The sequence below is a fragment of the Harpia harpyja genome, chromosome 13 (genome assembly GCF_026419915.1).
Source record: "Harpia harpyja isolate bHarHar1 chromosome 13, bHarHar1 primary haplotype, whole genome shotgun sequence".
Lineage (NCBI taxonomy): Eukaryota > Metazoa > Chordata > Aves > Accipitriformes > Accipitridae > Harpia > Harpia harpyja.
In genome coordinates, this window is record NC_068952.1 from 21,591,797 (window position 1) to 21,663,885 (window position 72,089).

Below are 72,089 nucleotides of genomic sequence, written 5' to 3' on the forward strand. Positions count from 1 at the left end.
TCTCATGATGCTGTGGTATTTCTTTCCCAGATCCTCCATGCCCATTTATTCTTTTAAATGGCTTTTTTAACTCGTTCTTGACTTTATCTTTGGTGTAATCACTGGAGCTGGCTGAGCGTGTGTTTTTACCTTACTTTACTGGGATTCAGCGCAGACATAAACATCCAGCCATCAGAGTCCAATTACAAGACCACACACTTGTAAAATGTTTTCATTACCTGTGTGAAGGCTGCCACAGTCTCTGATTGACGTCTCTACACAATCTTGTAGTGAAAATAATCTAACAGTGTCCATTTCATTTTAACCAAGAAACTGCATCTTACTGCCAATAATGTCTCCTTACCCTGAAACAGGTAGAAACATCTGTCCTTTTTCGCTTATCAGAACAGGATAAAAAGGAGCCCTTCTGTAAATTAAAGTTGGTCCCTGAGTGTCTTGCCTGGGAAGTGGTAGATGCATGCCCCTCAATAACTGAAAATTTGAGAGGAAGAACAATCTGCTTATAGGAGATTAGGTCTGATGAAAGGACACTGAGAAAATTGTTTATGAGGACAGGGAAAAGAGAAGTGACTTTGAAAAGAAACAACGGAAAGGACTGTTAAACATCTTACGCTGCATAAAAAGAAATTATCTTATAGAATCTTGTCTGAATAGAAAGGTTTCTATGGTCTGTGGGAACATCTGTGGAAGGTTAGAGAGGTGCCTGGAAAGTGTTGCTTCAGTATAAACTCAGGCTGAGTTTGCTTTCCAAATGGCAGAACCAGAGCTCATCTCAGTTTTGGTTACAGCTGGTCCACAGTAACACAAAGAATACAGTATCTTCTACATTTTCCTATCTTGCTTGCATTATTGAGCCACTATAATGACCTTGGCTTTTTCCCTTCTCAGAAAACTTCTTCACCTGCTTTTGGGAGCCAGAAGATAGTAAAATTAATATACAAATTCCTAAGCTCCTGGTTAAGAATTTGCACACTGTCAGGCACCAGGCAGACAGCCAAACCCTCTGACTGCCAACGTTAGTAGAGAAGCTCATTCTCTACCATGGCCAGGACAAATGTTTATAACTGTCTTTCAGAAGAGGTATTGCTGTGGTACTTCTTAATCAGAGGTATGATTGGGGAAAGACTGGTGAAGCTTCTTTTTGCAGATTTGGTACATTTGGAAAAACTGAGTTATTTTATAAATCAACTTTGTGGGCCCAAAACCAAACCCGAGATATCCAGATGGTCTGACTGCTGGACTGCAAGCCAGGGGTTTCTCAATTTTCTTACTGTCTCCGGTGTCGATTCCTGTTGCGGCTCTCAGCAGCTTCCTTTACCCCTGGTTTCTTCATTGGTAAAGGCTAGTAAAAGTTACTAAAGCTTTTTGAATCAGTTGTTACATATGAATAAATTGTTTAATTTAACTTTTTTTTCCAGTGCATGAATTCTTCATAAAACAATCCTGATTGTATTAGTTTTTCATAAAGTATTCCCTGAATAGTTTATACAAACAAGTTGCAGCCAGTGAGGCACTCATCTCTCTGTTTTAGTTAATTATACAGACCCTAGTTCTGGAGGTTTTGAGAAGACCTCACAATGTTTACTGAGTATTTAGCCTCAGAATATCTCTCTCAAAATCAAAGTCAGATCCACTGACATTACAGGTGTAACAGTAACGCTACCCTGACTGTAGGGCTGGTTAGAAATAGCCAGAGAAAAGTGAATACCCCAATCAGCCTGGCACAGAGAGACACAATTATCACCTGCCTTTGTGTTGTGCAGCACAGCCACAGCCACACATCCGAGGTAATGAAGTTGTGAATTGGGACTGGTGAGTTTTCTCTTTACACAAAGGGAAGAGGAGTTTGAATTTAAATAAGAAGGCTTAGTCGTGAATGCAGGTGGCCTTGCTTTTTCTTTCTTTATTTTTCTCTTCATTTATGAATGGTATTATCTCCTTGCTTAACAGGCAAGTGACACAGAAGAAAAGTCTTATTTCCTGCAGCTGAGAAAAGCTGGAAAAGAACACTACAGAGATAGCTATTTCCTGAGTCTTGGAGACATGTCCTGTTTCCTCCCAATGCCTTCCACCTTTTTTAGTCTCTTCTACATTCTTATTAATTCCTACTTGGTTACTTCACTTATCCTGTAGATATTTGTTTCTTTCTGGCAACGCTGTAAAGGTTTATATGAATTTTGAACATCTTTATGGTTAAGGCTGTGGCACCATTGTCACAGTTTATGTTGGCCTTGCTCAGTCTAGACAGTCTGCCTGCAAGGCAGCATCTTCAGGGACTGGGGAACAGCATGCAAGCCAGTGAGCAGCAGGGTACAAAGCCTGTGAAGCACTGCTAGGGAGCTGAGCAGAGCCACTGGAACTTGTTCTTCATTCCTAAAAATGCTAGTGACTGGAAATTAAATCAGAGGCTTTCAGAGCGCAAAAAAATCCCAGCCTCTTCAAGCTGGAATTAAAGAACCACCCTCTTTGGACACAGCCGTGATTTCTCATGGTCTGTGGGACTGGCAGACCATTTATGGATTTCCATTTCAAGTTGTACATAGCAGCACACCAGATCCAGAGGAATTAGAATGCAAATGCTAGAGATAGAAGGTGCCCTCCTATTCATATGTATCCCTCCCTATGCAGTCCTTCCCAGCAGCATGGCTAGGGGTAATTTCTGCCAGTGCTCGAGGGGTAGGTGCTGCCCAGGTGGCACACTGCTGCGCAGGGGCACTCCTGCAGCTTGATACTCAACTATCTCACCGGCATTAGGCATTTGCTTTCTGGTCTGAGACCTCCTCCTTGTAAGTGCATTTAGTGCTTTTACAAGGCGTTAGATTGTCTCTTCTGAGAAAACCAGAAGGCAGCTCCTGTTTATCCACAGGGCTGGTGTAGCAGGGGTGCAGCAGTATCAGTTCCTGCCCTGACACCTACTAGTCTGCTCTCTACACCCTTCTCTGGCAGGGCTAACTCACCTTCTGCCTATTTCTTCTCAAGCTGCCAAAAAGGTGCCTGTTTCCAGGTAGAAACTAACTCCTGCCTACTGGAAACTAGGGAGTGGTGGTTCTGTTAGCTTTCATTCACTGCCCAATATTCCTTTACCCGTTATGATCATGGTCAGTGATGCAATGGCAATTCCCTGAGTATGGGAAAGCACCTTGTAAGAGACTGTGTCAGCCGGAAACATTTGTCTCGACATTGCTGCTGCAAAGCAACCATTTGCCAGCCTCAACATCCTGTTGTTGTGGGGGAGAACGCGCTCAGGGAGACAAAATGTCCCTGAAGAAACCACCATATCTGCCCGAAGCTAGCAGTGCCTACCAAGCTGTGCTTGCCCATGAGCAAGGTGAAGAAACCACCGAGAGCACCTGGGCATGTGCCCATGGAGGAACACGGGGCGGCATGTACGATAATGAGCTTCATGGAAAGGGGTGGACTTTTCTGAGAAATCGTGGGGACTGGGACAATAAAAGAGCTGCGTTCTCCCCTCTCAAAAAAACTGCAAACTGGCAACTCGCAAACCTGCAAACTGCAAACCGAAGAACTTGCAAACCTGCAAACTGTGGACCACCGGAAAGCAACTGAAGAGCACCTGCAGCGCTTAGAACTGGGGCTTTTGCTAGAACCTGGAACTTGGACCCTCCACCTCCTCCGCCGAGACCGAGTCAACGGGACGTTGCTGGCTTCGTGGTGGTGGTAACTAGTCTTGCTATCTCTCTCCCACTTTCTTGCTTAGGTCTGCCTCCCGTTTTCCTTCTTTTTCCCTCTGTCCTATCACTATTACCAGTCGTTTGTGTAAAATAAAATCTGCAAGGTTGTACGGCATCTGACCTCGTTTGTGTCTTAATCTCACTCTTGGGATCGTTTAAGAACCCTCCCCGATATTGGATCGGGACACACCTTTCCTCTCTTCATATGTACTTGTGATATGTCCCAGAGGTTTGGGCACAGGTGATCTCACATGCCGCACTGTACTGTTGTTCTTTACCTGCTGAATTCTTAAGACACTTGCAGCAGGTATTTTTTTTTTTCTCATTCATCTCACCTCTCTTACCTCCTGCCTCCCATCCAGAGAAGAGACACCTCTTTCTTGTCACCTCCCATTACCTTACAGACAAAGGAAAGTAAGAAGAAAATGATACCCAAGTTGATACATGATTCCCTGAAGCCAGAGAGTCAAGAAAAAAACATCTATACAGTGGGCTGTTTAGAGAGATTTGCTCCCAAAGCCATCATTCACCCTTCAGAAGAGCTCCAGTGCAGGAGCTGGACTACAGCTGAGCAGAGCAACCTGGATTAAAGCCAGTTTGTGTCTTTCTCCTTTGAGCTACCCTTTTCCCCTTTAGCTAACCCTGTCTTCCCCTGATTTCACCAGCACAAAAAGTCAACAGCAGATTATCTGGCTTCTTTCTGTCAGCCTGCCAAAGGTAGCAGCAGCCACACCACTGTGTCTTTTTGCTTGCCATCCAGTAGCTAGGACAGAAAAGATAGTCAGGTTCCTCTTTTTTATTTCTTTCACTAAAAATTTGCTCTCTTTCTGTTCTGTGATAAATTACTAAGGAGTTTTTGCGGACGAGTCTTACCCTTTTCTACTCTTAAATCCCAGTGCTACCGAGCTGTGACAATTTAAATGAGTGAGATTTCTGAAAACTGATGAGTGCAATTTTAAATGTCTCATTGAAACACATAACCAAATCCTCCTTAAAGCTGCCTGCAGGATAGTGATGTTCCTCTTTGTGGATGCATTGGCATTTTTCTCATTGTGAGGAATCCGATTAACTCAATGAAACTCATAATGCCAGTGGGCTGTCAGTCTCTATTGTTTGTCATGGACTATCTCCAGTGGATACTACCAGTAGCCCTTTAGATATCTGTGCTGTCGTGTGATACTCAAATGACAAGATGTAGATCCACCTTTCAAATATTTCAGTGGTATGCAGATTTAGATGCTTATTTTTGTCCATTTGTACAATTAGTACCAAAGCACCAACTGACCTTGCCTGGAATTTAATCTTCTTCTTCTACCTGTTTACCTGTACTGAGTACTGAATATATTAAAAACACCTTATCCCAAAATGTTCCGTGTCTACATAGACCGACCATGCAATCACAGGAAAAAAGACTTTTTTCTCCTTGTTGACTAATGGGAAATTATTATTTTGTGGGACTGGAGGAGTTTTTATCTGTCTCTGCCAGGGGCTTCCTCTATAACCTTAACAAATCCCCCAGGACTAAACTCAGGTCACTTATTTCACTGAAGCAGGTGCTTAGGTGCTTCCTATGCCTCCCTCCGCCCTGCCCCCAAGTTCAGGTCAATGCCAAATGCTTCATCGCACCTTCTCTCCACCACTGGGTCACTGTCTAGGAACACCTCCGCAGTCTCACTGAGCAGCAGCTCCCCAAGGATGGAGAGGGAACAGTATTTGTACTGCCTGGTACAGGTGCCTAATGAGGATTCATGTGTAGCCCTGGTGCCATCAGAGCCTAGGGGCTGGATTTATCTTACTAGCTCTAGGTGCCTCTGCTGTGTAGAAACCTACATCTGCACAAGTCACTGTGTTATACGTCAATGTAGAGAACTAGACTCTTTTAGCCCTGCTTCACCTGGCTTATCTCATACTCCTTTAGGCTGAGAAGGATGGCACTCTGGAAGCACCTCTTTCTGGACATTGGCTCAGCCTCAGATGGACATCATCCTCTGATCAGCTGTACACCAAGCAAAAAGCACAAGCTGGCTTATGCTCTCCAGAGTTTCAATATGGTGCCTCAAGGCCTGTGGCAGCTGAGACTTTCAGCTCTGAATCTCTCTTCCCATTTCATCCTTTTTCTCCTGGGGTTGGCTCAACCTGTGCCCGTGCCTCATTTGCACTCAGGTGTAATCAAGGACTTCTCATACTCTAAGACTGTGGGTAGAAGTTAGTGATTACAAAAATAAGACAAATGTAACATCTCAGAGGCAACTAAGGATGACACCAAGAAAATGCTGAAGAATGAGGAGGAGTGACAGACAGTTGTGTTGGAAAGTATTTCCTTGCATTCAGGAGCTGGCTAAATTTTACCTAGCTGGGACTGCATGGAAGTAGGAAGGGCATTTTTTCTCCATGAAATTTGCTCAAGAAGATATTGTTGATTTCATTCAAGGGCCATTTCTCCATCTCCCTTTATTTTTTTTTTTGCTGGAAGCTGGCGAAAGTGAAGTAACTCAACATTAAATATATTCTGGAGCATCAATCAGATTCTTTTTCCTGGGAGACCTTTCTATATTGATCACAAATTAAAAGGACTCCTTTGGGGCCAGCATGTCACAGAGGGACTTAAGAGAGTTACTTTGGGATCAATTTCTGTTTTGTCATCAGTAAGTCACCCCCCTTTTCTCTTGGTTTCCCTCTCTTACACAAGTCATTTATAAGTGCTGGTGGGCACAGTTTGCTTTGCCTTCTTTGTTTGGGCAGAGACCATGGCCATGGAGTCCTGATGGTGCTGGGCAGAGCATGTATTCAAGTGCTTGCTGGCCTCCGGGTGAGACACAAACTTGCAGAAACCCAACATCCTTCTGGTCCCCCCAGTTGTTTCCAGCCTACCATGGGTGCTGCGCTGATGAGCCCAGTGGGGTAGAGGTCAGTCATCACCTTGAAACAGTGTCAGGATCTGGTGGAAAATTCAGTGAGGCCAAGCAAGAGAGAAATGGACCTGAGAAACACCCTCCACCCCACCTTGGAGCTTAAAAGAAAAGGGAAAGGACATTTCTGCTTCTAGTGTTTTCTAACTCCTAGCTCCTTGAAGAAAGAAATGAGGTACAGGCTCTGGCATACGTTGTAAATTATAGTTGCTTGTGTAAGGGCCACTCTAATCTCACAGCTGCATATCTTAACTGCTTTGCCAAGGTGATGGCAAGCATCGTACTGTACTTTCAGGAATGTGTCTAGTGGCTGCAAAAGAATTTTTGAGGGCAAAGTCTTGGGAATAAAACTGCATGACTGTTAGATGAGCAAATACGATAAGTGATAATGTGCCATTACTCATATTTCTTTTTCACTTGAAATATCAGAACTATGACCCACAAGTCCAGGAGCAGAGTCTCAGGATTTTTATTCCTGCCACTCCTGTGCTATGTCTGGAGACCAGCAGTCTGTAATTGAGGTATTATTCACTTCAGTAATATGTACTGTTGAACCTGCCTCTGTGAGTACCCAGCACCTCAGCAGTACAAGTAGAGCTGCATAGTCAGCAGCAGAGGGAACTCTAATAACAGCCTACAAAGGACGCGTAAACTGCATCAATAACTTCCCTTTACATCTGCACGGGAGATAGATAGGCAAGAAAATAGTATATTGATGTAATTTTCAGAAGAGTTCAGAATCCTGGTTTAAAATGAAAAAAAAAGAATTTTTTTTAATTTTTTTTTCAACAATTACAATTTTATGTGGGTCAGCTGATGCATTTTGTTCATATCTTTGAGCTCTGATTTGATTTAACCAATCCAGCTTTTTTTGTAGACAAAGATGATGCTTGCACATCACTTTGTGTTACTAAATTCTGTATAAATACAAACTGGTGTTTAGTTAATTCATGGTGAATAATTCATTAGATGAACAGCATCTAGGATTTTATTTTTTTTCTTTTCCTGCTCCTGAACTACCCACAGACAGCATTTTTTTTTTTTTCTTGGTTTGTTTGCTGGTGCATAATTTCTGTAGATAATCCTTAATCTGGATCATTCTCTGATCAGTTTGCTAAGAATACGCAAAATTTCAACTAAATGCTGCTTTTAGTTGGACAGATGTCACACATTGCTAAGCCACGCTCTTCTGACATGCATGGACATTTCTCTGTTTGTTCCAGTGATCTTGCCTGTGAAGTTGCTTGTAAACAGCAGGTGGGAAAGAAAATGAGGTGAATTCACTTAGTCATTCTTACTATTTATATTACAGTGCACTTTGGGACTCCAACATAATTCATGGATTCACAAAGCTAGATATTATCCATGCACATAGTAGGAGGCAATTCCTACCAAAACACTTTGTATGGAGTAACTAAGTTATTTAAAGTGGTACTACTAAATAGAGAGGAGAATTTTAATTCCTATTTTATAGTGCAGGGCCCACAAGCTGTGCTTACACTGCACTTGTTGGCTCTATGTGAAGGCGTTAGCAGCTCCACAAGGCTGGGGCTGTTGGAGGCTCTGGTGTTGCAGATGCTGGAGCAGAGATTTCCCTGCAAACCATGGAGAGCAGGTATTTCCATACAGCCTACGGAGAGGAGGAGTGAGAGAGCAGCTGGCTGGATGGCTGGCTGCTGGCCAAGGTTAACTCACCACAGGGGAGCACAAAGTTGCTGGATGAGACTAAAGACAACTGCTAGCCTCAGCAAGGAGCCAAGTGAGGCAGCCGATAAAGAAACATGGAGAACAGGGAAGCATCTTTATTTTTCTCTCCTCTGTGGAGCTTATAGCCTAGATGTCAGGATGTTTATGGAGGAATGTCCCAGCTGCACTTCATACTAGTTCTATGGGTTTGTCACAACCAGAAATGCAGAAACTGTCCTTGGAAGAGGGACTTAAACACAGGATTCTCCCCTCCCATGAAAACCATGAGCTGGAAAGGCAACCTCCTTGTTACTTCCTTTTCTGGCCCAGTGAGTCTTTTATTTATTCATGCCAGAAGGAGTAGCTTTGATCAACAAGCTGTAGAGAGCTCAGCCGCTCCCTTGGTCTGTGTTTTGAGTATTGCCCTAGAGCTAGGGAGAGGTGGCTCTGACGCAGTTCACAGAGACTCCCCTTGCTGGGTGAGTGTTCACTGCAGAGCTTCCCCGCTGTCATCTGGAAGAAAGTGAATTGCTTTTCCTTTTGCAAAGACCGTTCTGGTAAATGTTTTCGCAGTGCATCTTTGAATTCAGCTGCTTTGGCCAGGCATACAGAAGACAGCTGAGCTTTTGGATCCTGGTGGGGCATCAGCATTAGCCCTGTCAAGACCGTGTTACATCTGGCCATGGTCAGAAACAGGACTTGGAGTGAGAAGGGGATTTAAATATTGAAAACTGAGGAACCTCTCAACATGAAGCATTGGACAAGCAGCATTTTTGACCATTGCAGAATCTTCTTATGTCCCACTTTAAGTGCTTAGCTTCCTTTTTAGATCTGAGCAGAATTAATTTATCCAAGGTCACACAAGGAAAAGGAAACTGACTCTACGTATCCTGAGCTGCAGCCCAGTTGCTTATGCGTGAGGCTACGCCTAGAGTATCTGTGGAATATTTTTGATGCTATTGCTGCAGCTCCTTTCCTACATAAGAAGGAGCAAGGAGACAGAATGAACTGAAGCCAGTGGCAAGAGCAGGCACAGAGAGAGACATTACAATTTTTGGTAGGGAAAGGAAGAGGAGAAAAGAAGATATGTAGCTGAGATCAATTCTGTCTTGGAAGCAGAGATGTGTAAAAGATAACCATCCCCCTCAGTTAAAAGCAAGAACCATGCAGCATCAGTGCCCCTGGCACCATGATGCTGAGAAAAGACAAAGGAGCCAGAGAGGGTTGAGGACCCCACCCAAAATACTAAAAAGTCCAGGATCAGCAGGCACAGACTCAGCAGCATCAGCACTGGAGGTTGTCAGGAAATGTCCACACATTCAAATACTTGTCTGCAGAGAAATTTAAAAACAATAATCATCATGGGGGGGTAGGAGGGTGAGAGGGGTGGGGAAGGAGTAAGTAAAAAAAATCTATACAAACAAAAATTGTTTTTTCTCTTGGGAAATGCTGTCAGGATAACATTTTTCTGAACTCTGCCTGTGAAACTCCTGAGCAATTGATAAGGATCAATTAAGAGTGTGCTGGGAGAAGGTAGGTGACTGTCAGAAGGAAGAAAACACACCTACTTTCATTGCAGTTTGTGGCAAGATTAGAAGTGGTTTCTTAGGAGCCTGAGAGAGCTTCCACTGGCACGTTGCAAGTTATAAACAAGGAAGATTTCACTTCCTATCACTGATTGACTAATTATATCTGCATAGTTCAAATGAAGATGTTCTGAGACATCCCTTTGCAGGCAGAGCAGGAATGCAAACCTCTGCTATTTGATCTCTTCTCTTACTTTTTCATTTGGTATTCATGAAAAGGACCAGTGAGTAGAGCCAGAATCAGTACAGGCAAATGCTGGGCTAGCTCAGCCCATGCAGCCCTGCTGTGGCATTTCAGCCTTGCTCTGCATAGGCAAATGCTGATGTGACCTGCCCTCAGCTCCTGTGCTGAATTGTACCCTGGGTCAGCAGCAGTATTTTCAGTTCAAAGCAGGCTACAGTTAGTCCCATAGTAACTGTGAGCACCATGTGCCATGTTATTTGGAAATATAGAAAGTCAGAAATGCTGGAGAATTTGTGAATAGGAAAGTTTTTTGTCTTGTTAAAGAAACATACTTAAACTGGAGCTGTGTGCTGTTTGCATTTTGTCTTCCAACACGCAGACCCTCTGCTATGCCAAAATCCAGACTCTTTTGAGAACATAACATAAAATATGGTGATTCACTGTGCATGTTTGTGTGCATCAGAAGCTTCAACAAAGCTCAGACACACCCAATGCCAGTGCCAACATATGCTAGTTTTGACTTCCCTTGGAGGGAATTCTAACCCATGCAACATTTGCTTAAAGTATGCAATGTGTGTCAGTATCCAAAACTGCCCAAGAGGAAAGGTACTATATTAAACTGCGAGTCCTGCAAAGGACCTTTCCATCTACCTTTCTAGAAAGACTCACAACCAATTCCTCTCCCTCCACTCTCTTCTTGTCATCTGGCTCCTGGGAGCCTTACAGTAACAGCTTCATTATTCTCCTAACAGTACAGGCAAATATTATTTGTGGAGTGAGTCACTTTTTGGTTCCTATGCTGATTGCTGTCTTATCGCAGGCTCCAGTCAGAACCATTTTAATAATGCTCAAACAGCTGAGTTGTTATTAAAATAAACCCAGAGGCAGCCAAGAGTAAAGGAGTTGGAGTCAGTTGAATAGACAGGGCTGGAGCACTGCCCTCCTCCTCCCAGTTCCGGTGTGCAGTGCGGCTGTGGATGCTGCACTGGAAGAACAGGCTAATGCCTGCTGACTCTGGGAAGGGCAAAGAGCTCTTTGAAGACCAGGGTATGCTGCTTATAATCTCAGCGTTAAATTGTATTTAGGGGGTCACTAGAGTCTTGTCCCACAGCTTGGCCCCCTTGACTGATGGAGTAGTAAAAGTGTAAAAAGTAAAAATACGGTTCTGCCACAAAGGCAAACATGTTGTCCCTGTTACAGCAAGTCACCAGACTACAAGGGCTTGTGACACAGTCTCGTGATTACCTATTACTACTCTGGATAAAAACAACTTTCTTACAGGCAAAGTCTTATTATAGCTAAGCTGAGATCCTTCTTTGGTTTATTCCTGTTGCGGTTTAACCCCAGCCAGCAGCTAAGAACCACACAGCCACTTGCTTGGGGATGGATTTTACTCTGGAAGTACTAAATTCAGCTATGCAAGCAGACAACTGTTGTAGTGCATTGCAGTGCTTACATGCACACATGCTCCCTGCTAACCCTGTGGCTGAAGGGAGGAGAGTGAGGACATTCCCAGATTCAGTGAGGTCTTGCACCACCAGAATAACTGTTGTTTGTGCAAGGGGCAGGTCAGTGATCCTGGATATCCATTTGTGGGTGTCACAAATAGTGCACTTCCTACACAAAGCAGGAAAGCTCTATGTTTATATCCTATAAAAGGGACTGAGATTTTGACTGGATCTAGCAAAACCTGAAACTTCTCCTGCTCTCATGGGAGATCACAATATTCTTCCTAGATGGTGGCACTCCCTAAGAATGAGAAAAAGAATTTGCTCTCCTATTCCAGCCGAGGTCCTCCCAAGATCAAGGCCTGAGCAAATTATAATAACACATCTGTCTTTGCAGTGGATGTGCAAAGGTTTATGCTGCATGATTCACATGAAACAGGAGGGAGGGTAGGAGTGACATGGCCACTTCCCACTTCATATAAGACTTTGAAAATGTAGGGGACTGAATTAAAATAAAACCTGTGGATCTACAGGGGAAAAGTCCATCTTACCTCCTTTAAGGAAAGACATATTGCTCAGCCTGCAAAATCTTCTCACTTGCACTTCAGGTTTAAGTCCCTTTGTATGTCACAGGAAATTCTTTCCCTTTGTAATCTTCTTGCCTATAGGTAATTGAACAGCAGATCCCCACGGTAAACCCTTCAAAAGGAATTACAAGGATTACGTATCTCATATTCACCTCGTTTCACCCTTTGCAGATGTTGAATGCAAGGCATCAGTTTCTTCCTAATCCACATAACTTGGATATGTGACATTTTCTGCCAAGACACCTTCCTCCTTTTCCTTTTTTGCCTAGCAACAGTTTCAGGAAAGAACCAGCTGAACTCAAAAAGTTACAGAAAACATAGCTTGAGAAGCAGACATGGCTCTTCAGAAGGCAAAAATGAGGTGTGAAGAAAGAAGAGAGGGAAAGTGGGAAATAGATATAGAGCTGAGTCTTAGAGGACTTGGCTGGTGAGAGAAGATCATGGTCTGATCCATAGGCTGATACGCGTTAGTCTTAGTATTTTCTGAAATGGGCTAAAAGCCAGATAAACATGAATCTCTCCACTCATTGCCAACAAACCTGGAGTAAAGGACAGAATGTGGTCACAATCTACAGGTATTTAATGGCTGCAAATGCAAAGGAGAGCAGTGAATTTAATTAATTAAGGCACTTTATGGAGGTAAACTAAAAAACCCATTGATTTTAAAAAAAGGAAAGGAGTTTCCTGAATGCCCTAAGCCACTAAGCCACTAAGATATTTGTCAATGCATTTACCTAACGGATTACAAAGTCTGTTATCTCCTTAGAAACTGGAGAACATACAGTAGGACTGAAGTTGGAAAATCTTTACCTACATAAGAAAACATAGGCAATAAGGAACCTTTTGAAAACAGTAACTTTCCCCTAAACCAGCTGCCAGGGAAAACATTATTTAAAAGCTCAGCAAATGCAACTAGATTGCATCTCTGTAGGACAACATTACAGATCTGCTCCGCTCCAGAGTTTGCAGCAGCACAGGAAGGCTTGCTGCTTTGAGACCTACTGAAAAGTCACAGCTTAGATGAAGTCAGTGGAGATGTGACCTTTTATAGGAACTAAACATGCCTGCTCCTGTGCCAAGGAGTACCAAAGGCGCATTCAGTGACCACAGTGGTGGTGTAATGTGAATGAACAGAGCCTCCTAAAGATGCAGAAGGTCACATCTCTAGTACAGAAGGGCAAAGGGATTCCTGATTTTGTTGCATGTAAATCCACTGAATTGCTAAGGCCATGGGAAGCCAGGTGTATGAGCCAACTGGCAGCAGTTCACCAGTGTGACCAGGCTGCTTTCAGGACCTGACCTGCCACGTGCTGTGTTGTGCAGACAGCTCAGATGGCTGTGTTTCAGGAATCCCTCCCTCCTTGATCTGAGAGGTTTGCAAGCTGAAGTCCTGTTCAAAAGGGATGTTGGAAACACACACCTGAGCTAGCAGTTGATCATTTTCCCCAGCATGAGCTGAGCAGCACAGAGTTTTGCCTTAGCTGATTGCTAGGTCTTCATTCACTCTGAATATTGCAGCTCATGATGAACTCAGGTCAGCTTCAGTGATGGTGAGCTGATTCCTGAGCCTGTCTAGCTTTAGCCAGTCTATAGATCTGTAACTACCAGAGTGACTGTATTCACCATAGGTGATGTCTAAATCAGTTAGGAAAATAGTACAGAAAGTCAAGAAAACATAGGTTTCTCAGAGCTAGGTCTCTTCTGAAATATGGATTTAGACTACAGAATGATTTAGAAGCTTTTGGACATGTTCTCTGATGAGCATTTTTACCATGGGAAGAGCATAAGAGTATTTCTGTTGACCAGTATTTCTTTCTAATTCTGTTTTGCTTTCACTTCCTTTTCAATTTTTTTCTGTAGTGTCAGCCTATCTCCATATTCTGGCCAGGAAAATCTTAGTTGTGCTTTACTTCTTCTGTTTGCAGGAAATAACTAAGCCTTTTCTTCCACCCTGACAAATAGAGATCATAGCCTTTTTGCCCTCAATTTGTTGTGGTGCTATCAATTTCTTATTCATAGAGCTGCTGTCATGCTACTCCAATGGCTGATATTTGGGGAACAAACTGAGGAAAGAATAAAAACTCAGGACCCGATCCAGTTTGCTTTAAATGGAAATTATAGAGGTCAAAGAGTGATCCTTCTTAGGAACAGCTGGGATACAAATCTGACACTAATGCTAAGGGCTTCATACCTCATACTATGGTGTATGAAATTCTTCAACGTGGGTCAACAAAGCTGCATTATAACAGAGATCTCTGCAGGTGGAGAACAGGAGTGATGGTGGTTTGATGGTTCCCTGACATGTCACACAGCTTGAAGGTCTGATCATTTTAAAATTGACCTGTAGAAATAACTTGTACTGTGGCACTATCCTGCCATGTGGAGCCAAGATGGAACTTGACACCACAATAGCAAATGGTCCAAATTCAAAAGGTAATCATTGTTTTAGAGGCATTTTGTTTTCTCATTTACTGGCTTGGTGTGTATTTATACGGATCAGAGGGACGTCAAAGCTCTAGCCAGCTGGGAGTTCTGCCTGCAGATGAGTGGATAGCTAGATTAGTACTTAACCAGTAGCTGGTTTTGAGAGTGTAATTGCAAATTCAACAAAAGGCTGGATTTTCACATACTTGTGTGATTTTAATAAAATAAGTATACAGCATAGTGTTAGGAGCTGCAATGCTGCCTGTGTTGCTCATGCTCAGTGAAGTGCAAAGCTAAGAAGTCATACCTTGTGCCCATCAGAGATCCTCATGGAGTTTTATTTTTCTATATTAGATGGAATCCAGAAAGCAGAGCATAACTTCCCAAAAGACAAGCTGTCTGGGAAACAAGGCTGCATATGTTTCTGTCACTGTATCATGCTCATTTTAATGTCCCTAAACTTGAAGATGTGACCCAGAATTACCTATGATCAGCAGTAGGCAAGAATTCATATTTCATCATGTGCTTGTCTACCTGGATCCTTAGTTGTACCATCCGTTGAGCTCAGAACAGCTCAGGGAAACAAGGCAAGTGTGGCTGAAAGACAACTTGTACCTGTCCAAACTGGTATTCGAATTGGGGAGCACAGCAAAGGGCTGACTTCTGTGGTTCCATGACTGTGCCCCCAGTTTGTGCCAGGCTCTTTCCCTCCTTCATTCTGTCCCTATCTTCAGTGGTATGCTCTTTAAATGAAAGACTTGGGTTGAAGAATACAGTTCTCACAATGGAAGCTTCATGCAACCCTGTGAATGCTAGGAAAGTCCCTATATATCTGTGGAGGAAAAGTCCTTTTCATGCAGTGCAAAGAGACAGAAGTAGGGTCCACTGTCTGAGCCATTTGCCTGCATATCTTATGAGTATTTGGAGTGTGTCCTTCACCCTGACAGGAAGAGGTTCTATGAGAAAACGGTGTCTGGTTTCTGGTCTGGAGCAGGATTTTATCACTACAACCAGTTACCAGTCTGCTGGAAACATGTCATGCAGAACCTGTCTCTGAGGAGTATCAGTGACAAAGCGAAAAATAAATGAAAAGGCACATCCACATGGTGCTTTCCTTGACAGTCTCTGCGCTCCATGCTGGAGGTAACTGTCACCAAGATGAGATTAAGGGCGCTTGACAGCTGACATCCTGTTTGGACTTTGCAGTCATTGCACTTCTTACATCTTCAGCATTGTTATTTTACCCTTTAATGTCCATCCTATTTAATGCACTGTCCTGATATCCATGGTGCAGCAGTTCAGCTCTGTCCCACTTGTCTTCACAGGTATGAGCTGGACACCCAGCCTGCATGTACCACCATCCATCTGCAGAACAAGAATTGGATCTTCTCTCCCTCTGTACCCTTGAGTGGGGAAAGGAGCGATGAGAAACTTTATGATCATGAAATATCCTTATATGTAGACAGATAGAAGTAAATAGAGATCTATGATTAAGGAACAACAAGAACGTTGCAAAGTCAAGCACTGAGAAATCAGAAAAAGTCAGCATCAGAAATGCCCATGCAATTTTAATTTGCCCTGCTTGTGAATATAAATTATAAAGTCTTTAATTATACAGCTACATCTTGTTTTGTTTCCTAGACCCTGTTTTAGTCAGTGTGCAGGGCAGTCAGTGTTTCCTTGCTGAGCTACTAGTCAATACTGTCCCTTCCCCTCGTGGCTCAATGGGTAAGACTAGCCTTTCAGTTACCATGTGCTGGTCAAATCTGTAGACAGAATGGACCATTTCTCTCTCTTCAAGAGTTGTCACCACTCTCATATTTCAGTGTTTTAAAAATGGTTAACATGTATCCTGGTAAAGTGAGACACTACATTTGTGTGCAGTGACAAAATTTAACTCTGACACTCAGCGTCCATGCCCCAGATATGAAACTCTGTGTTTGACCCATTTGGTGGTGAAAGGTATTCCAAAATACAACTTGTACAATAACACCACCTCCAGATTCCCACAATTTTTAGGAGGGAGGCAGTTGAAGTAGGTAATAGCAGAATCAAAAAGTTTCTAACCTAATGCATAAATGGATGAGGGGAACAATTTCAGTTAAGCACACTGAAGTAACCCAGAATTATTACAAAAATGGTACCATAAACATAATGCTGTTGGAGTCGATGTTTATTGGAGTTCATGTTTATTGTCCTTTGATGACTTTTCTATCAAATGCACTCTGTTTATAAGTAGCACTGAAGTATTCAATAAATACACTGAAATCTCACCCTGAATGGCAAGCTGGACTCTTTCTGGCTCCAACATCATTGTCAGTAATAGGCTCTGGGAGCGGAGCTTCATTAAGCGTCTGTTGACAATTTGTTTAGCACATTGTAACCCGTTTTCCTCTCCTGTGGCTGTTTGGACTTGGCAAGCCTAAAGGGCTCAAAAGGTCCTGAAGCTCATTACTTGGTGAGTGGGACTCTGAGCAGGAGAGGGGAATGGAGTATTTCAGAACAAACACCACTGGGAACAAATTCCTAGTTAGGGTGGGAATCATCTTACTTATCTTCCACCCTCTGAATCTGAGGTATCTTGATTAAGGTAATCTTTAGGCTCCCAGAGAGGGAGAAGTTAACCAACCACAAGTCATCCTTTCTCTGTTAGACGTTTTATAAAGATGGATGCCCATTTTGGAGGCACCTGTCTTTATCTGTTGACTATAGGGAAAACTTTGAGATTACATGAAATGTGCAATGTTCAGATATAGCTCAAATTTGGGGACAGAAATGTGTCCTAAGGGCCTGATGGAACCTGCTTCAGTGTTACATTTTCCATTCAAAGCACTAAGACACACTTCATCTAACAGTTTCATCACATTCAACCTTTACTTGTATAACATCCAGCCTTTACTCAGATGGGAGGAATGAATCAGCCTTACTGGAACCTGAAACTTCCTATTATGCATCAGCATAGTATAGGTCCCAAACCTCTTTTTACTGGGTGGCTAAGTGTCATTAACTGTTTTGATGAGGGGGAAAGAGAAAGGTAAAAACCTATGCACACTGATGCTGCAGCTACTTTAGTTCAATGTTAACTCTGTCAGACTGTGTTATTGGCCTGCATAACTAGAAAAATTCAATATATAGTCATATGCATATCTGTCTGCCTGCATTCTGCTTTCAGTAACAAGGAAAGAATGAGTCTTTCTTACCCTTCATCCCCAACTTCCTTTCATACACATGTACTCATGGGACACACATTTTTTACCCTTCAGGCTGACAATGAAAATACTAAAAGCTCAAGAGAACATCAACTGGAGGACAATGCAAATCTTCACACAAAGAATAGCCTGTGTTGTGCCTGACAGTCTCTCTTTTTTCTGTATCCTGACAGATGAAAATGAAGTAGCATAAAAGTTGGGAATTGAAAATGAAAGCAAGAAGACAACAGAGAGGAGGAAGCATAGTCTGAATTAACAAAACATAGTGATTGATAAAATAATGTAATATTACAGGGTTCATAGAAAAGAGTTCTTGGAACTGAAATTATTAACGATTTCTGAGCTGCATAATTTTAATGTGTGAAAATAGAACTGCCTTGAAAAGGAAAGCTAAAGCCAAATTATATACCCAAAGTCTGTTTAAGAGAGAACATTTTTTTATTCCAGACTAGGTGGTCATAACTCTCCAAGATTAGTGAATTCTAGCAGGGTTGGAAGGCATCAAGAGTGATGTTAAAAGAGCTGCTGTCAAGTGCTTTCTATAGATTTTAATTTCTTTTTCTTACCTCTGACTATCTATAATAGTGCTTTTGAACAAAACCACAAGACTTGCCTGCTGAGATTATCCTCAACCATGTAGCACACCCAGCTGATCCCCTTTTCCCTCATCCCCACCATGACTCATTCATCACATCAGAGAGCCTGGAATGTCTCTCAGTTTATGTTCCTTCTTTCTGAACACAGGATTATTACTGAAGGTGTCAGCAGAGACACAGTAAGAGGCAGAAAATGCCCTACAGAGCTGAATATCCCCAAAAGGGAGCGCAACAAAGAGCAGGGAGCTGCTCTCAGCCATGTTCATTGCCCATTCAGAGAACTCTGCTGCATTATTGGTTCTGTCATAAACTTTGCGCATTCTTGGAGCCTCTGCTTCCTCCTTAATAATAATGATGACAATTTATGTCAGTGCTGGAGTCCAAATAGAGCAATGTTTTCCTAATATTGTAACTGAGGGCTCTCTATACAGAGGGGGTGCGAATAGCAGACACTAGAGCCGTTTGAGTGGTGCCAACAACAATTCTCTGTTGTTTTTTTTTACTTCCTAAATGAATAGATACAGGTTGCATGCACAACCCTTTCAGGATTATTGTCAGCAAACAGCAATAAGGTAGAGTTTTAATTGTATATTCACTCACAGAAAACAGGTTTGAAGCTTCTGTGCTCTTGCACCCGGGGAAAGTGAAGTATTTGTATTGGATAACTCAGGCTTACACTTTTGCAACTGGGGAATAGAAATACTACCACTAATCATGGTGTAACTGCATGGCTTTCTTGTGAATAGCGAGCTGCCAATAAAAGCAGCCTTGCAAAAAATGTCATCAAATGATTTTGAATAACAAGCTGTTCTAAAGCAATCAGAATCTACTAGTGGCTCTGCAAAGCACAGAGAGAAGACCATCAGGAAATTATTTACTAGCAATTATTCAGCTAGATTTACTGAGAAATGATCCTCTCAGAAACTAGAGCTCAGCATAAGGGCCTTCATTTTATGATTTAATTTATCCCCATGTACTGCCATTTCTTGCACTTTTTCCTCACCTCTGAAATCCTTAACCACAGGATTTGGTTAAAAATCTTTACTTTGAAGTAATTAGTAGTAGCACCTGTATGGACTTTAAAGTCCCAAATGTAGTCGTTGTCTGCAGCAGATGAGGTATGTACTTATTTTGGGTGACAGTCCCGGCTCTGATCTCCCTGATTAGAATGGGACTAACGGAATTACACTGCAAAAATAGGAAGGTTGTCATATTTGCTTTTCTATTTCCAGTCCAAGGCTCACAAACAGCTAAAACATCTGCAGAAGAATCCTAAGAAAGCAAGAAATGGCTTTCAGATATCCTGCAGCTGACACTGACACCTTAGTTACAGAACCATATATCTTCCTTAGAAACTGAAAATAAACCAGAAGAGAAAAGAAATACTCCCGGATCTTATCCCACTCTTCTTTTCCAACTAACATATGGATCACAACACTCTACATGCAGAAAACTGTTTGTTAGAAGAATATGACCTAACACAGCTTCATCTTATAGAACAGTCCTCCTCCCTGCCCAGACCCTCCTGCCTTGAAGTATTGGCAGAATTAAGGGAATAAATGGTATTGGAAGGGAGACAACAATGAAGAGATTGTAGTAAAGAACAAAAAGGAAGTTGTCAGCTGGGATTTGCAATGAGAGGGGGGAATCAAGGAACTTAAGAGAAATAGCAAGGCTGTTCTCTCACTGACTTCTCAGAGATGTACAAACACAGTGCTCAGGGACACAGGGAGTCAAGACTGGAGGGCAGGAGTCTCTGAAAACAAAGCTTTAGGCACTGGGGGTGGATTTGAGTTTTGTCATGTACACTGTATTGCACCTGCCCCTTAACAAGCACAATGAGGCAGGATGCTCCCAGCAAACAACTGCTGCTGCTCTGAAGGTTTCCAGGACACTGTGGTGTTTTCTTCCTCCCTTCTGGAGCTACAGGCTGCCTGGGGCACTGAGCATGAACGTGTCAGTGCAGAGAAGATGCTGGTCTGCATGCGCTTCCCTGATCATTAGAGCCAGCCTGATGGTCTGCAGCGAGTGCCAGCTTCCTACTGTACTGCATCCATGTGCTTGTTAGCATTTCATTTTGGAGCCCAAGAGCACTTCAGAGGCTCCTTGTTTGAGCAGTGAGGACCATAAACAGTACACATCAAAACAAGACATGGACAGGGGCAATAGTCTGCCTCTGGAGATTGCACATCCTTGTCATCTGGATGAGTTCTTGCAGCCTGTTAGTTCCCAAGACTAAGATGATACTGTAGGTATTAATTATTATAAGGAATATAGTTCTGACTAGCTAAATGCTTTCCTGTAGGCACTTTGGAGATGCAGATGATTTAATGCATGGCTGCTAATTGGCACTCCTGGGGGCAACAGGTTTCTGCTTCATTTCCAGTTCGCAGTGGGCTGTGTGTGACTGAGCAGTCTGGCTGCTTCCAAGCTGAGCATTTGTAGTGATCCATGGGTTGTCTACTCTAAGCTGAAGATGCTGATATGAGTGTAATTGTGATGGTGCCTAAATAAAGCCATCAAGTGGAAAAAGATTGTCACTGGTGAGTTTTCCATGCACTTACAAGGACTTGAAACTGCTGTGGTGAAGTGGGACTGTTTTCAGAGATGTGTTAAAACTCAGTGCATCTGCTCTGAATATGATTTTACTATTAAAGCCATACCATTGCAACTGCTAATCCAGTACATCTAGCAGAGCTATCGGAGGGGCAAAGGACTCTTCTGTGCTATTTGAACTGTGATCTGTGTACAGCCTTGGGAGGTCTTGCTGGCAAAGCTGTGGAAGGGTTTGCAGTCAGAAATCCTACAACATTTGTAAAATTAACAGTTGAAATAAAGAAAAAGGTAACACTTCTCCAAGTCTCTGTGCCCTATATCCCCCAAGTCGTTGTCCTGGTTTCAGCTGGGATAGAGTTAATTTTCATTCTAGTAGCTGGTATAGTGCTATGTTTTGGGTTCAGTATGAGAAGAATGTTGATACACTGATGTTTTCAGTTGGTGCCAAGTAGTGTTTAGACTAGGATTATTCCTAAATCAAGGATTTTTCAGCTTCTCATGCCCAGCCAGCAAGAAGACTGGAAGGGTACAAGAAGTTGGGTGTTGACGCAGAAGTCACGGACACTGCACACAATCAATGTGATCAAGCAGATGCCACTTTATTGCCAAGATAGCTCGGTTTATATGTTCATTCTAGTTACTGTTCACGCATAAGCAAATTAGAGATTGGTTAGCATGAGCTGTCCACGCGCCTAGTTACACCTAATGATTGGTTATATCAACACTGTACACGCGCATAAACATAAGGCATAATTGGTTGTATTAACTAAAACATGCGAAACTTGTTTCAGTCTAATTGGTCAAGATAAGCTGCCGAATTGAGGTTCTTTGTGCCAAGTTCCCTTTATCGTGGAATGCGCACCTGTGTTCTTCTAATTGGTATCTTTCTTTTTTTGTCTTCTTGTTTATTCTGTTCAAGGCCTTCTAAAGGCGTCTGGAATGCTCTTACTACCATTAGCTAAATATGTATCCACAAGCAAAGTGTCCTTGAAGCCTGCTGCCTACAAAACATCGTTGGCTCACAAATTGATCAATTCTATTGAGTCTGGATTGTTCACTGTGTGCCCATTACTTTCCAAGTATCCCACAGTTGGGAGGGGATGCAGCCAGGACAGCTGACCCAAAGTGGCCAAAGGGATATTCCATACCATGTGACGTCATGTCCAGTATATAAACTGGGGGAAGTTGGCCTGGGTGCGGCTCAGAAACTAACCTGGTATCGGTTGGCAAGTGGTGAGCAATTGCATTGTGCCTCACTTGTTTTGTATAGTCCCATCCTTTTGTTATCATTGTAATTTTATTATTGTTGTCATTATCATTATTAGTTTATTCCTTTCTTTTCTACTAAACTGTTCTTATCTCAACCCGTGAGTTTTACCTTTTTTTTTCCTGATTCTCTCCCCCATCCCACTGGGTGGGGGGGAGTGAGTGAGCAGCTGCGTGGTGCTTAGTTACTGGCTGGCGTTAAACCATGACAGTTGTGCAATACCATCTGTGTTGGTAGCCACAGTCAGATATCACTGTGACAAGCTAAGCCAACACATCCATGGGTACTGTAAGTCATCAGCAGAAATGGAAGCCTGTACTTACGGCACCAAAAACGACTTGTTTCTTGCAGTAAGAGAGCACGGCATGACTAAGTTGTAGGTCCTTGCGTCTGCTGGGGCCAGATATGAGCCAGCTGGGGATGTCTCCATTAGAAGTTCTCTGCTCAGTGCCCTGCTTACATGTGGTATGGGAAAGTCCCTGTCCTGGTGAAGTTCAGCTCTGCCATTAGGAAAAATAAGACAGGGAAAGGAAAAGTTGCTGGTTTGCCAGTGTTGTCCTTGACGGGTGCAAGAAGAAATTATCTGTATCTGCATACCGATGTCCATGAAGTCCTTGTGTTTTTAAGCCCATTATAGATGCACCATAAATATTCTGCAGCACCTTTCAGCAGAAGATTATTTTGGGCCTAGCAGAATTTTTCTAAGGCTTTCCTTTCCTCTCCTTTTCCTAAGCTCTTGGCTGGACTCTGAGTTTACCACAGAAGGCTTGCAATCTGCAGCTGTCACAATAACTTTTGCATTGTCTGCAAATACCCATCTTCTTCATATCCCTCCTGCCAGCCAACTGCCTGCTGTGTATGCTTTATGGATATTTCTATGTTTTCCTCCTGCTCTGCTTAGCAAACATGTTTGTCCTGGCCCATACTAACAATTGCTGTGCTGAATAGGTATAATGAAAGACATGGAGAGAAAGGCATTCAGTTCTTCTTTGGGACACCTGTGGCTTAACTGCTCATTGCTGGTATTTCCAGGTCATTATTGGTAGCTATGAAAGTGCATGAAGAAAATGCAAAGGGCTGCTTGTGTTGTACCCTCTGTGGGTCTTCCCCAGACAACACAGCTGAGGCTGGCTGGGAAGGCACAGCAGAGCGGTGTGTTGCAGTGTCTACCTGTAGGCAGCAGAACCACCAGCCGGAGCACGGCAGCGTAGCAAGGCTGGCTCTCCCCAGACCTCTCTGCCACCTTGCTGTACTCCCCAGAGAGCGCCACGTGCCTGTAAGGAACAGCAAAGCATGTGCTTTTGGGAAGACTTTTTTTCCCCGCAGTTTTCCTCCTCAGTATCTCAGCTTCTTTTCCTTCATGCCCCCAGCCACTCATGTTAAAAGCAAAGAGGAAAAGTAAAAGGGAAGCATGCACAATTACCTAGGCTGAACGAAGTCAACGCAAAAGGGACACTGGAGAATCCAGCAGGGGTGGATGAGAGAATAAAGGCACACCAGCAGAAAAAAATAGGGGTGTATTACAACAGGTTTTTTTGAGGAAAGAAGAATATATGAAGGATACCTGAGAGTGAAGGGTTCTGTGGGGAGGAAGGGAGCTGTGTGTGCATGAAGGACACTCACAGATGAAGGAAGGGGCTGCGAGGTATTGTTACGAATGCACGACTAACCAACTTCAACAGGTGTTAAAACTCGGATTTATTCTTCAGCAAAAGTTAGTTAGAAGTCCAGTAACATTAATAAAACCACAGGCTCAATGATGTAATGAGAATTAATACTACATGGCCGACTTAAGAATCCCCAAGATTTAAAGTGATGGCTCAAAACGCGCGTATCACTCACCTAAAAGCTGAGGGCTCTCTCCCTCGAGGAGTTACCTCGGGCGGTGCCCCTGCCCGAGGGGGAGTCCCCAATGGCACACCCGCTGCTCCAAGGAGGACTGCCGACGTGTCCTCTGGCGGGACCCCGTTTATACCCCTGTCGAATCTGACCTGTGGTCATTTAATTCCATTGGCTAGGAGGGTCACCTTGGTGTACCTGGCGCATCTCGATTGGCCAGTTCAAATTTCAACCTGCAGCCTCCAGGGTTTCCTTCCCCTTCTCCCTGCCTGGAGAAGTTTTGTTTCCTGCTGGCAGGATGGGGTGGGGGGGTGGGATGTACTGCCACAGGTGTAAGAAGCAGTGGAGACAGAAAGGGAGGTATGTAGGAGGTGGGGGTTGCATACAAAGGGTGAGTGTTGGAGCTTCCTGTAGAGCTGGGGTGGGATGGAGCTGGGATGAGACAAGCCATGGCAAGCAGAGATTAACATAGGTAAGGGCTGTCCATGTGTGTGTATGTCCTACCTGTAATAACAGAATGTGCCTCGAAGTGCTGTGGAATTGTCTCTATCTTTTATGAGAAAATAAAGGTCTGGGGAAGTAAAAATAATAAAAACCCCCAGATACAAAAAGAACCTGGTATTGGGAGTAGGTCATGCTTGTGGTTTTGACAGAGCTTGAAAGAAAACGTGGGCTCAATAACGTTATTAATCAGCCCATCCTGAAAGCCACTGCAGATTGTGTTGCATGTTGAGCTGAAAGGGCTGATGCTCAGCTGCAAGGTGCTGGCCCAGGCAGAGGTCAGTGTTACCTGATTCTGCCAGTCCCGCTCTCAAAACGGAGCCCGGCCTGGGGACTGGCTGGGTCTCAGTGCTGCACGGGCAGTGAAAGGGCACAGGGGGATGTCAGAGAGGGCTCCATGCTCTGTTTCTGCAGTCTTACAAGCCTGGGCTGTTAATCACCTGGCAGAAGGCAGAGAATGCAGCCACTCTCTGCCGAGAGCTTGAAGTGTTTGTGTTTGAGACCTCCTTGCCTGCTCATCTCATAAGAGGACATGCTACTTTCTTTGGCCTCCCTCAGCCTTCTGCTTACTTGGGCCTTGTAAAATGAAAATAATCTTTTTTAAAAGGGCATTTTTAATGAAAGGAAAGGCAATATCATTGTCACACAGGAACTCTGCATTTTGACATGACTGCCTGTATTTGGCATCTACGTTTTCATATATAATGTTTAACTGGAAAACTAACCTGGGATGTAGGACCTCTTTTGGCACCGTTCAGTTTACATAGCATGAGTATAGGGATGATTCGTACGTGTTTGGGAAGCAAGTACCCATAAGGATTCACCCTGTAACTATGAGGGCAATCAAACATATAAATGGACAAATTTCTTTGAATGGCCACACTCAGAGGTCTTCCCTGAACCCCTCATTAGGAGCTAATCTTTTCCTCTGGCAGGACTGGGAAGTGCTTAGAAGAGACATTATTCTTTCTCCCTTTTCTAAGCACCCTTCGCCTTCTGTCTTTACTGCTTCTAACCTTGCCTGCTATGGGTCACTTCTATGGCACCTATTTCCCTGGCTTGACTGCATTTTTAGGCTCTGCTGGTCATTTTCTCTCACAGCCTTGCCAACCATTCCTCATTTGGTATGCAGACACTTACACTCCCCTCACAAGGAACCAAAACCATCTTCCAAATGTTGAATTCTATCACAACAGCCAGCTTATTAAGATAAAAATATCTCCTTGGTATAAATGGAGAAGAGAATGACAGAGGAGCAAAGCTGCTCATTGGTGCCTCAGGAAACTCACTCAAACCTGTGCTATTGCAGCATGCAGTAGGGAAAGGAGATAGTGAAGGAAGGCTTACAGCAACTGAAACAGCATTAGGAGTCAGTTCTGATGGCTAAAGTGGTGAGAGTTGTGCAAGGCTATGGTCAGTTTGGTGGGGATGCCCTTAGGTGGGGGCTGGCTACACTAGAGAAATAGATGAGCTGAGGTTCCCCTGCAACCTCTGTCTCCTGCTGTGCTGGTACTTCCCAGAGAGCTTTAGTTTTGAATTAAATCAATCTTCTCTTCTCCTGAGCCTTTAAAAATCGGGTGAAGAAACTGTTCTGCCCATTCACCCATGATAGAAAAAAGGAAGGCAGGTGCTTAATGAGTGTTAATAATAACACTTTATTTCCATGGTAACATTTAAGCCATTAGGCAAAGACATTTCAACAAGGACAGATACCCCCTCTGAATCAGAAGAGTGCAGCAAAGATGCATTTCACCTAAGTATAAGGACTTATCAGAGGCATGTCCTTTTGGAGCTTTCTTGCCCTAAACTCCCTCAAGAGTCAAAGCAAAATAGAAGGATGTCCAGAGAAGATTCAAAATAACTAAGGTGTAGGTCTCGCCATGAAAACTGTCTCTCTCTCTCTCTCCAGTGGCTGTAGACAGAGGGTGTGATCCCATAGGACTATTCTTCTTTCCCAGGTACTGCATATTAACTGGGATGGGTCCCAGCTGAGTAGGTTTTGTCTCCACCTGACATTCATTACCCATGCTTTTTTGAAGTGGTAGTGCATCCTCAGAGTATTCTGTTGGGTATTACCATGAATACTATGCTCTTGCCTCCAAGGATGATCATAACTACTCCTTTTTTGTTTTTCCCCATGGGCATGGTCAGTATTTAGGAAGGGCAAATACCTGTGCTCTGCCCAGAGCAGGTGCTTGATAAAGAGTGCCTGACTCCTAAAGACATCTAAGAGAAGAGCTAAGCCAATATAATGAGGAGGTACGAATGTAAGCACCAGTAAACAGAGAAAGTAAGTAGTTCCTTTGAGCTGTTGTTTTATCCTGACACTGTTTCTGGGATGAGGGAACTGTATGCTGTCCTTCAAGATGGGCTGGGTCTTAGGGACTTGCTATGACCCTATATGAGTTCAAAGATGTGCTTCATGCATTTCTCTTGGAAAGACTTTTGGAAATGTTATTGCATTCATTTTATTTTTGCAATCAAACTTTGAGAGAACAGAAAACTGCTTGAAGTGATGGCTCCAGCTTCTCAGAGGTACTATGCTGTCATGTCCAATACCCCTCTAAGACTTTAGGTGACTTAAATGTGTCACAGGACCCTGCCACTCTTTTCAGAGGCTTGTCACTTTGGTGTCGGATGGAAGCAGAGGCAGAAACTAAAAATGTTTATGAAGAACGATAAACTGCAGTCTCTTACTGTCTATGTTTCTAGTTCTTTAACTGTATGCAGACTCTTCTGTACTGGAAACTCAGGCTTTGAAGAATAAGATCCCTCTTAGTGCCATGTCATTGAAGACTCATTCTCTTAAAGGACCTTTGAAACATGACAAGGTTTCTGTATTGGAGAATACACTGATGTGGCTCTTCATTTGGCAAACACAAGATTTTGGATTTCTAGTCCTTTTCACGTTCTCCAACATGTATTCCTGATGTGGCTTCCCAAGTACTTTCAAGCTTAGGGTCTAAATAATAAAACATCAATGATTTTGTTGTCTAGTTTATTAGTCAGATACCATCAGCTGAGATATCAAGAATGAAATGGGGTTCATATTCTAGACAGCTTCCTGTGCTTCTAGTCCTTCAAATTCCAGAGCTTGGGCTTCTCTGAGTTTTGTGTGCTCATGCACCTGCAAAAACAGTAGTCCATGCTTACCTGCGTGCTTAATAGCTGCACTCCTATATTGTACCAAAAGTGTGCAAAGGATCTGATAAGCAGGTAGAAAGATACATGGGCCAGATATAGCTGTCATTAATCAGAGTGAAAAAAATGGAGTAACTCAGTTTGCTACAAGGAAACTTTCTCACTTGTGAACTCAAAATCCTGCCTTCATTTCTTTCTTTTTTTTTTTTTCTCCTGTCCCTTCCCCCTTCCTTTGTTGTCCCTAGATTGTATGACTACAGCAGAGTATTTCAACTACCTCTTAGAAGTAATGCATTCAGATTACAATTTCCCTAGAGAGGAAAGATGAAAATATATGGCGTGTCAAATCATATAATTTATCTGTCATCTAAACTGTACAATTTTGTAATATCCTTTTATATTTTATAATATTACCATGCATTTTAGATACTGTGCCACATATTTCAGACACCTGTTGTCTGTGATGTATTATGCCAGATCAACTCATGCTGTAACAACTTCTCAGTTATTTTTACCATCTTGTAAGACAATGTAACTTACAGCCCTTGGCTGTTGCTTGACTTGCCTTGTGTTACCTGGTGGAAGCCATGGGAATAGACAAATGGTCTTTTCCATAACCATGTGGCTAGAAAGAGAAACAGGAGGTGACCTGAATCAGAAAGAGGTGGTGCATCTGAAATAGTGCCATATTCAGTTTCTCAGTTGCCAGGTATCCCCAAACAGATGTCTTGCATCTATTGTGCATCCTGCGCACCATAAAGCAGTTATACTCTCTTGGGTTGATTCAGCACAATTTGCTGGGAGCTTAATTTGGCCCATAAGTCCTCTCTCATTCCTCTGTGGGAACAGGTGTGTGGTGTAGGGAGAGATGCTCATATGAAACAGCTGTAGGACTTGTGCTGAATGCTGGACTCTTAATCCATGTAAAGCTAAGGCGGTCTGATTTGTACAATGCAGTACATGTGGATTGCACTGAAATCATGGTCATGTTGGGCTGTTGATGGTGGAAGCCCCTAATTGTACAGGGCATGTAACAAAGTTGATTGGCAGTCTTTTAAGGCCACTCTGCACAAGTGAAAGTGGTCTGGCAGAGTAGAAGACAAAGGGGAACGGATCTGAAAGGACATCTAATTGCCTTGCTTGGTGGTGGCCTTACTAGGAGCTGGGGTAACTTACCATCTCCTTGATGTTCAGCTCTGTGGCCAGTAAGAAGGGCAGAGCTTTGGTGCCCTGTTGATGAGATCCCAGACAGATGCATGGTGGTTGTACCTGTGCCTTGCAGGGAGGCATGAGACTGAAAGTTCCTCATGTCTGTAGCTCTGTTTATAGCCAGACAAATGACAAGGCCGGTCTGGCCTTTTGCATATTCATCAAAGCCTCCTACTAACTTGAAATATTCATGTCTTTTAAGATTAATTGCCACAGGGAGATGTAGAAAAATAAACAGAAATTTGGCCCTTTCTCTAGGCAAATCCAAAATGCTTCTAAAGTCCTAAAACTCAATTTAAGTTTCGGTGGTTTCAAAGCAAGTTTCTTCTTAATTTCATCCAGTTTGAAATATCAAGAAGAAAATGCAAGGTTAGCTATTTTTGACCCATGAACGTTCAAGTACCTAGAATTAATTGAAAGAATAATTTGCTGTAACATACCTGGCCAGTCTCCCATCTCAAGAGACATGAATCAACACAACAGCTTTGGGATACTTTATTAGAGTTCAATAATATCACTGAGATGCTTGTCCATCTGTGGTTTAAACCTGGATATAATAGGTACAGATGATTCTGTTTTCCTGTTTAAAACACCACATAACACATTGCTGGGTAGACTTTAGCCATGGAGATGACAGCAGTTGTCATTTCCATTTTGTTCTTTTTAGAGAAAAATAGTAGTGGATGGGGACATGTGATTTCAGGGGCCCACGGCAGCACAACCCTGGAGATAAGACACCAGGAGTGCTGACAGAGCAAGCACAGCTCAAGGGATAACAGGATGACTAGCTTCTGCCAATCTGTTTCCATGCCTCAGACAAGTCTTGGCCCCACTCCGAGATGCTTTGTAGTGGAATAAACAGCTCTTCTCCTAGGAAAGATGGAACAAGCCACCTGGCTGCTTCATGTGAATGGATTGCAGATGTTAAGAGCGTTCAACAACCTTTCAGTTCATCTGGACTGTTAGAAAATTTTGTCTCTCTTCCCCACTCCATTGGTCAACTGATGCACCACAGCTGACTCTGGACCCTGTCCTCTCCTGTCCAAAAAGGAGAAATTCTTTGTCCTTCCATGTGACATTTTGCAGACAGCTGCATTCTTGTTTGCAAGCTGCAAGTTCATACTTAGACTATTATTCACCCAGCTGAAAAATGAGAATTCAAATTGGAAGCGTTTAGTCGATTTCTAAATGTGTGCCCTGGAGGAGGTTCTCCATTTAGTGAAATCTGCCAGAAAGTAAAACAACAACTCAGAGACTCCCATGTAGTCTCTGTGGGCAGGTGGGCTTTAGACAGCATGAAGATTAAACTGCAACACCTAATGTGATGATGCTTTTTTATTATATAAAAAGTAATTTTTTGAACAAGCTTCACAATTTTACTTTCAAAGAAAATATAGCTTAATTTAAAATTAAAACAGATGAAGTTAAGTGCATCTGGGAAATACGTACCAGTACACATCTACTCTTCTAATATAGATTATTTCATGCTGTTTAAGCTGGCTAAATAAAAGAGCATGTAAATATCTCCATCAATGTACACATTATGGATATATATTGCACAGAGGAAAGAAAAAAAAAAAAGTGCTTGAACAGGCGAATTCCTGAAATAAAATCAAGCTTTCAGTGTATGAGCAAGATATTGGTACCACCGGGAAAGGGTTAGGATAGCAAAACTGTCTGTCTGTTGGTTCTTTTTCACAGGCACTCTTCTTACAACATCAGATGCCCGTGTTTACTGGCTATCTTGTCTGAAGATGGACAATATGTGATCAGAAGTTGATAGACTTTATAGCTGATGTTGTAAAACTGCAAAATGACCATGTCATTATAATCATCGCAGGACCAGTGGCACTTTAAGGAAGGTGTAATGAGACAGCATTAGTGCTGTTCTTCCCACGGGGTCTGAGGCTGTAAGCCAAATGGAGATGGAAGTGGTGGGGTAATGGGCTCTCACACGCTGATGAGTAATAAGCAATACCAATATATGAAACGGCTCGTATGCAACTTTTGTGTCATTGCTGCACAGGGAGTCTGTACACCATAGCCTACTGTGCCTGGCTGCTGAGGGGATGTATGGGGTTTATGTGGCAAGGTTTTGGTAGCAGGGGGGTTACAGAGGCGGCTTCTGTGAGAAGCTGCTAGAAGCTTCCCCTATGTCTGACAGAGCCAATGCCAGCTGGCTCCAAGACGGATCCGCCGCTGGCCAAGGCTGAGCCCACCAGCGACAGTGGTAGTGCCTCTGGGATAACATATTTAAGAAGGGGAAAAAGTTGCTACACAACAGAAACTGCAGCAGGAGAGAAGAGTGAGAATATGTGAGAGAAACAAACCTGCAGGCACCAAGGTCAGTGAAGAACAAGGAGGAGGAGGTGCTCCAGGCACTGGAGCAGAGATTCCCCTGCAGCCTGTGGGGAAGACCATGGTGAGGCAGGCTGTCCCCCTGCAGTCCATGGAGGTCCACAGTGGAGCAGATATCCACCTGCAGCCCTTGGAGGACCCCAGGCCAGAGCGGGTGGGTGTCCAAAGGATGCTGTGATCCTGTGGGAACCCTGCGCTAGAGCAGGCTCCTGGCAGGACCTGTGGACCCATGGAGAGAGGAGCCCACGGAGCAGGTTTTCTGGCAGGACTTGTGACCCCACGGTGTCCCACTCTCGAGCAGTGTGCTCCTGAATGACTGCACGCCATGGAAGGGACCCACGCTGGAGCAGTTCATGAAGAAATGCAGGCCATGGGAAGGACCCACGTTGGAGATGTCTGTGGAGGACTGTCTCTTGTGGGAGGGACCCCACAATGGAGCAGGTGAAGAGTGTGAGGAGTCCTGCCCCTGAGAAGGAAGGAGAGGCAAAGACAATGTGTGATGAACTGACCCCAACCCCCATTCCCTGTCCCCTGGTTCTGCTAGCGGGAAGGAGGTAGAGAACTTGGGAGTAAAGTCAAGCCTGGGAAGAAGGGAGGAGTGGGGGGAAGGTATTTTGAGATTTGGTTTTATTTCTCATTACCCTACTCTGATTTGATTGGTAATAAATTAAGCTAATTTCCCCAAACTGAGTCTGTTTTGCCCTTGACGGTAATTGGTAAGTGAACCCTCCCTGTCCTTATCTCAACCCATGAGCCTTTCATTATATTTTTCTATCCCCTGTCCAGCTGAGAGGGGGAGTGATAGACCAGCTTTGGTGGGCACCTGGCATCCAGGCAGGGTCAACCCACTACAGGGGAACTATAGCCCGTGGGGATGGCCAAGGTGTGGGGAAATGACACTCTGCGGGGACAGCTATGGTGTGGAGGGCAGGGACATGAGCCCATGGCTGTTTACAGAGTCCTTGGTCTTGTTTCCAGCCTTGGTGATCTCTTCCAATATAGCTCTGTTTTGGGGTACACTCTGATCACATGGCTTCATTATTATTTTTTTACAAGAGCCTTTTGAAACTTATTAAATGAGTGAGTAGTTACAGGAAATTAGGTGAGTTTTATGTTCCAGCACTAGCTGAGGCAAGATATTAATTTGACGGCTGGGCTCTCCCTCCATTGATTTTTTAAATTCCAAGTGTAAGTAAGTGCTGTACTTTGGGTCAGGGTACGTGCACAGGTGCTGAACCTCTGTTAACATGCTAAACTGTGCTCAGCGTTGACTGTGAAGCAACAGTTGACACCTTTCTCCTCATGATAATAACGCAGACCCTGCAAACAAACACCCCTGAATTCTGTGTCTGGATGCATTTAGCTTTGCGTATCTGAACATTTGCCCTGCTGGACTGGGATCTGTGACAGTTTTTCATCTGTTCGGAGTTCCAGGCTGTAACTAGGCAAAAGAAAATCTTGCTGTGTCTCAAATGATGGTGAAAGCCCAGGACTTGGACTGATTTCTGCTCTAAGATTTTCAGCAGTTTCAAGTCTCCTCTCCCACATGCCAACAAAAGTTAGGCATTTAGCCTTCCTGTGTGGTCCGAGGGGAAAGATGGACACCTTTCAGAGGCTGTGCAGCACATGTGACTAACATTACACTGAAGGGAGATGAAAGCGGCTGTCTTAGGCTTGGTTTTAAAAGGGGCAGCAGTGATTGTCTGGGAACAAGAGATCAAACCTTAGGCAGCTGAGGTGCACAACTGACCATCCCTCTGGGGCACTTATCGCTTTGCTAGATTCTGTCTTCTGCTCAACCCTAACCCTAATTTCTGGCTCAGGCTGAGACTAAGAAAGACCCCCACCTCTGGCCTACAACAGAAACTTCTTCTCAGCGTTGATCTCTTTGCTGCTCCAACTTGCCTTTGGCTGCCCAGTTCCAGCCCTACTCCAATGGGCAGGCCGTTGAATATGGTTCAGCTTTTGGATGGAAAATAACAGTCCTCACGGGCTTACTCTCCTCTCCCTTGTGTTAGTGAGGTATAATTCTGCCGAAATCCACTTGGTTGCACTGAGATGACCAGCCTGGTCCTCTAACGCAAATCAGGACATTTTTTGTTGTATGGGAAGGGTTAATAAGGATCTGAAAATGTCATTTAGTTATGTGTCATTATGTGGATGCATAGCCATTGGCCTTGCAAATCTGGGATGTAGGCAGCTGTCTATGGTGTTTTTGCCTTACCCTTTCTCTCAAAAGCAGGGAATTGGCTGTATGCTCTGCAGGGATTTCCCTGCATGAATGCAGCCTCCATCTGTTCAGTGATACCAACTCTTTAAGTATTCTGTGCTGCTGGGGCAACATAAGAGGAGCTGACTCTCAAGCATCATTGTGGTCACTCATTTGAGTAAGTACTGCTCATGTCAGCAAAGGTAATAGAAGTTGTCCCTAATTCTTAAGAAGGGCCTCTCTGTGAATCAAAGCCAAAAGTGGACCATAAGAGCTGAAATCTGGAGATAATTTGGCTTTTCCCATAGACTGTGTGTTTAATTGGATCATTCCTTCAACATCCCTAGTTTCAGCTTTTGCCATTTGTCAATGCACATGCCTAGCAGCAGCACTCAAAATAAATTTATAGCCACCCCTCTTAAATGGCTGTCTGTCATCATGGAAGATAGCTTGCAGGACCCAGATCCCTGTGGTACTTTGTCCTGATCTGTTCTTGTTACAGTAAACATTAAAGGATGTCAGACCAGCAGACTTTGCAATTTACACAAATTCTAGGAAGATTAAAAAATAAGACTGTCGTATGAACCCTCTCTACTGCAATTGATGTGGCAATTGCATGCTGTATTAGAAGAAAAAAAAAAAGTCTGCAGAGCTGTACTAAGGTAATCTGAACACACAAGTTTCCAAACAACAATTAAGAAAAAAAAATCGAGAGCTAGTGGTTTCCCAGCTGCCAAATGCTAAATACTATCCAGCGGTTATTGACTATCTGATTAGAATGAAATGGAGCTGAAATGCAATTGATTCAGGAATAAACAATGCATCTATTTAGGGTGATGGCCACAGAAAGTGTAAGTGGTGAAAGACTCCCCAGTCAATTTATCAGGGGTTTCTATAGCAGTTGCTCATATATATTCAGTATCTTCTCTCAGAATACACCTTCTTTCTACTCTGTACAAAAATGCAGCTTCCTACTCAATCTTTCTGAAATTGAAAAAGGCCCTGTATACATCAAAGTCACTCATCTTATATCCAGCAAGAATTCTACTTAGAGCAAGGAATATAGCATTAGCCTCAAAGCTAATTTGCTTACTTTCTCTGTACCTCTTGGACTACTGGCTAAGGCAGCATTTTCTTGCTCCATGAACATTCAGTTTACTTGCCCTCACATATTCTTCTTTTCTTCCTTGTAAACAATCTGAAAGAATAGGGGGAATTTAAGGGTCCATGCAAGACACCTCTTCCTTCCAACTTATGTTCCTTGCCTGGAAGACAAGTTTTGCTTGGATTATCCATGTAAGACTCCAGCATCCTCTTTTCTCTGTTCACAATGAGATTACGGCTTCATGGCCTGCTTACGCTGCTCTTATAACCCTTGTGCCAATACTCTGAACTTGCGCAGCTGAGGGAACAGTCGTGTCAGCTCAGAGATCCCACAGGAAAATAGTTTCACCAAAGCATGTTTTCAGCTGCATTAGCTCTGTGATGTAGCTGGCTGTGTGGCCAAAGCAGTGCTCATGTCAGGGCAAGGACTGGGCAGGGGCAGGGACCACAGGACTATCTTTTTCAGCATTAGTGACTGGCTTAAGCCATTTAAGTAACTACAGCTTAAGGCTTCCAGGAACACCATTGCTACCTGATTTTCCTGAGACGCATGCAGTCTCTAAATGGTGTAGGTGTATTGAGCTTCACTTAGTAACAACAGATCCTATTGCTCTATATTTTCCCTATCTGGTTTTATCAGGAGCAGGTCTCCTACTTTAAGCTTTGCATCTGTCAAGTTGCAATTGGACAGTTAAAGACAAAGGTCTTTTGGTGAGGTATTTCTCAGCTTTACATGGCCACTTGTATATTTATTTTTAAATTGATTGATATTCTCATCTGCTGGCCCATAAGCTCCTGGGCTTAGTTTATGCTAATGACTGACAAGTTTTGGAATTCATCAACAGCTAAGAACAGACTGTATTTGGTGAAGAGTTCTGCTAGCAATCTGTATTACTTTCTCCCCAGGCTGTTTTCTTTTGGGTAGGAAAGAATTAGAAAAATTATGCTTAAAATCTTAGCATATCCCAGTAGTTTAGAAAGGGCTTTGTGCTACCATTGTTAGTATTTTCTTCCAGAAAAACAAAATGGAAAAAAAAGATACTTTTTTCCTTGTATACCGTGACCTATTGGCTTGTGGTTTGAGTGAAAAATAGGAATCTTATAAACAACAAGATCTAGCACAGTTTTGATAAGATGCTGATTTAGAAAAGTGGATCATAGCAGACAACTAGCTGGGTGATTAGCTGGTGACTTACAAAGCAAATGTAAGATATCTATAGGTAGTGGAATCATAAACAGAAGTGAGGCCTTGGTTTTACTACCTTTTGTGGCATTAAGGAGGTTAAGATAAGTTTAGAGGGTGACCTGCACATGACAGTAGAGGTTTATTTTAATCTAACATAGGGGGGTGTATGGCTATTTACCACCTGAAAGATAAAATTAATCAAATTCAAACTACAAACTGGTTTTTGGGTTTTTATTTTGCAAAGAGGTTAATTAACCACTGGAAGAATTTATACAGTTCTATGATGTAATCAGTACCTCTTGAAGTCTTTACATGAAAAGCTTTTTAAAATGTATGTAACTAAACAAAAGTTATAAGCTCTGTAGAAGAACCACTTGATGAAATTTTGTGGCTTGCATAAGTCAGACTGCAGAATCATAAAGGTGGCCTTCAGACTTCAAGTTTGGGCTATGAAACTGCAGTCGTAGAAGCTGAATGAACAGACTTCATTAAGTGCAAAATGTTGTTCCCAGAACCTTCTCAGGTCAGAGATTGTCATAAATGGAGTAAGCATTGAATGGAACAGAAAGAAATGCATATTTCTGGGGCTTTTTAGGAGTTAGGTTAATAGGAGGATGACTACATTTTAGGAAAAGAAGCATAGGACTTAGGGTCTTACAGCCCTCAGTCTTCATTCAGGTCCCTCCACCTCATCCTGTGGAGGGATCTTCTGCTGAATGCTGAAGCTACAAACGTACCCATGGGAGCAGCAAGCTGATTCCCCCCGGATAAACCGATTGATAACCGCATTTGAGTTTTTAAACAGTCTGTGTCTGTGAGCTCCTCCTTTCCAAGTCTCTTTGTTGGTTTTTGCCTTGTGGATTGCAAGAAGAGGCAAGTTTGGAAACAGCTGAGCTCCATGAGCAGAATGCTGTGGGACCCCAGGGAGGTGTGAGGCTTTGCCCTGGGAAAAGGAGGACCTAAAGAGGTTGTGCACTCATGCTCAGAAAGTATCATCTCAAGTTGAAAAGCACAAGGGAGAATGAAAGGGGGGCCTCATCTGTCACTGGTTTGCATCTATCCATGCCAAAGGCACGTGCTAATCGTCCCAGTGAGATAGGACCAATCACACTTTCCCTTACATGTATTTTCTTGTGTTTGTTTCAAGAATAGGAACTACCTTATTGAACATTATTCCTGAGCCAAAATCCAGTCATTAATAAACTGTTTCCACCTGAGAGATAGGTACATTAAAAGACTTTTAAGAAACTGAAGTCATGTAATTGGGTTTTAAAACGGACTTCAGGCATTTTGTGCCTCGCGAGGGCCTCCTCTACTTATGAAGCAGTATAAAAAGGTTTCCTTGTAAATGAGAATGTTATTTTATTTTTAACAGGAAAAACTTCTGGTACCATGCAGAGACTTTTTAAGCATTATTCTCTCTGAAGGACTTTACTGGATGCAAATGAAAGAAAAATGAGCTTTTCCAAACTGGAAAAAAAAATCACTTTTGAATTCCAAGTATTTTAATGTTTCTGTTTTGCTTGCTTTTCATCTATGCTTAATAATATCGGAAAGGATTTCTATAATGTGGTTGCTATGGTAAACACAGACCTGTGTCCCATTGCACAAACCTTGAACCACTATTAACTGTTTAATGTTACTGGAGCAAAGGAAGGCATGAATAGCACGTTAACACCTTCAGAACAAGCAGCCTTTCATCCTAATGGTGCTAGGCAGAGATTTTCCCTTTCATTAGGCAGATTTAGGGCTGTTCTTTAGTGCACATCAAGTAGCCAGATGGATACTGACAATGCTTTTCAGGCTATCTTGCTGAACTTATAAATTCATGCATTTGAGGGCCAGAAGGAGATCTGTCTGGCATGTTTAACATAGGTTATAGAGTTTAAATGAAGAAAAAATGATAACCTATGTTTGAATGACTGCTTTTCTCAAGAAATACATCCAAACTAGTTTTTAAGACTTCAAAGGTTGGAGAATTCATTGTGTCCCTTAGAAAGAAAAAAAAAAAAAGACTAAACCACTAAAACCCAACCAACCAAACAAGCCACTATTATGCTGTTTAATTAACCTGAGAGCTAAAGGAATGAAGGCAGAATGTTTTTTTTACTTCAGTTTCTGCCAGTTGGTCTTTTTGGGCCTCTGTTACCTAGAATTGTTACCTAGAAAACCTAACAGCTTTCTCTCCCTGTCCTTTCTGGTCACTTTTCTGTATGCGAACCTGCAAGGGATATCAGTACAGTGAGAGCAGACTGGGACTTTGTTGCAGTGGATGGCTTTCCACTATGCAAAAAGAGATGGTCTCTGCTCTTGGATGCTTATACATCAGGGACAGTAATCGATCTTAGTGAACAAAATAAATCACTGTTGTCAGTTGCAGTATCAGGTTGTTGACAGCTGATTTTGTTGTTGGGTTTTTTGTTCATTTGTATTTAATATGTATATTGAATTTATTTAAGAAAAAAAAACTAATGATCTAAGGAGAATCATTTATGTCAAATTTTCAGATGTTATACATCAGCACGGCACCACAAATTGCAATGAAGTAACACAAATTTCAGTTAGCTAAAGATTTCACCTCTTGCCTCTTTGAGGAGGCAACACCTTTTGAAAAGATAGGATCAAATGCTTCTCAAAGTACTTTATTTAAAATTAGTGTAAATTCACAGGAGAAGCTGGCTAGGTGCCCATGAATGACCAGACATTTTGCATGGGTTTAGTCCTTCACTATAAAGTAAGAGATTCTCCTAGTGTATAGCCAAATTTCTTAGTTTAGGAGGTGTATATCTTTCTTTCTTGCTTTCTACATTTCAACATCTTTGAATAGAACACTGGTCGTCTTGAATTGCATAAAAATTGCAGCCTCCACCAGTGATACCTCACTACATGTTCCACCCTTTGGAATGGAACTAATTGTTTAGTGATGTAGTCTCTAAAATAGTGCTTTGAATTCCTTCTCTGATTATATATTTTTAACTCTCTTCATATCAGTCCTCCAGCTTTATTGCTTTTTTACACAGCTTTATTCTACTCCTACTTGTGGAACTTTGCTTCATGTGTGTTGAATGAACTCCACTCTAGCTGTTTATTTCTGCATTTGATTAATAATTAACGTCGGGCAAGCTTTTTTTTGTGTAAAACATACTCCTTATTTTCTACTGTAAGAAATATCTTTATATTTGATTCTTCTGACAGGCTGAAACACAGACTTCCCTGTATTTCAGACTCTTTTAAATTGGAAAAAAAGGAAATTAAGCAGTAATTGTGTCTTACGGATCCCATGTGATGCTTTATGGCCCTAGGACACCCGAGGCCCAGTGCCACGAAGTGTGGACACATGCACACAGCCAGCCTATGTTATTTGACCTCAGCACTGCTCTATTTAGCAGTATGGACATAATCACTGCCTTAAATTGTGGTCCAAACTTTGGAAACACAAGAGGAAGATTAACTTCCACTTCTTCTGATTGTAATATGTGAGGGCTGGGTTGTGCTGATATTTGTATCTGCTCGTTATTCCTGCCCATGCAGAAGAAAGGTTAGTCTCTAAGTTATTTCAGAAATACCACAGTGGTTGCATGACTCTATCAGCTCAGAGATGAAGGAAACTCTTGTACACACATGCTTATATACATGCTTATATACATCCATATTCTCTCCAGCTACATGCAATACCATTCCAGTGTACCTCTGGGTCTGGGCTTGACAGTTAGGCAGGAGCTTGCTAAAAAGCCTGTAATAACAAAACTGTCAGCTTGTAACTGCAAACATCTCTGTTATGCTGCTTCTAGAAGAGCAAGGCTGATCTAGCAATGTAGAAAGCAAAATTCAGAGGAGCAATTAAAGCAAAGCAGTCCAGAAAAACATTATAGGAATTCCTTCACGCAGGAGAGAGGCCTTGATTTTTTCCTTTACATTTTCAGTCATCTAAATCAGGGCAGGTACCCTTAGTACTCTTGCACAATACCCTTAGTTGTGCAAGAAGAAAATAAGATTTGGGGAGGAAAATTATCTTGGGAGCAGTATAAATAAGCCTACACTGAGGCAGTAACAGACGCACCATCGCGCTTCATGCTGCTGACCATGCACTTGGGTGAAGGGCCTGTTAGCTAACACTGATGAATGAACAGAAGGCATATCTCATTAAGCTTGGACTTGGGGAAGAGTTAAAGGACGTTATAAAATCACTGAGGCAAAAAGGGCCCTAGAACAAAGGCCTGAGAACAGATGGGGATTTCATAAAAGAAGGAGGAGGAGGATGATATGAGGAAAACTTGCTTGATACTTGAATACCGGTGTAGCATTGCAGGGGAAAACTGAATGAGAGCTGAGAAATCGTTCACCACAAGATGGCAAACGGTCACAGTTGCAAGACTATCTCAGCTGGAAAAGGCTGCCCTAGCATGTACCCTGCTTCCTTTCTCAGGCTGATTATGGATCTTTCCAGAGGCAATTCCCATAAAGCAATTGGGATAGTCAGACACTGAGGGGTTCGGTGGTATTAATGCAGTGTGAAGCTCACTGAGCAGCCCAGTACATGAGTCGGTAACAAGCAAGGGCTTACTTAGTCTGAAGGCACTGAAACCAGTAAAGTCACTGACACTAAATTCAATGGGCTTTTGATCAGCTCCTCAGCAGCCCAACAAAGCACATTAAGCAGTCACTGTGCTGCTGGGGGAGTTTCGAGTAAGGCACACATTTTGGCTAAGTGCACGTTTAGTCTGAAAACTGACCATTAGCTCTGCTTACCAGAAAGGTTTCATTTGACTTGCAGTCCGTGTTATTTTGCAACAAAAGATGCCCAGGGCGATGGATGGTGGGTCCATCGCCCCTGCTTGAGGAAGTGGAGCTGATCAGCTACAAGTGTTACAGTCCCCTTGCTGCTGGTTAGCAAAAAAAAAAAGTCTTCTGTACCTCAGATGGATATGTTTCAGCCCAAACTTACACAGAAACTGATGTGCAGTTATGAGGTCTGTGCATACTTACAGCATGTAAGGGAGCAACGAGTTTGCTGTTGAGAAGTATGTGTTAAAATACATGCAAAGAAAGCAAAATGAGCTGTGCTCTGTAAATCCCTGTTAAAAGATTTTTAAAAAATCATCAAAAAGTGTAGCCTGACATGAGCCACATTGAGGAAGATGTGATTCTCAGGTGAGGATTAAATACCTTACACTTATAGTTCAATAATAATAATAAATAAATTAAAAAACCCGAACATTGTCCTAACCCTCTGCTATTCCCAGGTGCAGAGCACAGCTGCACATTTAGATCTCCAGCAAACTACTCTCTGCCTTAAAAGAGCTCACTATCTGCTCAGTGCCTTTGCCCAGCCACTAAATCAGGCACTAATGGCCCTCTCCAGATCACACCATGGGATTAGAACAGATCTCCCTTGCTGCCATCACCACTGGGATTGCTTCTGATCTGTAATGCTTGACAACTGAGATGTTAAGTTTGCTACTTAGCCAAGAAACCACCTCCATATATGCTGACCAAGCAGCCATCTGGCTTGGGAGGACAAAGTGGTTTTAATTTTGTTTTCCTCCACCTTTGAGTTTTACTATCCAGGGACTGGCAGCAGCCAGTTTTTGTCCCACTGGTGTGGACCATACTTCTAAACAGGTTTTGGAAGGAGCCCAGGTCTCTGAACAGAAGGGCAAGGGTAAGACACTGACATAAGAGAGGTGGGGGGAGAAGGAGAATGAACCAGCTCAGGGATCCTCCAGAGCCACTGCCTCACCGTGGGATTATTAGCACAACCCCCTTGGGCACCTTGTCAGGTCAGAAGGTCTTTTCCTTCCAAATACTGAGAAAGAGCCTATGAAACAAAGAAACAAAAGCTCACTGTTTCGATTACTACAAGCAGTTAAATATATTATGAAGGCTTCTGCTTGCCAACCTCTTTCCCACAGACCAACATGGTGGCAGTGGTGGTGTCCAGCTCTGAAGGAATGATCGATTTGCAAACAAGGGCTAATTTTCTCTGCTGCAGTTGGGGGATGTTAAAACTACACTGCTGATAATAAGGTTTGAGTGCAACAGGAGAGGCAAGATGTCAATAGCATTATAATAACAGTGAGGCACTGCAGCAAGCGAGGCTTTTTGTCTGATAAAGTGCAGTTTCCTGGGAGAAGTTGGAAGCTCTGAAATAAGCATGGTATGAAATTGTCACTGCTGAATGTCAATTTATTAACTCCATGTAGCTTGCTGGAGACCTTAAGTGTTCCTTGCAAAGCAGAATTTACACTTTAGTGCATATTACTAAAATATATAACTTATATTTAGATGCCATCTTTCATCTTGAAGGGACCCTAAGCTCTGCAGATTGTCTATAATGGAATCGCTCAGCCACCGGTGACATATCGTCATCTCTGGGGCATAATGAAGCAACAAAACTGTTATAGGGAGAAAAGAATAACTTCTATTGAAAGCACATGGGAATTCAGGGGGCTAGAAGGTAATTACGCCAAAATGAAGATGGTTGCAGACAGTGCTGCAAAGTATAGTTAATACTTTGGGAATAAGCCAGAGTCCCAGCCACAGCTCTCTGTGATTTTTGCTGAGGCAGGAGAACAACAGCAGCAAATGCACCACTGTAACCCCCAGCTGGTAGGAGCATTCACCTCAGTAATCCTCTGAGCCAAAGCCCCTCTGGGATTTGTTGACATGAAAGTGCAGTGGTCAGCCAAAACGTCTGTCATTAGTAAAGAAGGAGAGGGCCAAGCCTTTCCCAGGTGCAGCTGGGTGGGTTTGTGCAGTGAGGCAATAGCCCATGTCCAGGGACATCCCTGCAGCCCTTGGAGGTCAGTGTGACTGCTGCCACCCTCCTCACACAAGCCAAAAATCAGAGGGCATGGCCTCTGGGGTGCCCCCGTGTCTGCCAGCTTGGGAGCGCAGCACATTACGCAGCAGAGTACTTTGCCATCTGCTCTGCTAAATTCAGCCCCTTAAAATGAGTTTGATAATGCAGATGGTGACCTTAAACATGTGAGGGCAAGGCTGGGCAGGAATGCCATTTATGAGTTTCTGAACCCTGGAAATGACACTCAAGGCAGTCCAAATTACACATATCTGTATCCTTGACACAAGGTATATTTTGTAATAGTGATAATAACAATTAGATTGTTTTGGGCAAAATGACTGTAACCGCGTAGCTTTCCTGTTCCTGCTGTTCAAACTTCACCAGACCCAGTTTGTTACTCGTTTCATAAATACTGAGGCAGAGTGCTGGAGCAAGGGTTTGTCCTTGTAAGTTTGAAGTCTCTTGTCCTCAGGTTTCAGAGACAGATGGTGCCAGTCTGACATTTAGTCTATCTTTGACAGTAGAATTTGCAGCTTTTGAAGAAAAGAAAAGGCAGTCTGAATGAACAGGATTTCTGTGATTTCCATTCTTGACAGTTGCTAGAGAATCAAATGGATGTTGGGTGAAATTTTTTGCTGGGAATTTTTTTTTTTTTCCCAGTCAAATATATTTATTTTAAAACAAGGTTTTGCCCATTCACTTTACTTAATTTTTTGCTGTACCAATAGAAACACTTGCTTCTCCCTTCTGAAAAAAAACAAAAGGCTTGATATTTGTTTTGACATTTTAAAAATTAAACTTTCCACTATTTGCATTTAGAATTACTGTTAATATTCTCTTCTACATTTTACCTTAAATGTTTAAAACAATCTCCAAACCAAATTAAAACATTGACTTGATTATTCCTTTAATGAATTTTTTAAATCAACTTTTCAGTTCAATGGAAAAATGAAAGCTTCTCAGACTTGGCAAAGCAAGCAATTTCCCTGATGTTTCGGGACTTACAGAAAACAGGAAAAAGCAAGAATGTTGTTGTGGTTTAACCCCAGCCAGCAACTAAGCACCATGCAGCCACTCACTCACTGCCCCCGCACCCAGTGGGATGGGGGAGAAAATCGGGGGGAAAAAAATGTAAAACTCATGGGTTGAGATAAGAATGGTTTAATAGGACAGAAAAGAAGAAACTAATAATGATAATGATAACACTAATAAAATGACAGCAGTAATAATACAAGGATTGGAATATACAAATGATGCACAGTGCAATTGCTCACCACCTGCTGATCGACACCCAGCTAGTCCCTGAGCAGCGATCCCCCGCCCCCACTCCCCCCAGTTTATATACTGGGCGTGACGTCACATGGTATGGAATACCCCGTTTGACCAGTTTGGGTCAGGTGCCCTGGCTGTGTCCCCTCCCAACTTCTTGTGCCCCTCCAACCCTCTTGCTGGCTGGGCATCAGAAGCTGAAAAATCCTTGACTTTAGACAAAGCATTACTTAGCAACAACTGAAAACACCAGTATTATCAACATTCTTCTCACACCTAGCTCAAAAACATAGCACTGTACCAGCTACTAGGAAGACAATTAACTATATCCCAGCTGAAACCAGGACAAACGTGCACAACAGTATTGGAAATCAAAATTATTACTAGATGGCATTTGCAGTTTTCTGCATGATATTTCTATCACAGGCATCTGGAGTACTATGAGTCCATGATACTGAGTGAGTGAACATCCCACCTGTGAAGCCTTAAGCTATTTGTAATAAAAATTAATCTGAGTGGTAGAAAATCTCCCATGTCCTTCCCTGCTCCTGACTCATTTCTCATATAAAGCACCTCTTGTCTATACCTAGTTGGGAAGTATAATCTTGTGATTGACAAAAAGCTGCTAATTCCCTTCTTGCTACCCCCAGCAGTGCAACATGCTGAAATAAGAGGAAAAGAAGTTTATTTTGGCTAAAAGCATAAATTATTTACCATTTCATTACTTCAGGCTTCACCCTCAATAATTTGTTTTGCTATAGTTGCATGCCGTATTTGGGCTTTGTCTCTTGCTAGCATTCTCTAGCATCGTCTTTGCTGCCAACACTTGTTTCAGGGGCAGGATACTTCCAAATCCATAGAAATACAGCTGCAACATGCATTTCATGGATGTACATCTCTTGAATGTGGAAAGAATGTAAATTTATGTTTATGTCTCATTATTCTTGTTTGAAATCTAGAGATAGAATAAAAAAGATCCCCTGAGATTTCATCGATTCTGCTTAGCCATGGGCTGGAGCAGGATATGGACCCCACGGTATTGTTTTCAGTGTTTGGTTCATTCTGTTTTTAAGGATGCCAGTAACGGGTCTTCCATCACTCTTCCTAAGAGCCAATTCCAACCCAGACGTTTTAACAGGCTGCTTGCACTGCAAGAGACCGCAAGCCCTGCAGATGAGTTCTCCTGAATAGCACCGGGCACGTGAGCTATCGCCGTTCACCGTTAGGAAACATGCACAGATGTCCAGCTTCAGTTTCCCCATGCTTATTCCTAAACATTACAAGCACTTGAAGCAATTCCTGCCTCCTTTGGTGCTTCCTTTTAGCCTTCCCCCACCACTCTCCATTGTTGCACGGCAATGCCAGCTGCTGAAGCACCACTGGAGTGGATCCCCGAGTTAACACTGAGAGAGAGAGAGAGAGAGAGGGATGTTCATACCATTCTCTATCCTTCTAAACAGCTTTCATCACTGTAGTTAATAAAACACTAGCATGGCCAAAAGAAGAAATAAAGAGGCTGCAGACCTGCAAGGCTCACTGTCCTTTAAGAGCCACATTTCCTTTGAGTTCTTGTAAATGCCTTGAAAAGGGGAACTGAACAGCTTTCTTAATGAACAAAACAGCCAGGCATTTGGAGATTCCTGGACGTGCAGCTGTAAGGAAATTAAAGACCATCTTTTTCCAGCCCTGTGTAGGTCAGCCAAGCCCTGTATCGACTGAGTCCTGGATATTTCACAGTGTTAACTTTAATCTGAAACAGAGGTAATAATGCTAATTGGGCCTGAGGTCCAGTGTGAGGTTGTGATTTCACATTGTTTTTTGATAATTCCTGAAAAGAATGGGTAAATTCCGATATGGTGCTCTGGCATTTCCCAAATTTTCAGGCAACTATTTCCATTGTTTTTCCCACCCATACACTAGATAAAGAGGTCATCTCTTGAGATTTTTTTTCCATGTGACTGTTTTGGGTTTTACCAATGGGACTGGAGACCTGTACTGTTGTCCTGACTAGGAACAACCTAGAAACAAGATTAGCTGATAACTCTCCTCCTCCTCAAAACTGACTCTGTGTGTGAGATTATTTGGGACTTCAGAATTCCTCAGGTTGAATGGATGATGTAAATGCAACAGAAGGCTGGTCAACAGAAGACCTTTGGCTAATATCAGCTGGAAAAGTAGATGTAATGCCCATATTTAAATACCTCACTGAATCCATCCCTGATGAGCAGTGACCCATAATTTCAAAAGCAGATTACAATTTTCCATACCCGAAAGCATGTGCTTGGGGTGTGGGTATGCCATTCTCTGTGATGGGAGAAGACAATTCACATGGAAAATGCAGTTCTCTCTTTTGCAGTCAGTGGCAGTTTGTCCTTGCTGTGCCCTTCACACTTCCTGCCTCTTTTCTCAGAGATTATCTACACTGCTATAGCTCCAGTTTGACCAGTGAGGAGACAAGTAGGCCAAATTTATATGTTAGACAGTATGATATGTTACACAAGTTAACAGAAGATGGGTTAACTCTTTGGACAGATCTTTAAAAATGGTTCAGAATAGTTCAGTTTTTCTGATATATAGATAATGGTTTGGATTCAGAATCAGTTGCCTGCTATCAGGTTATGTTTTTGACTAAAAATAATCTGCTTCCTACTACATTTCTGTTGTTGGGCACAAATATAGCAGCTTTGTGGCATCAAGTCACCTTACAGAGTGGTTGGTGGCATTATAAGAACAGTGGTTGGTGGGTATTTTGAGGTGGATAGGATTAAGTTCTTGCTCTTTTTCATTGTTTTATCTACTTTCAAATTCTGATGAATAACATGAGTGATAATTAGAGAATTTTAGTATTTATAGGAAACTGTCAGTTTATAAGTATGTAACTGTGCAGATGTTTTCACCTGTGACAGCACCTATTAAGCAAAAAAAATTAGTGATGTCATTCTACAAATACAGAAATTTGGCAATTTTCACTAGCTTTTTTTTTTTTTAATTATTTAGAAGTCAGATAAATACAGTGCAACTTAGCTGTATAAATAGCATCCTTCACACACATAGCACATAAAGGCTTTATGGAGAAAGGAAAAATAGAGACAAATGATTTATGATACCAGGTACTATAAGTCTTAACCCACATAGATAAGAACATATAATTTATGGAAATAGATGAGGCTTAAAGTAAAGCAAGATGGACTTTTAATAATACAATAATGAAATTGTAGAAAGGCCTCCATATTGCTACGTGGTGCTAAAGGAAATCAGGAATGTTGAGCAGTTATGTCACCTAACATGTAAGACCACTTCCCGTAACAAACAGTCCTTAACCCACTTCTGCTGACTTGCCACAATGAAAAGTAGCTGAGAAGACCCCAGGCTGGAGGGAGGTGGAGGAGATGGGGTGGCCTGGGGCCAAAAGCTGGCAGAAGGGGAGACAGGAGCAGAGATACTCAGAGAAGTGGGAAATGACAGGGGTGGAGGTGACCAGGGGGATGAGCAATTAATGGAGAGACACGTAATACTTTTTGTTACTTCTGAAACTTTAACATATTTTTCACCTAGGGGCTGAGCTAAATTAGCCTAGTTAATTGCTAGTATAATTTTACTGACTAGAGGTAGTTCTCCTGGAGTCACCTCAGAGATAAATATGGATCTTTGTGACAGATTTGTACAAGAATAAGATTGGAGGGTTATGCCCAGCATAGGAGCAGTGCGACATATGTGAGCAGAGCAAATGAGCGTATCGAAAAATTTCTCTGTCCATTCAATTTGATTTTCCACATCTGCTAAATGGAAGGAATTTGCATTAGCCAAGAAAAAGAGTAACGGTCCATTGGTTTGTTTTGCTGGTTTTAGTCTCATGTTTCTCTTTTCAGAGGTGCAGATGCAGCTGGTTTTGTTTTCTTTTTCCAACCTCTGTGAACACTCTTGAGCTCCATGTGATTCTTCTCCATGCAAGACTGATGCATGGCAATGCACCTGACAATGGACTTAATGAGGCAAAAGTCCTATTGGCCTACTGTAGTCTAAGTGGGGAGTTTGATATATAGAGATGACACTATGTAAGACTAAGGTCAAAAACATCTTTTAGTTTTCCAGTGTCCAGATCTTCTAAACTGCAGCAAAAATAAGCTTGGAAGGAAGAGAAATGGGACCTGTATTCTCCAGAGTGACTAAGGACTTTGGCTGTGTGAGCTGATTACTTGAAAAGAGCTGGGTTTTTTTCAGAGGGTGAATAGCTTACAAGTCTTACTTCTTTTCCTTCACTTTAATGAAGAATAGACAAATAGCCCAGTTATTTATTTTGTCTTAATTTCTCACAAGGTTAAAAGTTTTGAGAGCCTCTGATGTATCTCATCCATCAATGAGGGTAGACAATTCTATGGGGCCAGCCAGAATTTGGGTGGCCTGCTGCCTTCTGGTTGCTTGGTGGTGATACTGGAGTTTACCCAGCAGCCTCCTTTCAGCTGTGGCTGTGTCTCTCAAGGCTGAGCAGGAACAAAACAGCTGTGAAATGTATTTAGAAGCAGGCAGAATGATTTATGTTATGAATCATGACAAGCATGATGAGTTCACTTTCTGTATTATAACATCACTTAGGTGGTACAAGCATGAGCTTCCCACTATGGTGCTGGTGGCTCAGCAATGTGATGCTCTATTTCAAGATCTTACAGCTCTGTGGGCAGTGTGTTGGGCACCTGCAGTGTCACCCTACCCAGCTGAGACACACTCAACTACTGCCTCACTTGCTTTTCTTCTTCCCTGAAATTTGAGTTTGGTCTCTGTCCTCTGACAAATGTTCTCTCTGCCTGCCCCAGGGTTGTCAAGTCAGGCCAGTTTTCTGCCTGGGACAATCCAGGTCCCCACCTCTCTTGGCCTACACTTAAAGCTAAATGGGCTGGAGGAAGATGCTTTTCTCTTAATGGGCTGCTCAGAAAATGAGACGTTATTTACCTCAGATAGGTAAACAGTTTGGTTCAGCTCTGAAAGTCACAGAGTTTTTTTCTTTTAATTTAATTTGACATGCTAGATTATTTTTTTAATCTACTATCTCACTATTTTTGGAATGCAGCTAAATTCAGTGAAGTCTCATGGCAGTGCATTTACAAGCCAATCACAGAAGCCTAAGAAAATAAGAAAAGGATTTCCCAGTGCAGGAGGTCTCCTCATCAAGGCATTTTCTTCCACAACATATGGAGGCAAATCTGAAATTAAGATAAACAATAATTGTGCAATCATTACTTTTATGATCATGTATTCCTTCTCACCTTTGGGCTGGTATTATGCATGTAAAATAAGTTGGCAGTTTGCCTTAAAGTTGAAACATCACATGACAAGGAAAGAGCTCCATTCCTCAGCTGTTGAGAATGACTCCAGTGAAATCAGTCACTGCCACAACAAACACAAGTCAGGTCTCCTGGTGCCTATTTCTGCCTCAGTCAGGGAGGAGCAAGGAGTACCATACAACATCGTAGGGCACATATACTTCAGTCCCAGCCCCTGCTAAAGAGGGGACTAAAGACTTGATGGATGTCTCGCTTACATGTAAATTCTTCCTGGATTCCCCCGGTTGCTTTATTCCATATTTTCAGTCATTTTCCCTAATGAAACAATCTAGCAGAACTAATCCAAACATGGGCTTAATTAATAAATTAATTTATTTAATTTGGCAGTCTACAACTCCACACTCCAGTCCAAATTGCTTGTGACAACTTTCTTAATGCACAACCAAAATATCTCTGCCTCAATCAGCTGGCTGGATAGCACGTCTTCAATTTATTTAATACAATTTAATAAAGCTGCAATAAACCTTTTCTCCCTAGCTGCCCACAGAGCATTTTACAGCAGAAAGTGACATTATGTCATCTTTAACTCACTTTAAAAAAAAAAACAACCCACAACAAGACAAGTCTTTTTTAATACAGTGATGTCTTTCTTGGATCACGAAGGCAGAAAAGGAAGCCACTGAACTGAAGAACATGCAGGTGCTGGTTATAAGAAAGGGCTGAAGCCGAGCATCTGACAAATAAATGTTCTCAGGTTTGTTTAGTGCTCAGTGTGACCCAATTGTAAGATTGTAGACACAGCCCAACTTACTTCCATCCTGAGCCTGCTGTTTTCTGGCAGCCCGAGAGAATAAGGGAAGAAAAAAATAAATCTCTTCCTGATCAGTTAGATGTTCAGTTCTGCTGTCATGTTTCAGGAGAAGGAATTGGGTCCACTGCAGATTTTATGAACAGAAATAATTCAGCCTTCTTTTCAGTTGCAACCTCTCTTTTCAGTTCTGGTTGTGTTTTGTTAAGGTGAAGACACAGTTTTCTCATTGTATGGTGTGTTATTTGTGCTCTAAACTCTCAGGCAGATACATACTTGAGAATTGAAATTTCAAGCTGGATCCAGACCTGAATTTAACAGGCAGTTCCTCTCTTCAGAATGGCTTGAATCCAATCACTAGTTCTAAGCACTCCTGACCTGGGAAAGACTTGATATACTGATATGAACATGGATGCGTTTTCACAGCTTCCCTAGTCTGCAGAGGATCTGCAGGAGGACAAAGACAAGAGCTTATCAGTCCCATGTTCCCCAGATGAGGAAATAAAAATCTGAACTCTGAAGAAAATTTTTTATGTGACATCATATAAATCACAAATACTTTCTACCCTTTACTTCCGTATCTGTAAAATCAAATTCCTAACTATTCCTCATCTTAATGAGGACTTCAATGACTTTGTACAGTGCTGGGGGTAATGGAAATTACTTGCATAGACAGGATGTTTATTATTTGATTTAGAAAGTGTTATGTATGTCATTTCTATGAGTTTCTGTGTTCATGTTCTGTGACTTAGATTTCAGTCAGACCTCTATCTTCCTGCACAAGTTCAGGATCAGAGGTAAATGGCAACACAATTTAATTTGTTCAGACATCCAAGAACTTGATATCTTAATGAATTCAGGTGTCATAGGATCTATGAATCCAAAGATGAGCAGAGTTTGCAGGGAAAGCAGTAGCCCAGAAGCTGCAAGTATGGCCTGTGCGTTGGCAGAGTGCTCTCTGGGCATCTCACAGCCTGCTCATGGTTGCCAGATTGCAAGGGGAGAAGCAGGGGGTGTAGAACCCTGCTCCTTCAGGTGGTAGACAGGAATTATCACACCAGCTTGTATCTGAAACTATTTCAGTACACCAACTGGAGCTACTTTAAAAAACATCAGGTGGAAGAGAGTTGGTATTGTATGCCTCTGCACTGAGTTCCCCTTTCTGCCCTGAGGAAAGACTGCTGGGAATCAGTTTGGCTCCATCTATTGATTGTTCATAAAAAAAGCTGTTGGTTAGGAAACATGTCTTCTATCAATCTATCCTCATTCTGCAGTGCCAGGAGGGTTTGCACCTTTTCTCAAAAAGTTATTGAAAAGGGGGGAATTTTGGTCAAGCAATCACCCCACATTACCCTAGGGGGTGTTTGCAGCCCTGTCTGTTTGCTTGCTGTCAAACCTGGACAAGCAAAGTCTTTACATGGAAAGTGGCAACAGTCCATGGTCTCCTTGGGTTCCTTCCAGGTACAGGTCTCATTCTACCACCCTGGCTACCAGCATAATGTGTCTCAGCTTGTGTGAGGAGTCTCACAGGTTTCTGTTCCTGGTGTTTCTGAGCATGCCACTATGCGAGTCATGGAAAAATATATAGTCTTCTTACTGTACTTTATTAAGTAGCCAAGCTGATTTTGTAGGGTCACCTTGCAAGAAAGAGTGCTACTGAGAGTTAGTCAGGCTGTCACCATCATGTAACTATTCACATCTACTTGTGTGGATATCTAAGGAGGGGTGAAAATAGCATGTGTAAGAGTAACTTCAGAATCAGCAATGGTGGTAACTTCTACCAAAGAATCCCAGAGGAGCTGGCCAAGGAGCTTTCTGGCTCAATGTCATTATTTTTTTGCTGAATATAAGAATGTCACTACAGTTCCCAAAGTGTGGATGTTTGTTAACACTATCCCAGTGTTCAGAAAGGGCAGATGTGATAACTAAGATAAGCATAGCACAATTAGCCTGATAAGATTCCTTGGGAGAAAAAAAAAAAAAGAAGAAATTGATACAGGAATCAGTTGATGCAAGATTAAGTGTTGTAATAGAATTAATGCTAGTCAATATTTTTTTTTTCATGGAAAATAGATCTTGTCAAGGAAACCAATTTCATTCTTTGATGAGATCATAAGTTTAGTTGATGAGAGAAACTGCACAGACACAATAGACTTTTGTATGGCATTTGACTCAGTACCACATGAAGCTATTTAAACAAAAAGCGCTATGCAATATCATAAAGTTAATATTTAATGGTTAAAAGCTGGCTATCTGAAAATTTCAAATGCTAGCTGTCAGCAAGGAAACATCATTGAATAAGGATGTTTCTAAGTGGGGTACAAGAAGGATCAATATTAAACCCAGTCCTATTCAATATTTTCATCAGCCATGTGAGATTAGATAACAATAACTAAAAAAGAAACAACACAAGAGATGTACTGTTGAGTGGAGTGGTAAAGATGATGACACGGTAACCACACAGGGAGATCAGCTTCCATTGGATTGGGTGGGAATATTCCCAGCCCAAGACAAAGACATATAAAAGCAGAGGTATCAGGCTCTTCTTCCGGGTAGAAGGGAGAGCAGTGCCTTGGACAGCAGCCACTCCTGGAAGGAGCTCGGAGCACTGCTGAACGTGAGGTCCAACACAATGCCGTGGAGAGGAAGACTAATGCAATCTTTGGTGTATGAATGGGAAAGCAGGGGAAGGATTAACTCACAAATGTGGCCTTGATGAAATGGCTGATAGAATCACGGGCACAACTACCATATTTTGGAAAGCATATAAATGAGCTGCAAATACTACTTAAGGACTGGAGAAAAGGCTGTGAAGGAAAAGCTGGATCTGATTAGCTTGTTAAGAAGCAGAAAGGGAGGTGAGGTTATTAAAGACCATGTCTTTGTGGGGAGAAGTCTGGGTCTGAGACGGCACTTAGCTTAGCAGAGAAAAGTATTACAAGAAACAATGGCTGGAAACAGAAACCAGACAAATTCAAATGAGAAATTAGGGAAAAATGTGAAAGTATGGGGAATTAATCAGTGGAAAAAATTACAAAAGGAGTGATGTGTTTCCTTTCTACCAATATATCAAGATCAAGATTGATGCCTTCCTGAAAGATAGGATTCAGTCAAACATGAGTTATGGGGCTTAACAAAGGGGTAACTGGGTGAAATTGAGTGGCCTGTGATATGCAGGATGTCAGGTAAGCTAAGGTATTTCCCCTTTCTGGCCTTAATCTCTCTGAATCTATGAATATTTGAGTTAGATACAGTAGGCATTTTTGTACTTGGTTAAAATGCATCAGATATGATTTATTAAAGCTTTCCACCTCTTCAGTGACATGTTGGCCAGGTGGAGGTTGGAAACAATGGCACACATGGACAATTGCTCACCCAATCTGAGTAATGGCTTACTGATAGTGTTTGCCTGTAAGCAGTGGTTACAGCAGATAACATTCACACAGCCTGTATGATGAATTATTTCTGCAGAAAATGTTGGTATAATCATTCTGAATAATGCTTGTATCAAAGTCCCATGATAGTTCACAATAACAAGAACAACGGCTTAAACTTGCCAAAGCCTTTTTTTTTTTTTTTTTATTTAGCTTTGACATCAAAAAGCTCATTCCTTCCTACTACCAAACTGGGGTGAAGCACTCTGGCAGGGAAGGTGAAACTTCATCTGCTGACTGTGCTGCACAACAATATGATTCTAAAAGCTGCTGCATAGTTAGGGGCTTTTAGCACTTTTCCTGTGCTTTTATCACTCTCTTCCATTTTGCAGTGTGTAGACCAGTAAAGTTATTTGTACTGTGTATAGATAATTACTCCTTGTTCAGCACACTCACATGAATGATCATTGCCACGGTGAGCACATTTTTTCGGTGACTCAAACATTCACTTACTTTTTACAGTGTTCCCCAAACACTGTCATTTCTTCTTATTTACTGAACAGAAAGGCAAAATGTATTCAATAGATGAAGGATAATTACTGGACTGATTTTGCATGGTGCTCAGCACTCTGATCTCTAGCCCATCATTAAAACACATTTACCTTAAATCATGGAAGTATATACCTTACAACTTCATGCATGATGATTTTTTACTCAATGTTATTATATCAAAAATATTTTTTAAAAATAATCAGTGTGTCTTGCCCTTGGTAAAATACCCAAATGTGTGCACATGTGAATTGCACACTTGTAGCATAGCAAACTGCTTCTCCTGCATTGTCTGTAAGGAGTTTGAAAATTTAAGATTAATATTTTCCTTAGCGTTTTTTGAGCTTAACAGTACAGGGAAAGCAGTTCACTGCCCACCAGGACCTTCAGCATACTGCCTCTTTCTCTCCTCTGATTATGCCTAAGGTCCTGGAGGGACTGTGGTCTTCAAGAAACTTTCATCATTTTATTCAAGCAAACTCCTTAATAACTTGCTTTTTGGGTCACAGCAGTGAGAATTACATTTTCCTCCCACTTTCCCACCAGCTACCTCAGAGCTGGTGTGGGTTTTGTCAAGTGCTGAATCTGCACCATGCCTGACATCCAGTGAGCAGTCCTTCAAAGTGCAGAACACAGTGACTTCCTGTCATTGTCCGAGGAACACCTCCATGCATTGCAAGTATAAAAGGCAAAGCAAGCCACTCTCCAAGAAACAAATAAGCAGTCCTGACTTGTGTCATCCCTGCAGGCATCTTCCAGTGATGGGATCTGACTTGTCATCCTTTCCACGGGATCCTGTTTGGGCAACCTGAACTTCCATCTCTCAGGCATGGCAGGAGGTCTGAGATACCTCTGTTACTCAGTCTACCAGTGATGGATACAGGCAACAAGGCTTATCAGCAGCCTTTTCAATGTCCCAGAGGGAAGATCTGTAAATATAGCACCTTGTAACACTGGAGCACAACAAACAATGTTCTTGCATTTTGTTTTCTTTAGTGTATTTACTCTTTGTGTCCCTGCCTGTCTGGCAAGGCTGGATGATCATGGTTTTTCAAACTTTAGGGTTGCATGGTGTCTTTTTATTCCCTGCTGTGCTGCTACTGAGAAAAACAGCTGCGCATGCCATAGCTATTTTCCATCCTGAGCTCTATTTGTGACTTCTGCATGTGACTTTAAGTAGAAACCAGGGTCAATCATGCTCTTACTCCTTTAACCCAGCCCCCTGCAGTTGAGGCCATTACCCAGTCCATAAGCCACCAAGTCCCTAGCTGATTTTCATGTAATTGAACTGAGTCTACATCTAGAGGGCTTATCAGTAGTATTTTTTCTTCTTTTTTTTTCTGTGGGTTGTGGGGGGTGTTGTTTTTTGTGAGTGCTATCTTGCCTGCTAAACTTTCTGGCCAGGCTGGGCAGCCTGCCATGGTGATACCATAAATCCATCTGGAAGCAAAAAAGAGAGAAGAAAGCTCCTGTCAACAAAGATGAGACACAAATAATTGTCTCAGCCAAATATGTGTAAGAGACAAATAACAATGTGCTTAAATGTGAAATCAAGATACACAAAATAAGAATGTCATTGATTAGAATGGCAGGCCACAAAGTCCAAGGAGTGTGTCTCACTGAGTGTCAGGATGGGCTGTGGTGGCAGCAAACCCCTTAACAGTTTTAGCAGTCTCATGCTTTCTCAGTGCATAACATGATCAGATCAGTTTATCAGAGCTCTTTTTATCTCTACATGCCATTCTCCAACAGATCCATTTCTCAAAGAGACAGGTTTGTTCCCCTGTTCCACCAGCAGCTTCCGTATCTCAGCCATGGCTTTTGTTTGAGAAACACACATACCATAAGGTGTTTTAATTACTCTCGTTACTATACTGCCTATATTGACTGGCTAAGTAGTATCTCATGCTAGGGTGATTTCCTTGTTAAGCCCAGGATACAAGCTGCAAAACAGAAGGTACCATACGGTGGATACAAGAGTCAGTACAATCCTCATGGGAAGATATAATTTTTAATGGTTTCCTCTGTTTATAAAATAGTTGTGTATGATCTTACTGCTGGGCTGACAAAAGCTACACAGTCTATCCTTTCACAGCCCTGGCCAATGCACCTCATTTCTTGCATGCCTGGATCTACTTGAGGTCCAGGTGCTTCCCTGCAGAGCCTCACCATTGACTTTGATCCTCAGCCTCATGTAGCTCTTTCAAAGCAAGATCTGTGCTGACCAACTTTCTGCTTTCAGCTGCTCCCCTCTCAACAGCTCCTCTGAGATTCCTCAGGCCATACCTAAACTGGTCTTTGTGCCAATCAGGACACTGGTGTCTTGTCTTTTAAAGACTTAATGACCCAAGCTGTGTCTTTTTCCAAGCAACAGAATTTTTTATGGCAAACTGATGTTTTGACTCTTTATGTTTGGCAGCACTCCCAAAGCTGGTATGACCCTATTCCCTTTGGGATTCTTTGGCTGCCTCTACTGTGGGCAGCAGTCAGGGTCTTTCAGATCAATCTAAATATCTTTTCCTATTTTCTTTTTTAATAAAAAAAAATCTGCAACTGAGAAATCAGCTTAGAGGATCTTACTTTTATATTGACTGGGACAAATAACATATGGAGGCAATATGTATAGAAATGCACTAAAGTACCATTAATTGTCTCCTAATTCCAGTAGCAATCTTGCTGACTGCCTGTCTTCAATTTTTTTTGTCAAATTTGTCCTCTTTTCAGCAATTGCTTATTTAATAAAATACAAGGAGACCCTTACCAAGAAGCTACTATACTACTATTTCAACAGCAATAACCACTGTACAACTATTACTATTAATTCTGACAGTTAATGAGTAGACAGACAGAATTATTCTGTGTAGGAGAAATATGAAGTAGGACGTATGTTCTGTTGGTTTTTCTGTCATTTGTTTCCTGGAAAGCTGAGACATCTGAACTAGTGAAAGTATCATCCGGTGCCCTCGCTGATATTCCTGGCAACAGAGCCCAATTAGATCACATTGTTGCATTTATTCACCACAGAGAAAGGAAAAGTAGATGCTTGGTTTAAGTTTCAACCTATCTAAAACATTCAGAGATTCCATGGTCAGCCTCCTGGATAGTTACCTACCCCAAAGCTGCCTGCTTCACAGCTGAAAAAGCAGCTTTTCTGCTCACTTTCCTCACTAGTAATATGAATTGTACAAGACAAATTCTGTTTTGTGTTAACTCCCTAGAATGAAGTTCTGTCCTCTGTCCCCTATCAATGCTCATTTTCTCAGGTCTGACTTAGGGTGAAATTTGGCATTGCAGCTGAATCTCAGGTAATTCTGCTGATGATACATGAGTCAGGTAGTTTTCAGTTCTTTCTTTCATACATGGATTGGCTCTGAGCTACTGGGAGGAAAAAGTAAGTGAAATTTGTCACTGACAAGATTTAGGCTATGACTGTAAACCACTGGGAACTCAGCTTTCCATCTTTTTCAGAACATGTTCTTTCTTCATCTCTGGATGATGTCATGAAATTTCTAAGGGGAAGTCTATCAGGGTTTTCTTTAGACAGAAATTTCCAAGAACACCACCAGACAAGATGGTAAAGCAATTGGAGTGTCCTTTTACAATACTGAGATTCACTGAGATAATGAACATGCACAAATATTTCCAACTAAAAAAAAGGTTAATTAGGCATAACACTTGTAGAAAAGCCACGAGAACATTACACTTGAAAATTCCCCAGCATCCCTGAAGTCTCCTCCATAGCACTTATAACAAAACCTGAAACTTATATTTAACATAGAGATGAAAAACTGGATTGTTATACCCTTACCTGCTGTTCCACCTATAATGTTACATCTATCAGATGCAAACAGATACTGTGCATTCCCCACTAGATTTTGCTAATGAACATACAAAGGGTATTTTTACATCCTGGCAACTTTAGGAAAACCAGAGATTATGGAGAAGGCCAACAGTGACAGGGTTAATGAGGGTCACTGTCTCGCTTTCAAGAAGAAATTATAAAATGGGTATTTCCTTCTTCGATAGAGAGGAATACTGCAGTCACCTCTTGCATTTTTTTAACATCTTTTAAATTACTATCTCTGCTCTAAAAATTAATATAATGAAGTCACCCAGAAGTACTGTAGTAGGAATGGTAGCCATTATACAGGTATATGTGTGTAAGGGTGTGAGCAAGAAGAGAGAAAAACTGCATATCTCTTCCCAGTAGAACATTATCACAGAGCGAGGATCTCAGCACAAGTTATTCTCTACCCATTAAAGCACTTTCATGGACTGAACTAAACAAAGCTGATTCTTCTTTTGAACAGGCAGCCTCATCAAATATTCAATACCCAGGTGTATACTGATCATTCTGCATTGGCTGTTTTTCTCCATTCCCATTTCTCCCGAGGTCCTCTTACATTAGATTTCATGGGTTTCTTTCCATGCCGTGTGTCCTGAAAGGAACAGCAGATTCCTGTGACAGGACTAGGTGGGCAATAAATAAAACAACAACAAGGAAGAAGAACAGGAGCTACAAAAGAACCTTCCTTTCATTTGCAGCCGAAAATCAGGTGTTACAGCTAGTGGTAGTAGGGAAGAAAATGTGAAGAACAGAGGGTTTGGACAATTTATACTCACCATCATCAACTTGGTACTCAGATGCCCCATGTGTGGTTCTTTGCCTGGCCATCCTGTCTACATTGTTAGACAGCTGGATTCAAAGCTAGTGTAAATGCATGTAGCACCAGCAGATTCAAAGGAGCTATGTTGATCTACTCTGGAGGAGAATTTGGACCTTATTGATCTAATTTAAGAAAGGTTTGCAGGCACCCAGGGAATAGCCTTTCATTATTATTCCTTCTCAGTGGTTGTGTTTTGTATTTATACCAGCAGGAAAAAAAAAAATCCCACAAATCTCTTGCTCAGCAAGAAAAATAATAGTCCAAGAAGTGCTGGTTGTCCTGGGATGCTTTTTATTTTCTGTTAATAGTCACACTTCTAACCCTAGTTTCATGACTTAGTCTTTAAAGTAATGGAGGCAGTAGGAAGTCAATTGTATGCAGGAAAGGCAGCTGGGACAGTCTGGGGCAAACCCACAGAGAAGAACAAATGCCCCTGGCTTGTTGTTGAGGAAGGATGAATGGTCTCCTGGAAAATTAAAAGCAAATCTTAAAGTCATGATATTTGGTAGTACAGTAATAGGGAGGGGGGCAGGGAGTGGAGGTGGGGCTGCTGCATGAATATCAGTCCTCAGTTAAGAATAAATAATTCAATAAATGACTCCTTAGAGTTCACATTTGTAAAGGAAAACTGGAAAAAGCAATCCAAGTTTGTATGTCCCAAAGGTTGGGAAAAAAAATCAGAAAAAGAGCCTCTTTGAAAAAATATTTTAAACTTTATTACTTTTGTGTGTCCTGACTCATGATGCCTGACTTTCAGAGCTGAAATATTGCCAAGTATTTTAAACTCTGCTTTCTGAGGCTCCAAGTAGCATTAATTCCTATATGTTCCGGTCCTGGAAGTATTTTCAACTGCAGAGTCCTGAGAAGAAGAGCGTAAGCAAATATGGCTGCAGCCCAGCCAGTTCCCTTCTCTTGCTCCTGTACTCTTTTACCAGACACCTTCTTCCTCCTGGCTTCCCTGAAGACCCCAGAATCACCAAAAGAGAGGTCTTCCCTGCACCTTCCTGGCATAGGTGGTAAGTCTGTTTTTCATCTCCACCTACTTTATGTTCTGCTCTTGTTTTGAGCATGGACCTTTGTGGAGCCTATTTGGTTCTGAGCAGATTTGCAATGGATTTGCTCAGTGCTATTTACATTGAAGTAGAGGGACCGATGGCTGGTAAAGCAAGTTACTTCAAAGGTCTGGGAGGATGAGGAAAATGCCAGACTCATGGTATTTTATGTGTGGACCTCACCACAGATAAGTTAATTCAGTGCCTCTCACTTTGTCACAAAATGCATTAATACACTGCACAAAGTAATTTTAACTTTTCAAAAGGAAACATGGCTATTTGTTATCTCTCTATACTCCATACTTTCTCTCCGACCCTTGATTCCACTTGTCAAATAACTGGCAAATGAACTGTCTTAATGCGAAGACCTAGCAAGCCGCCTGCATGCCCTGGTCTTTTGTGTGGAAGAGGATTTACACAGAGAGTTCAGCTGTGACTGATGTTTCTGCTTGAGCTGGAGTCTGAGACAGCAGTAGACCAAGGTTTTGGGCTGGATTTCAGTCTGTTGAATTTTCACAAGCAGTGGGTTTGCAGAACGTTTCCTGAGATCAACTGATTCTGAAAGAAATCAATTGCACTTTCTTTCTCTCTCCTCTACCTTTCCTTTTATTTTTTTTCTATACTTATTGCTAGAGTTTTTAGCATCTGGTTCTTACCTCATGGTCTGAAATCTCCTGGGAGCAGTTATTATCCTGACAATTATGACTGAATTGGCTTCTCCACTTTTGAATGCAATCTGTATCTGATTGTCATGGTTTAACCCCAGCCAGCAACTAAGCACCACACAGCTGCTCACTCACTCCCCCACCACCCAGTGGGATGGGGGAGAAAATGGGGAAAAGAAGTAAAACTCGTGGGTTGAGATAAGAACAGTTTAATAGAACAGAAAAGAAGAAACTAATAATGATAATGATAACACTAATAAAATGACAACAGCAATAATAAAAGGATTGGAATGTACAAATGATGTGCAGTGCAATTGCTCACCACCTGCCGATTGACACCCAGCTAGTCCCTGAGCGGCGATCCCCCGCCCCCACTCCCCCCAGTTCCTATACTAGATGGGACGTCACATGGTATGGAATACACCGTTGGCCAGTTTGGGTCAGCTGCCCTGGCTGTGTCCTGTGCCAACTTCTTGTGCCCCTCCAGCTTTCTTGCTGGCTGGGCATGAGAAGCTGAAAAATCCTTGACTTTAGACAAAGCATTACTTAGCAACAACTGAACACATCAGTGTTATCAACATTCTTCGCATACTGAACTCAAAACACAGCACTGTACCAGCTACTAGGAAGAGAATTAACTCTATCCCAGCTGAAACCAGGACACTGTTCTAATTTGGATTTGGGGATTTCAATGTAATTGTAGGTGGTCAACCGTGTGTGGGTGTATACACACAAACACACATGAACACACACACAAGAGCCTCTATTTTTTTTAAAAAAGGGCATCTAAGTCTGTCTAAAATTATTAACAAATCCAGGCAGATTTCACCATATAATTTTGGACTAATAAACTTTTTGTGGATTTAATTGTCATTCACAAAAGTAAGGTAGGAGGAACTGTTCTTTTGTCCTTTTACAAGGTAGCTGGGTAGGCTGTTGGGGTTGTAAGAGTTGTTCACACCTCCCTCCTTCTTTGAGAATGTATGGACTTTAAGTAAGTCTTCTGTCCCTCAGGAGAGTGGCCCAACTGCTAGCTATTGTGTAGTCTGAATTGAGCTGTCCTTTTGAAGCTCAGGGTAGGACCACTTTTTATCTGCCTTAAATATTCACAGACACAAAGTGAAAAACTGACTTTAGCAAGGAGGTTAGAGTTATTTATGTGGTTTCTGGTCTCTGTGCCAGTGAATATTTAAAGAACTGCTACATCAGCTTCAAAAGACAAGAGCGAGATAGGCGTGTGTTCAACTATTGTTCAGTTCAGTGGTTAAAACAAGCTCCTGAGTAGGAGTCTTTGGATAAAATCCTTGGTTTGAACATTGTTAGAGGAGTCCTCAACCCCATTCAAGTACAGTGGCATAGCAGCCATGCTGTACTGCACTCCCTCCTTTTCATTCACTTTCTGAATCTACTCCTCTGTTTAATCAACTGCATTTCAAAATGCTTTATTTTCACTATGGACAAAATGTACTACTGAACCCCAAACACGTTCATAATTTCAACGTTCAAAAAAAGAATGTGGTTGCCATCAAATATTTTGTATTTCAGCCACACACCAAAACTTGGCACCCCCACACGTCTTTAGGTATAATCCCTGCCCTTCCAAACCTGAAGTGGTAATAAAATGCTCCTCTCTTCACTTCAAAACACTCCACTCTAATGTAATCTTCCTTTCTACTGTGTGTAGCATTTTGGGGACCTTTGAAAGGACAGCAGCTCTTTCTATTTATTTCTTTTACTGCCACTCACCTATTTTTGGAGAACTGAGTTCATGAAGCATTGAAAATACCATAATAAGGTTGATGACTGTAATGAAAAGTATGGAAGAGATGGACAGTGGATAGATTTCTGATGCCATTTCATTGATTGCCCCAGCCACTTTCTGGCTTTTTCCATTATCTTGCACTAATTTAGGAAGTTGAATTACCAGGCTGAGGGAAGTTAAAAGCAACATATTCAAAGTTTTCCTTTTTAATTAGTCTCACTCCATCTTCCTCAGCTCCCTTTCTCCTCTAGCAGGAAGCAATATGACAGTTATTAGACAGCTGCATAGCCAGCTGCTCGGAGGTCTCCAGGCTACTGATTGCTCTGGTAAGATCTACGGGAAAGTCAGTGCACTGTATCCTAATGTACAGGCAATGCATCTGCCAGCTCTGCCTGCACTTCTGAATGCATGGAAAGGAAGCTATTGACCTGTCATTCTTAGGAACCCCAAATAACCAGAGAGACTGGCTTTACAACAGCTATAAAAGAAAGCATTCTCTCTATATCTCATTTCTAAAGCAACTATCAGTTTAGTAGTTAAATTGCTGGCCTAAATCCAGTCCTCATTCTTTCAAAAGGCCTCAGTTCACATAATGCTGAAGCAGTCTGGTCCTAGCACAGCACCACAAATCAAGGTACATACAAACTGGCTTTGTGGGTTTCTGTCTGTAGCCTTCAGCTCCATGGCTGTCACTTTGCTCACACTAAGAGACAGTGGGGGCAGGCTGGGGGCAGAGGCACTGGAAAATTCTCTGGCAATGAGAAGGAAGTGGTATGGCCCATAGGAGACCTCTGAGCAAGTGCTGAGGAGGGATCTAATTTGGTAAGTGACAGAAAATCACACGGAGAGCAGATGAACAGAAAGAGCATGCTGGGGGATATTTAAGAAGATGGTTGAAGGAGTCAATGTCTCTCTGCCTCATTAGATGCTTAGTGTCAAATTTTGGGGCATGATGAGTGGTAGATGAAGGGACAGTCAAGTAGTGAACACGTGTTGCTGAACCTTCTCAGTGCCACACTGTGCACATATGCCTGGCGTCTGACATGTGAGCTCAGTCCTTGAGTGGGTGCTGGGGAGGGGGAGAGTAAAGTAAGCTTGTGGATAATTAACTGCAAACACAGCAGACAACTGTTCTTTTATTCATTTTTTTCTCTTTTTAGAATGTACCTGTAGGTACTCATTCTGTGCCTCAGGCACCTTAACAATCAGTTACAAGTCACAGGCTAAATAAGCGGTATACCTGTGAATAGATCCACTGCTGTTCAGTGTAGCTGTAGAGAAAGAAGAAAATTGATGGCTTGCACAGAATGAAAACAAAACCAGGGGTCTGACACACCACGTGGGCACAGGTCCCCTGAGAGACAGCATCAGCATCTGATAGGGAGAGAGAGAGGGATTTCTAAGCTAAAAAGGTCTCAAAGCAGTAATGGTTTTGTAGGTTAAAACCATCACCTTGAATTCCACCTCGGACCTTAGTAGAGGTCAGAGAAATGCATGGAGCAAGGTCTAAATTGCTCCCAGTGTGCAGCCTGTCAGTCTGCAGCACCCTTTGCTGGCTTCAGGCTGAATGGTTTGGAGGTGTAGCTGCGTGGAGTGTGCATTAAAGTCATCTAATCCTCTGTCCTGTATAATTGTGGCATGGTCACAGCAAGTGGGAAAAGGTGCCTGCGTTATGTTAGGTGGAGATGGAAATAGGAGCATTTGTTCATGGTGGCTGTTTGGCACTGAGGACCAGGCCCTGGCTTGAACAGTGTTCCCAACTTGCATACTTGTTTCACTGGCAGGTGTGTTGCACTGCCTGGTTCCCTCCAAGCCTTTCTCATCCGGCCAGTCATGGCTAGCCTGTCTGGAGCCCCTCTTCCCATGTTAGTGAGGCAGAGTGCTTTGTGCTCCTGAGTCAGCAAGGCTGATCCCCCAGATTAATTAGTCTGTTCCAAACTGTGTGCAGCTTTTATCCTTATGGCATGGCCCAGCTGGGAACCTACTTGCTCTGGTGGACTATATACAGAGAAACAAGGGAAGCTCTGATGTGCTTCAGATATTAGGTAGGCTGGAACACCCTGTGGCCATGCCCATTGCCCTTCATTGACTACAATGAGGGCCTTAAACTTTACTTCTTATGCATAGTGAGCCTGGATCTAAAATTCTTGATGCCTGTAGCCATTTCCTTGGTGGTTCCTTGGTGTTCACAGCATAGGTAGCACAGTAGGGCCTTGAGGTGCTGAATTCAGTACCAACCATGATGACGCACAGGTGGTGTGGTGGGTTAACCCTGGCTGGATGCCAGGTACCCACCAAAGCCATTCTATCACGCCCCCACCCTCAGCTGGACAGGGGAGAGAAAATATAACAAAGCACTTGTGGGTCGAGATAAGGACAGGGAGACACCACTCAACCAATTACTGTCATGGGCAAAACAGACTCGGCTCGGGGAAATTAGCTTAATTTATTGCCAATCAACCAGTGTAGGGTAATGAGAAATAAAACCAAATCTCAAAAACCTTCCCTCCACCCCTCCCTTCTTCCCAGGCACAGCTTCACTCCTGGATTCTCCACCTACTCCCCCTCAGTGGCACAGAGGGACAGGGAATGGGGGTTATGGTCAGTTCATCACACATTGTCTCTGCCGCTTCATCCTCTTCAGGGGCAGGACTCATTACACTCTTCTCCTGCTCCAGCATGGGGTCCCTCCCACGGGAGACAGTCCTCCACGAACTGCTCCAGCATGGGTTCTTTCCATGGTGTGCAGTCCTTCAGGAGCACACTGCTCCCATGTGGGTCCCCCGTGGGGTCACAGGTCCTACCAGAAAACCTGCTCTGTGGGCTCCTCTCTCCATAGATCCGCAGGTCCTGCCAGGACCCTGCTCCAGCATGGGCTTCCCATGGGGTCACAGCCTCCTTCAGGCACCCACCTGCTCCGGTGTGGGGTCCTCCACAGGCTGCAGGTGGATATCTGCTCCACCGTGGACCTCCATGGACTGCAGGGGGACAGCCTGCCTCACCATGGTCTTCCCCACAGGCTGCAGGGGAATCTCTGCTCCAGTGCCTGGAGCACCTCCTCCTCCTTGTTCTTCACTGACCTTGGTGCCTGCAGGGTTGTTTCTCTTACATGTTCTCACTCCTCTCTCTGGCTGTCATTTCTGTGCCCACTGCCACTTTTTTTTCACTTCTTAAATCTGTTATCACAGAGGCGCTACCACCATCGCTGATTGGCTCGGCCTTGGCCAGAGGCAGATCCGTCTTGGAGCCTGTTGGCATCGGCTCTGTCAGACATAGGGGAAGCTTCTAGCAGCTTCTCACAGAAGCCACCACTGTAACCCCCCGCTACCAAAACCTTGCCACACAAACCCAATACCCATCTGGGTCACCAAAAAGGACTGTGGTAGGTTAACCCTGGCTGGGCGCCAGGTGCCTACTAAAGCTGCTCTGTCACTCCCCCTCCTCAGCTGGACAGGGGAGAGAAAATATAACAAAGGGCTCATGGGTCAAGATAAGGACAATTTAATAAAGTGAAAGCAAAGGTTGCTTGCGTGAAAGCAAAGGAAAAACAAATGTTATTCTCTACTTCCCATCAGCAGGCGATGTCTAGCCACTTCCTGGGAAGCAGGGCTTCAGAACGCGTAGTGGTTGCTCTGGAAGATGAAAATGCCCCCCTTCCCTCTCCCTTTACTTAGCTTTTATAGCTGAGCTGATGTCATATGGTATGGAATATCTGTTTGGTTAGTTTAGGTCAGCTGTCCTGGCTATGTCCCCTCCCAAGATCTTGCCCAGCCCCAGCTTGCTGTTGAGGGGGGCAAAAATGTTGGAGAGACAGCCTTGATGCTGTGCCAGCACTGCTCAGCAGTAGCCAAAACACTGGTGTGTTATCAACACCTTTTTAGCTACCAATGCAGAGCAGAGCACTACGAGGGCTGCTATGGGGAGAATTAACTCCATCTCAGCCAGACCCAATACAGGTGGTAACAGCACAAAACCAGTCAGCTTTTAAATCTTTCCACCATATTCCCTATTCCTTTCTCTTTCGCTTTCTTTGTCCACTTGTTTGACTTCGGTATGAGGAGGTGCACAAAATTGCAAGTGGATTAACACAAAAGACCTTGTAAGGTTTATTGCTAGGTTTATATTCTGTTCTCACCTGTATGGGGTTTGTGCTCAGAGGTAACCTGAAGCACAACATGTAATGGCTTCCTGAAGCAGTTCTTTGGCTCAGATTCTTTAGCTCTCTGTCTCTTAAGATTAGTACTAGGTGGTATTGTTTGATAGTTCAGTGTCAGCAAGTGATATACTGTCATTTCCAGAGCCTGCTTTTTGTTTTGTTTTGTTTCTTTGAAACCACAATCTGAAAAAACTTTCTTTTTAGTTTTCCTGGCTCTTTAACATTTCATGCTGCAGATCTTGGGGCTGCAAGTAAGTACTGGAACCCTCAGGATAAGAAAAACTGCTGCAGAAAAGATTAAAGTTAAACCTCTCCAGAAACAATTAGATGTCTATAAGCAATTCTGACTTACTTGTGGATTTTGGGGGTCCCTCACTGGAGGTGATAAACTGGTAGACAAGATGACCCAATAGGTCTTCATGTCATGCTTATATAGTCATCTGTTTTTATTTGCACACCTAGAGGTAGAGCTGGGGGGGGCCATCTGCAGTAAACAATTTATTTGATGGGTTAGGCACTCTTTTTAGTCTGTGTTTACAGACAGGCTTTTCTCATTGTTTGAAGTGATCAAATCAATGGTCAATGTGCAGATGTTTCAGCAGCATGTTTCTCACCAGCTAGTCCCTGTTTGGTGAATGATCACTGCAGTCACATTGCATTTTTGTTGCATGCTACTTGTTTCAGTCCTGAGCAACGTTCGCAATGGCAGCTCCCACAGAATTAGCACATTCATATGACACTCTAGCTTTCTTATGAGCATAAGTGTTCTTGTGTTAACGTTCAGGAAGAACAAATGTTGTGGACACATATTTAGCTAACGGTCGCAAAAGCATTCCAGACGCCTCTAGAAGGCCTTGAACAGAATAAACAATAAGGCAAAAAATAGAAAGATGCCAGTTAGAAGAACACAGGTGCACATTCCAAGATAAAGGGAACTTGGCACGAAGAACCTCAATTCGGCAGTTTATCTTAACCAATTAGGCTGAGACAAGTTTCGCATGTTTTAGGTAGTATAACCAATTGCGTCCTATGTTTAGGCGCGTGTACAGAGTTAGTATAACCAATTGCGTCCTATGTTTAGGCGTGTGGACAGAGATAGTATAACCAATTATATTTTAGCTTTTGGCGCGTGGACAGCTGATGTTTAGCTTGACAAGGTATATAAGCACGCTGTTTGGGCAATAAAGGGAGAACAACTTTAACCGTATCGGTGTCCGGTTGTTACTCGGCTCACGTCTCCAGATGGTTCTCTGCTACAAACAAATACAATGAATCATAAAAAGAACACTTGAAAAGCTTTGTTGTATAGTAAATTTGCCAAAATAATCATAGACAGATTTCAGGGAGACCAAAATGCTTTGCTGATTTGATTCAAATTTAGTGATTAAAAAGCAAGTATAGAAATTTAAGACACTTCATTTTGTTATTTTCTAAGTGATTTTTTTCCTTTTTACTTTGAACATCATCTTTAATTAAAAAAAAAAAGTCTAAAATAAATAAAAATTATTGGAAAGAGAAATTTACCCAACAACAAAACAAAACATTTGGCACTTAAGTGAAAAAGATATCTGTAGTATATTCAAGTTAAAACTCTGAGGGTTCTACTTTAAATTAACCCAAACCTCTGAGGTCCTTAGTAATTTGATTTTTCTTCTTTTCCTTTTGTTCAGCAACTAAACTGGGCAGGGGGGAACCCTTTGCTCTAATCTGGAATACCTGTGATGGTCATTACTTGGCAGTACCTTAGGATATATGCTTTAAACCCATTTCTATTCAGCAAATTACTTACATTCATTTTAAGATTAAGACTTCAGGGCTTGCTGAAGAATGAGAGATGGTGGGACTGAAATGTAATCAAATTATTAATGTTCGTATTTATTTGACATTTATGTTACTGTTTTTTCCAGGATGCTCACTCAGGATTAGGTCACTAATGTGTAGCCGATGTGTTCAGCTACACACACTGCAAGTATGTGGGACATTTGATCTTTGTTCTAGGACTTAAAACTAAGAGTAAGCAGTAAAATAAGAACAGTTAGAGCCAAATGTGGAGAATACATATATGCATGTGTGTTGTTTTAGAACAAGTCTTTTATCAGCATGCACTTTAACCCGTTCTCACTGGAAGGCACCATGGAAGAAGCAAGACATGTGGACAGAGTTCAGGGAGAGACAGTGGTGGTGTTACAGATCAGAATGGGCAGATTCTTAAAAGTCAGAGTTTAAAATCAGGATCCAAAATTTGTTCAGCAAGAGATAAATACGCTTCTAGGTTTTCAGAGAAACTGAGCAGACAAAACCTCCCACCAACATCTAGAGTTTGGTCAGACCAAAAATCTCTTTAGCTAAATATCTACAATAGTAGGGACTTTCAGGTACCTGGGGCAGATGTAGAAAAGGGTGAATGTAGAGTAGGGTCTCAGGGACTCAGTCCCCACTGTCTCAGGGACTTCCTGAGCAAACAGGGTGTCTTTGTGTTTAACAACCTGTTAAGAATCTGACCTCTTGGGGTTTTATTTATGAAGATCTTGTCCTCCATGCATTGGGCTACAAGGAAAAACACACAAATGTCACAAGGTTTAAAATAAAGCAAAGGATATAACTCAGTGTTGTCATCCTAAGTGGAGCTGGGGTAGAGAAGAAGCAAAAATAGCATTTGTGAGCTTGTGTTCTCTAATACTTTTCTACATCATTTGCAGCTGTCTTGTAATCAGCAGAGAGATTCTTTAGAACCTTTGTGATCAGCATATGTAGTCCTTTGAACTATCAGTCGTAAAATGGTCAAATGCCTATGACCTTTCCATTGATTTGTTGCAGAATCATTAAGCCTTGATTGACTTTTTGTCTGAACTTATCCTTGGATTCTTGAAAGTACTCCAGCCCCCTCCTGGAATGAGATTCAGTGTTACATGTGTCTGAGTGGAGTGGCTGCTGGCAGGCAGAGGTACATACACCTGAGACATGCCGTTTATGACTGGAAGACGGCAGAACTGCTGTAATCCTGAGGCTTGCGCTACTTTGAAATAAAATGAACCAGAAGGGCTTTTTGCATTGATTTCAGAAGGTGATTTCAATTATGAAATAACTTTGGATTCCTCTTGTTGACTCTGCAACTAAGCTGGATGGTACTTTCTCTCTCAAGCTCCTTCTCATATTGCATGAGTAGCTATTCTTTATGCAAGTCAGAGACTTTATGTTTATGTGACTTGGATTAATTTTGAACCATTTTGTCTGTTCATACAATAATCAGGACTTGCTGTCTGTCAATTATGTTATTCAGTCTTCTCCAGTTTGCCTGTCAGGGGTTGTCAGCTTAGTAAGCACAGTAAGGTAGTAGATTTTTGCCCTATGCTACAACCACAGATTTTGCATTGACATGTGAATATCCTCCCAAGTGACGCGGTGAGACAAGAATAGTAGGGTTGAGAGATGGGATGTAAAGTGGAAAAGTGAAAATAGTCTTTCAGGTAGATCCCCTTAGACTATTTTGTTCAAGTTTCCTCTTTTTGTAAGAAATATGGAAATGAGCTGTCAGGACTCTGTGGTTAAGGTCACTCCCAGACTCAGCATACAGTGTAGATGTAGCCACTGTATTTCTTCTGCTCACAGAGCAGAAGATGGGAAAGGTTTTAAAAAAGAGCAGAGTAAAAAGTACCTTGGCTTGGGTATAGATTTCTGAATGAGTAATTATTAGTGGTAACAACGGCAACATCAACAGTCATGCAATTGCCTTGCTGCTTTTGGAATAGTGAACAGCAAGACACAATGTGTATCTACTAGTCTAAATGAACCAAATTAGATGCTTTTATTCACAAATATAATTGCATATACTTACAAATCAAGCTATTCTATGTATTCAATCTCTTGTGATGATAGCAACAACTCAAAATGTTTATAGATATTCTAATTGGAACAAGCAAAAGGAAACTGGGTTTACATAGGCTGTATTTACGAGGATGGGTTTTCAGTATGCAGTGTTATGTACAGTGCAGTCTTAACTGCCTCACTCAATCTCCCTCTCCCTCTGTAGTTTCATCACTCAGTTTCTGAGTGCCATGCACAAATTACCATTACAAGCATGTGTATATATTGTATAAACAAAAATTACAGCTTTGTGAAAACAGCACTCTTTTGGTGCCTGAGAGTCCCTGCTATCACAGGGCATATGTCAAGTGTATCAACACATCTAGAAGCATAATCCTTCCTTCCTTAAAGGGGATGAACATAACTTATTCTTAATAAGGCCCTCATGGCAATAAAGGTTAACTGCACACTACCACAACGGCTATTAGAAGGACCTGCTAAAACCTTAAAAACCTCAGTTAAACTAACTGTTCAGGGGTTTGAAACAGACTGATGCAATTCTGTCCTTGTACAATCTATAAAGCATGAGTGGGAGGACTGGTTAAGGCACTGATGCTGTGACAATACATAGTAATTCAAGGGTTCATGTCTAGATTGGAGCTCATCTAAATCATTACCTGTGAAAGCAGCAATGCCATCTTACACTATAGCAACCATGGTCTCCTGGGCTGTGCAGCCTGAAGGACCAGTAGGAAGTTTTCACATTATATTTCCAGGGCATGCTTTCTTTTCTTTTCCCTTGAAGCCAGCCTGCATATATTTCTCTTTCCAAATGTGTAACTCTGCCCAGTCCCACTCATATAGACACCTTCCTGTGGCTTAATGGCCCCTGTGCATAGAGCAATTCTTTGCTCTTGCCAGATGTGCTGTTAAGGACAGCCTTCATCAGAAGCTATTTCTACCCTGCGTTATCATACAGTTCATTTCCAAAAGCTGAGGTAAGTATGTGCATTACTTAAAATGTATTTTTGTGTGCGTAAGAAAAAGAGAGCACGGAAAGCAACGGGATGAATTTATATTTGTTGGTGCACTGAGTGAATGGTGAACTCCTGCAGTCTCCAGTGGGGACGCATGTTCTCCTCAGGTGCTGGCATAAACCATTCCCACTAAAAGTCAGAGGATATGGCATGTTGTAAGCACGGAAGCTGAGCTCTGGTTTGGCTGCCTAATTTCCTATGTCTCCCTGTCTGAAAGGGTTTGCCAGAATTTGGTCCAAAGGATCCCATTTTTAATTTGGTTCTATAATTTGGTCCAGACCAGTCCCTTTTCCTTGGCTGTATTTTGACCCACAAACTACCTGCTGCAACACTTTCAGGACTTTTCCTTTAGTATGAGCAAACTAAACTGGCTGATCCCTACTGCCAAGCTGCTCAGCTTCTTGTAGTGTTTCCTTTCATTGCTATGTGTACTTTGACCTTCTATCACTTCAATGCAGTATGTTAACTGGATAGGGATTGGTAGCCTGGCTAATGCTAATATGCAAAAAAAAAAAAAAAATCCTCAGCCATATCCTACACAAGACTCCTGTATTTTTTTTTTTAATTTTTCAGAGCAAAAGACTGGAAGATATAAATGAATTTTATTATTGCCCTGCCAGGACAAGTTCATTACATCTGTCTATCATCATTTCTATGTTTTACATTCCCAAATACCAATGTTTGATCACCACAAAGTCATTCACAAGTTAAATCTGCCAGTGCCTGCCTTACATAAGATAAAATGAATCTTATTTAATTTAGGGAGGGGAAAATATAGATGGACTTTTATCCAAAGTAACCCAAACTCTGCAGCACAAATACTGCCATCAATTAACTGAGTCTCAGATATCTCTAGAGAAACATCCAAACTGGTGGCCCAGCCAGGGGGGAAATCCAAGTCTTGATTACTGTCCCTAGAGCACTAAAACCCACTGTCTTAGGTGAGGACCCACTGGGCAAACCCTTGCCAAGAAAACAGTTTCTCCCATTATGAACCTGCAGTCTTGATAAGGGACATCTCAAGCCAAGTGATAAATCTTACGTCAGTTGGAACAAATTCCATCTGAAGATGCCTCCAGTGTTGTGTAGAGACCAGTGCCATGGGCCAGGAACACAGTGGTGGTCAGGCTGCTGGGAGCATCTAATCACAGGACTCAGCTGATAGACAGGTGAA